The following is a 72089-nucleotide window of genomic DNA, read 5'->3' as shown; positions in this document are numbered from 1 at the left end:
ATTAAAGTTTAAATCTAAAATATGTCTTCCCCATGCCTGACATCTGTGCATTATTTATACAACACCTTTTTCATAGACTTTTATTTCAGAGGTGTTTTTATTGATAAAACACAAAATCTGAAATATATTTCAATTAAGGCACTCAGCCATTGCCATTCTTTTGTTTCCTACGTCTTACTCAACAAAACCTCTTAATTATTTCTCCACAGCCATGGGATCAGCTCACTCCCTTTTTCTCCCTAATAGGACTATAAAATCCTCAGCTGGCAGATCTGCCTGTACGCCAGGCTGTGAGATGTGACACATCACAAATATCTGAAGAGGGCAAATTTTCCATTCGACAAAGTAGCAGAGACAAAGCAATTTCATTGCCCATGTGAGGGCAGGTGGATGGTGGCCGAACACTTCCCAGTTTTTGACTCCCTATGTGTTTTCCCAGTTGTTACTGCTTAGGAAGTGGCCCATCCCAAGCAGTTCAGTTACTGGTGTGGGACAGCTGGACCAGACAGGACCTGTGGCTGCTGGGTGCTTGCCCTCATGCCTATCTGCTCACTGAGTGTGATTACTCCTTACCAAGCTCCTTGGCATGAACCGTGCCCTTCTGCATGCAGTGCCATGGCTTTGCCTGCTCCACAACCCATCTTATCATATCAATTCATTTAACAGTTCTGCCACATAGACGTTTTACAGGCAGGGGAACTGAGGCATTGATGGGTGACACCTCCTTCCCGGAGTTGTGGAGTGGATGATGAGAGACATCAGGACTCCAGACCCAGCTCCTTCTGTATCATACTGTTATGTCTTGTTTGAAGTACAGAAATGAGTGTAACAATTATCAAAGTTCAATGTAGGAACTTCTGTAGTAGGCTCTGAAATACTCAGATGTGTTGATCATCTGAAATACAATAAGGGCTGTGTTAAGACATTATGTGGTTTAATGCAACCCTTAGACTCAAATTCACTGTTAAAACACAGCCTTGTGAGTGTGGGAAGCACTGCCTGCCAATTTAAACTGGGAGGAAATCTATATGCAGAAAACAGGGGAACTGGTAAACAACCAGTTAAGCAGCTCAGCCCACTGTCACTCTATCCCTACTGCATCACAAAGTGCTGAATTCCTAAATGTGGAACCCAGATGCAAAAATAACAAAGACCACATTAAAGCGATGCTAATCATACAAGCTATGGCTCTAGAGGAAGATGCGGAAGTGCTTGGGAGGCTGATACAGAACTGGGGGAAAGATAACACAGCCTACAATTGCTTTTTCAAAGAATGTATGAGGGGAAAAAAGGTTTCTGTGCCTCTACCAAACCTCTTTGTGGCCAGCCTTGGGCATCTGAGACCATACATGCACATCCACACATGCAGGCAAGGCTCCCAACTTTGTAGACAAGCTTGGGAAAGGACTATCTTGGGAGCAATCCTTACTACAGAGCAGCCATGGGATGTGAAATATATACCTTTTTTACACCAGGCTTTCCAGGGAACCCATCACCTGACTAGAAACACCCCAGCTACCCAACTGGACACAGCCCAAGTCCCCTGCTCAGAGGCATGCCTGGCCTGCCTTCCTCTCCTTGCTGGTGATGGATAGGGCAGGCCTCACAGTGAGAGCCACTGGGAAGAGGAAGGCAGAAGAGAGGCAAGTTTCTCCCAGACCCACACTGGGGTCAGGCATACAGGTAGCTTCTTGCGGCTGGCAAAGGAGTCTGAAAGCCTGTGTAACACCACAGCATAATTGATGAACACCAGTATGCACTTAGTAAATGGATGATTGCTTTGTTAGTGAGCTCTTTAGCTGGATCCTATAAGTAGGGTAGATACAGGCTCCTCCACACTTAAGCTATACCACCTGGGTAGAACGAAATGATGCCTTGTGATTAAGAAAACCTGGTGGGTAAATTATCACCAAATGAAGTGAAAATCAGAAGCTTCTAGAAAGGACTGAACCAGTTACTGAGAAACTGAGCTGAGAGCTTGGTGCTGGAGGCCTGGTTACGGTTTATCCTGAGGAGGTGAAAAGTCTTATGGGCTCTAGTGCTGTGGTGACTTCAAGAAGGTGTGAGGTCTCCTTTTCTTGGAAGGACAAAGTGTTGGTGCTACCTGTATGTTGCAGCCTGCTTCTCTTGAGAAGACTTTACAAGGGGGAAATGAAAAAGGTGACCTCTGGTACTGGAGAGGTAAGATTTATCTTTTATAGTCCTAAGTAAAGTGATACATACAGTTGTTTAGAATGACTGAATAATATAGCACTGTGGTTGATGTGGGGTCAGAATGGCCAGAAGCAGGGTCTGGAGGCACCCAAACTGGGACAGAACTGTCACCCTTTGTGGGACCCAGCAGATGAGCAGCCTCCTCCGTCATTATCTTTTGGTCTCCAAAAGATAAGCCAACCTGACTATGAGTCTGGAAGCAGAGGCATTGGGATGCTGGGCTGATTACTGAGCAGACTGCAATTTAAAATAGTATGAAAATAGTATGTGAATCCTGTGAGAAGAGTTTATGTGCAGTGTTTTTAGAGTAATGCTATTTTAGCTATTATTGAAGTGCTTGGTTTGTTCTGGTTTCTCTTTCTTCCTGGTCATGACCAAGATTAGTACTGGTTATGTATAGGAAAGTTAGGCAGTTGTCTTGCTTGCTCTGGCTAGCAACATCTATCTGCTGATTGTGTGTTTTGTGCCTTGTTCTGAAGCTACCCTCTCTGCTCTGCTCACTGCCATGGTTGAGTACAATAAAAGTAGGGGGATGGTTAATGCAAGTTCTTTCCACCCTACAGACAAATGATCCTGAACTTCTGAATTGCTATAGCTTGAGCTTGTTCTCTAAAACAGACTGGGTGTTGCTTTATCCATGTAGGGAACCAAAGGCATTGCTTGGAATAAGGGGTGCAGAAACAAGCATATGAGGTGATGTTCTGCCTTTGAACACTGATTTAGTCTTGCTCTCAAGGCAACAGAGAGCTCAGCCTGAGGTTCTGTCTGGAGTGATACTGCTGGTCTGTGCTCCAGCCCTGGGTGGGATGTGGTGAGCTTTGCTCAAGAGCGAGCTGATTCCAGCTTTCTGAGTCATGATGGCTTATTGGGATACGCTTTCCTTTGATCTTGTAGACAGAAGTCCACAGCAGCTGCTCTGCAATAGATAAGGGTAATCACTCTCCAAGCTAATGGTGTTTTGAGATTAGTCCTTGAGATGTTGTGCAGTGAAAGCACAGTCTGTAAGGGCGAGATGAGCCCTGTTGGTGCACACACCTGCAGCTGGGGCAAGTGGCATTGGGAAAGGAAGCTTCTGCTTGTCTATCAGGGCTGTAGCACACTGGGTGTGATGTACATGGATGAACCTCTTCTTTGCTTCTGCTGTATATCCACAGCTGTTTCCTCTCATGGAGACTGCAGAGAAAGGCTGTTCTTGCCTGTAGAACCTGGGGTGTGTACACTGAATCTAGGAGTTGCTGTAAAGATTTGGGAGATTTTATTTTATTTTCCCCCTTTTTGATGGAAATTACTTGCAAACAAACTCAATGTTCTCAGTAAGACAGTCTTAAAAATTTTTATTCCAAATAGATCACTAAAATGCCTCTTTCTGCATTACTTAAGTGTTGCTTTGGTCTTGCGAGGGAAAATGACAGCATTCAGTCAAGATGGATGTTTTTGGCAATGTTGACTTTTGGGCTTCCTGCAGTGATTACAGAAACCTGTTGTATGTGTGTATTTTCAGTAGAAATATAGTTCTGTATTAGCCTCAAGGCTTTTGGAGGGGATGAAAAATAATCTGGATGGATGGTTGATCTCTGAGTGTGGGTCACCGTGAGTCCAAGCATTGGTCCTTACTAAGAATCCACCTCATGTCTGGACAAGCTATTCAGCAGAGCGAAGGGCACTTACTTAATGCCTGAAGCAGGGCTGATGTGCCTTGCATTGCCCCTTGGCCTCTGCATATCACACCTTTCTTGGCGCTTGGGGATGTTGTGATCTGAGATTCCCTTCACAGTGACGCCAGCTCTCCCTGTGAGGAGCAGGGCTTGGAGGCTGCCAGAAGCGTGGGCGAGACTGTGGAAATAACCTTAGCCTGTAGTCAAAGGTAGTCAGGAGCAGTGGTGGACATGACTTCACCATGCCCACTGCTTAGTATGAGTAACCAGTTCCATGCATTTCCATGCCAACCATTAATTTCCAGATGCGGTGGCTAGCACGGTATTTTCCATTTCCAGATTTTGTTTGTACTGGCATGATTTAAAATACTTCATAATTACAGTGATTCCTATAGTCAAACTGCTAGAGTGATGCATGGTGCTTAGAAGTTTCTTCCTTAGCTAGCAATTTTGGTAATGACAGTAATTCAGTTAATCTATCTTTGTGGCCTTGTGGCTTTAAGAAGTATAGGGCTGGAGATATTTTCTCCTTTTGAGAGATGTAGCTCTAGCTCTATATATAGTTCAGTGTGTATCTAGTATTCTAGATGTGTTCAAGTAAATTCAGCTGAGAAGTTCCAGTCCCATCACCACAAGTTTTCTGATGTTGTTCTTCATGTTAATGCAATCAAGTAAATGGAGGAAGTAAATGCAGAGGGCAGAAGTATGAGCTTGGCTGCTGCTGTGGGTACCAGCTGGTTGTATTGCCAGGCAGCTCTGTGGGTTTGGGTGCTTGCCAGCAGCACCTCATCCTTAAATTGTTGAGTGACTGTGAATATATTGGAGTCTCCCCTGAGCCAAGGAAGCTGGATAGAGGTGAAAGAAGCCAGGATAGCGGGAAAAACACAGGTTGTTGGCACTGAGGTGTGCAGCATGGGCTGTCCCTAGCAGCGCACACCAGTGATGCCTGACCAAGCTCTGCATTGCTTGTGTCTGCTCCGTGCAAGTTAACAGTTGAGATGGGATATGGCAGCTTTCTCTCAAAGATGAGGTGTCCTCAGTGAGTACAACTTCAGGCAGCAGCTGAGCTTCAATTTTGGTCAACAACTCTTAGCACAACAAACAGTTTCGGCAGCCAAATGTGACAACATTCCATTGAACAGGGAAATCCTTCAGCTTTGAGAAGACAGCTGAACCCCAAAGCTGCCCTCATTTACTGGTTGTCTACTACCAACAGAGATGCTCTTAAATTACTTCTGGGAGAAACTGATCAGGCAGATCAGAGGCAGACATCTCCCTTGGTGTGCAATTATGTGTGCTGCTTGCTTTGAGAAGAGGCCAAAGCAAATGAGAAGCAGCAATTAAGGTAGACATCAGCAACGAAGACCTTAAGTATAGGGCACAGTGTTTACTAGTCGTCACAGCCCAGAAAAGGCCTCTCCTTAATCTGACTGAAGAGGGAAGAGCTGTAGCTCACTATTTTTGTGTATTGTTGAGTAACTGTTACTTTTCCCAGAACACTCTCATATGTAGAGGAGGGAGGGAGGGACAGATGTTGATTAAATGCAAACTCTTCTGTGAATGTGTGTAACCTCTGGCGAGTTGCTCATCCTTGAGAGGCAGGGAACAGAGGTGGAGAGGTACACCATTCCCTTGTCCAATTAACCCATACACTTTCAACTACAGGCTGACAAAACTGGGGGATTGTGAGCCTAGAAGAAGCCCTTGAGGTAACTACTGTCACACTGACAGTAAATGGACCAAAATCACTTCTTTAAAGTCTTGAGCAGTAAATGCAATCTCTCTGATATTCTGTGACCACATTGACGATTGCAGGAAAGAGCTGTTGAACACACAACAGGTCGTGTTCAGGATGTGTCTGTGACCATAGCGTATATGGGAAGTTTTGTGTTTCCTGTGAAGTGATGAAACTTTATTGAAATCTAGCTGAATTCAGAATCTCTACAATAAAGAGAGATTTGGGTAGTAACAGGTTTTTGTCGTAACCCATGTATAGGGTTGTTTCCCATTTTTCAGAGATGTGAAAGCTAAATGAAACAAAATACTGTTCTCACCTGGCTCTAGATCCACGGCACCCTAACAGATGCAGGTGCAGGACCAATGCAGGCCAAATTGCCTCTGTTTGTGGTACCTGCACATGTATGCAGAGAAGTGATGTGGATGTGTTTTGGAGACCTAACAAAAGAGATGCTGCATATGTTCCACCTTTCTCCATAGGTGTGTAACTTCAGGTTAGCTCCATCAGCAGAAATACTCTATTTGATCCAAAGAAATCTGTTGTCTGGGAAAAAGACAATGTGCTTATTCCTTTTTTTTTTTCCTTTCTCCCATCTCCCTTTGCTATTTTCTAGGCTTTGCTTGAAGCTGGGGAGGTTAAACTCCTCCGTTCTTAGAGCAGTAGTCGTTACCTTGGTTTTGTTAATTGTATGTATTAGAAACATGTGAACCCATACACATACATGGCTGCAAGGGTATCCAAAGCACAGCAGTGGTGAGGACTTGCCAAAGCAGGATAAGAGCTAATTGGGCAGTTCAGGAAGATGACTTGAAATTAGTGCTGGAAAATAAACGTCAGAATGGTCACTTGCAAGTGCTGGAAGAAGTGTCTGTACCTGTACCTGCCTCCCCAGTATTTGGTCCTCCTCTCTGCAACCATCCAGTACTATAAGTGGGTCCCCATCAACCTGTCTTGGAGGTCTCCTTCCTTGCTTGTGTCCGTGTCATCTGAAATCCCTTCTCTTCCAAACAACATTGCAAGACTCATTTCCCTAACAGTGCGATCCTTGATGTCATCAGTTTTAATAAAGGCCTTAGATGATTGGCAGCTTGTGGTCCAGTTTACTGCTTTCCCCACTGATGATGGAACTATATCCTGCTGCTATCAAGAAGCGGTGGGAACAGCAAAGCTCATTTAGGCTTGCTTTGTTAAGGAGAAATAGGAAGTATTACTTTCAGCCTCAGAGCCCTACTGGAAAAATAGTTGCCCTCATAATAAAGAGGAGCCATTCTGCCACAGGACGCAGAGTGCTATGCTCATGTCTGTGTTTAGTAAGTGATCTTGCTGTAGGAACATCAGCATCCCAGGTCTCCTCTTGGAAATGTGTAGTTTACATAGTTCTTCGGGATTTTGTGCTGAAGAAATCTAATTTGTCCCAATGTATCTGCAGAAGAAGGTTGTTGTGTCTTACTTGTGGTGTGGTAAAGGGCTGCAGAATATCTGTGCCATGCTCTTACAGGCTGAATATTTATCCTGTGTTTGATTGATCAGCCAGGGGCTGACCTAGAAGATGATAGTGCTCATGATTTGTTCTAGCTCTCCACTTCCTGAATGTCTTTCAAGAACAGGGAGGTGAATCTGGTCTTCTAAACCCTTTTCACAAAGGGAAGGAGGACACCTCTGAAGAGACATCAGCATATGCATGACACATGGTCTGGAAATGAAGCAAAAGCAACTCCAGTATCCTGCAGTGCTGGCGGAGATATGTTTTCATTTTCTGAGAGGTGCTGCAGCAGAAAACCAGATCTGCTTCCTCAAACTGTCACTCCCATCTGGAGAACATATTTGACCTGCAAGCTTAATTTGCTGTCAGTCTCCCACAGCTCCCAGGAAGGAGTCTCCATCTCTTAACTTGAGGCTGTTACCTTTTCCAAAAAGCAGGTTTCCCAAGGCTTGCTCTTGAGCCAGATGAGAAACATGAAATAAATGAATGCAAAATGCAATCATCTTCCTTTTAAAATAATACCAATAAAATTGCTTTGAAGATGGAGTGCTTTGAAAGTGCTAATTAATAGGATTGTCATTGCAACTCCACATTGCCACTGCAGAGGAATCAGGCCGCAAAGCGCAGTGTGTCACTGAAGATGTGCATCTCTCCCAGGTTGAGATGGTTTTGTTTTGTTGATCATCTTGCTCTCAGCTGCTGGCAGAAGCAGGAAATCTCAAAGCTGGGAAGAGCTGATAGTCTGTGGCTTGAACTGGTTATGCTTTTCCACCTACTCCTGTGAAGCTGGAAGCTATTGCTTCTGAGCAGAAGTCCCTCCAGCAGTTCTTGGAGCGAGCTAGCTGCCATTGCTAACTGAAGACTGAAATGGTTGCATGATCATGACTGAATGATTGAAGTGATAGGGAACACCTCACCTTGGAGCTTAGACTTCATCCCCAAGCACACCAGCCTCATGAAGTCCTTTACTACCTTGTCTCGTCCTCTTTTGTGGATGAAATTGCAGGACTTTGGGACCCAAAACTGTTGTTATCAAGTGTGGTCTAAGCTCAACCCCACTAGTATGGACTAGGAAGAGCCTTGTTTATTCCTGGAAACCAAAAAATACCAACTTTTAAAAATATCTGGAAATACACAGTTACATGATCCACTGAAATTCATAACAAAGGACAAATTGAATCCTTCATGCTGTGTAACAGCCATAAATAAAGGCTTTATGGCTGTGAAGTTGTAGGCAGTGTTCCAGCAAAATTGGATTTATTCCCTCCCCACCTCCTGCAATAAAATTCTCTGGAAATGGGGGTTCCAAGGGCTGTTCTGACACAATGTTAACTGCAGCTTCTTAAACCAGACTCCCTGCCAGTATTTATAGTTCTGTGCATGGTATGTGTGTATATAACTGCACCAGCTTTTACAGTTGATTTCTCAGTAGTCATGTGAAACCAAAACAACTGATGGGCTGAACTTGGAATCAGTTGTGCATTTCTTTAATTTAAACAAGAAAAAAAAAGTCTGCTTTGCTGTTAGGAAAAAGATCTCTTGATTAAAGCTGCTCTAAGATGATGGTGGCCCAACCTCTGAGTGTCATGTTACTTCTCTCCAAAACCACTGGCTGGGTTTTCAGGGGGATCCTTCAAGATGGATTTCAACACCTGGTTGTACAGTTGCAAAGTGAGTAGCTGCACACTTTCTTCTCACAGATGCCTGGCCCTACCCTTAGTTGCTGTCCACTGCAAAATTGAGCTTTCAGGTTTTATGATATGCATCCTTGGAGTAAGTAACCGAGTCTTAAAACTGCAGTCGACAGATACTCCCCATTAAGGAAGAACAACTCAGGTCAGTGGATTTAAAAGTTAGATTCTGGCTTCACAAGCCAAATACAGGCCAGAAGTGGCAGTAGATCACTGAAGAATTAATAAACAAATTGGAAGCAAACCTTCAGGTTTGCACCAACTTAGTGTTGGTTTGTGCTCTGTTCTTGTATGCTTGCTATAGAGTCAAAAATAGAAGCTAAAATGAGGAATTTGTTCTCATTAAGCAATTGTCCAATTATCTTTAAAGAGGGTGACTAGTACTTGTGCTCTGGGCAGACAGATGTAGAGCCATCGAGCTCTCTGCTCTTGTCTACAGCTTGTCACGAACGCTGAACAGAATGGCTTAAATTGTTGGGACCTGAGAAATGATATCCTTGAGCTCTGACCCTTCATAACTGAATCCAGACACTGAATGTCTCTGCTTCCACATATTTTATATGAAGCACCTGACACAGCAGCAACAAATAACACAGGAATAAATCCAGCAGCCTGCAACAGTTTGCCTTCATTAGCCAAGCCAAAGGTCACCTTGCTGGTGTCACCATTAGTGTCTGGCCACTACTAGGGCCATTGCCTGCTCTAGACCTTAATGGAAAGATCATGCAATGGAAGGAAAGGTGGGGAGCCAGGCTGAAGGTTCACAATGCCACTGTGGGGTTTTGTGCCTCACAGCCACAGCATCACCTCAAACCTGCTTTGGAAATCTAGCATCAGTGTGAAGTCCTGGTGGTGACACACTGAAGCACAGCAGTTCTGCTGAGTTCCCTACATCCCCCCTTCCTTTTTCTTAAGAGTTGCTTAAAATAAGACCATTAGCCCAAGGTTATCAGCAGCACAGCGCTGCTAACTTAGGAGTCACTTCAGCTTCCAATTCAGAAAGGGTAAGAGCATGTTTTTAATTAGGGGCAAGCCCATGGATGTTGTAGTGAATACAGGACTTGCCCCCTCCCAGTTCCCAACACAAACACTCCATTCCCCAGATTACTGCTGACTGGCCTGGGTTGGGTTTTACTGCAGACAAGCAAGCTCGTTCTTTGAGGGTGAGGTTATTTCAAGCAGTCCCATGTAGATCTTTATCCTGCAAATGGTTAAATGCTTAACCGTGCCTGCATGTATTAGTCAAGTGCAAAGCTACCTTTCTAAGGGTTCATGGGACTGAGGCTAAAGCCCCCTTTTTCTCCCTTGGTTCTCCCAGTAATTTTCCCAGATGGAGGAAAAAAAAAGTGAAGTTGATGAATCTGGCTCTGACTTGGTCTGTTTTCCTTTTAAATATAAAACCGAACTCAAGCTGTCTAAAGATTGTGCTGTCTTCATTTATGGAATTAATTCAAACATCAGGATTCTATTAATTGGAAAAACCAGCAGATCTGTCCCAAAGTGGCAAACCTCACAATATCAAAATAACTCTTAAAACATTAAAAGTCTGTTCCTTCTGCCTGACCCCAGGCAAACCAGTGTGCAGGCTAGGAAACAAATCAGTGCATTAAATGTGTGTTATCCAAAACTTCTGATCTTAGTTTCTGGTTTAGGAATGCCAATTCTATTGCATTAAGCAGAAAAAGGAAATAGATGTTTTTATTTAAAACAGAATAACTTGAAGTGGCCATTTGTGTAGCTTTTGTACTTGGGTAATAAATGACTGTAGCACAAAGTGCTCCTAGTTTTTGCCTCAAGGTCTTGTCAATCATTACCTGATAAATAAAAACTTCAAACAGGCTCCTTTTAGCTTAATTGGGCAGGGTTTCTCTCCAAAGGAACAGCTGAATACAGAGAATAATGTGTTTGTGGCGGCAGTGGAAGTCAGCAAGAAAGGTATTTGGAAGGAAATAGATGGAGGACGCAAATTCAGACCTCAAAAGATGAGTCTTTTTGGTTTGACTTACCCAGAAAGTGTCTGCTCCCATTGCCTGCAGAGCTGACGGGATTGAATAGAGCAGCAGATGAAATCCCGCAGTCCTTGGCAATGCTGCTGAGCTGTGCTTGTGTGAGCTCCACTCTCCCTCTCTGGTTTAGGCTTTACAGCTGACACTTCCATAAAAATCAGGAATCTTAAAATTACACTAAGGCTTACTTAAATCATTATCTTTTTATTATATAAACATTGGCAGTAATGGAGGCAGCTTCCTGCATAGGGACAAAAGGGTTGTCAGTACTGGAACAATTCTGAAACGGCTCAATTAAGCAAGCATAACATCCTCAAAGTTTGGCCTGAAAAGAAGCTAAAATAACTGATCTATAAAGTGTTTTAAATGTGCTTTAAAATGTCATTACTGAGATAAATCTAACCATTTTGAAGCTGGTTCGCTAGTTTTATGGCCCTGCCAGTTTATGGCAGCATACGTATTCGCGTCAAGAATTCCTCTTCCAGAACAGTAGATGAGGACACAAAGCCACAGTAGCAGTGCGGAATGAGGGGAGGCTGCAATCAGCTTGGGAACGAAGTTCTGGCTCCCATGCTGGGAAAGCTGCTCCAAAGCATATCCAGCAAGTTGTGTGTTTGTGGCAGAGCTGGAAACCAACCGGTATTTCATGCTATAAGGTTAGATGTGTTGAAGTTAGTGGTGAAGTTTCTGTTGGCTGCAAGGCTGGCACTGTAAATCTGGGTGATTGCTTTTAAATGTGATTTTCCTTCCCTTGCTGGAACCACCTCAGACTTACACTGGGTCTAAATGCAGAGAATTGGGACCATACTGAGAAATAGCAGAGGGTCCTCCTTGTAGAATTAGTTTAGACATACAAAAGCTAAGTAGGCATCAGTTTAGGTCAGTAAAAGCCTTTCCACTGATGCTTTGCTGAATTCTGTGCATGAAGCAAATTTACTTATGAATTTGTAATTGTTTGTGAAAGATGGTAGTTTAACTCCAAAATGCTGATGATTTAAGCCTCTGGATCAGCAAATACATCTGCATAAACTGGCACAACTCTGCTCACAGTTCAAAGTAAACAAGAACCCCAAAATTGCTGTTATGCCCTGAAGATAGAATGTTTAGTTAATATGGGGATTTAGACCATTATTTTTTTCAGCTGCCTCCATAGCAATGCAGTGTGGTATCCACAGTAGGAAACCTCATGCCAGCAGCATCTCTGAAATATGCTAAAACAATCTAAATCACAAAATGTCAGCTTCTTGGCTGATGTTCCTTTGGAGTTTCTTTCTTCCTTTCTTGTGCCTCTATAATTTTATTGGGATGACTACATCTCTGAACTATGTTAGCAGTAAACAGAACTAATTTACCCCCTGCTTCTTTGAAACAGCTGCTGACAGCTGCACTATAATTCAATCGTGGATCTTTGCAGTGCAGACTGCAAAACATATTCATATTTTTTTGTGCTCTTCCCTCTCTGTTGTATTTGGACTGAAGGAGTCGCACCAAATAGCCACATATGCTGGTTTTGCCCATACATAGAGACTGATCTACATGAAAACAGAGGCTCAAGATCAAATACTGCCCAGCCAAGAAGCATTTTTGGATATAGGAATAACCACGCAGATACACAATGCTGTTGGGATATCTTTTGTAAAGTTGCAATGATTTATTTTACTAGTTTGTACAAAAGGCTTCTGACAACTGCTCTATGAAAAGAACCAGAAATGTGTATGCATTTTTGCCAACTGTTAATAAATATCTTCTTAAATAAGGAAACAAATGTGTTTACGAACCGAGATTCATTTTTCCTGGATGTGATTGAAAAGGAATTCGGAGATGGAAATAAATAATTCTTCTTCCGCTTGTGACAACTATTTACATAAAAATGTACAAACAGTGAAGCTGATGTTGAGCCTAGCAACAGAAATCCTGTTATTATGCTTAAAAACAAAAACCAAAACAGAAACAATCCCCACATAATATTTAATATATGAATCCTATACAGCAAGATACCGTGGTCCAAGTTAAAAATGCAATACACCAATGCAGTGACCACCAACACTGAAACACCCGCAAGAAAAACTAATCCTTGACTACTAAATATTGGAAGTTTAAGCATGATTAGCTTTTAACTTTCTATGCAGCACCTTAACTTCCTTTAGAAGGTTTACAGAAGCACTGGTGTATATACGTATACAATGTCAAAAGACGCTTCCAATCTGTGTGATTTCAGTACCTCACTCTAAATAAGAGATGCACCAAGGCAGTTTTGGCTGTTTATTGTATATGGTCTTGCTTGCATGCTCCAGGGAGAGATGGCCTTTTGGCTCCTTCATCTGTTGTCCTCCCATTTGGCTGTCTGTAACTATTGCTCAAAGTCCCACGTTGGGAGAGTTGGGAAGTTTGCTGGAATTGTGTTTGCAGAGTGCGCATCCCACAGCCAGGCTGGTCCTGCAGATGTTTGAGTCACCCAGGTTGGAAGCTGGGCATATCTGGCAATGTGACAACTGCTCACCAAGGCCCTGGTCCAAAACCTACCAATGTCTTGGAGAGAATTCCACTTCCTCATGAGCCTAATCCTGCTACTGAGAAAACTGCTGGGAAAACACCAACTGTCTTACATGAGATTAGACCATCAGAAACAAGTTTCCAAATTATTTCATAGATAGTAATTTTTTTCCTTCCTTTGGTTATTCTTTTTAAAGTGAGGCATCTGGTCTGGATTTGATCTGTGACTTAAAGGAAGAAGAACAGTGAGTGATTTCTAGAATTGGGTGGTTGCATTCATTTATCTTCTCTAACTCTCCTCCAAGGCAAGACATGGAGCCAAGTTCCTGCTGCAGCTGCACTGCCCTGTCCACTCACTGAACAGAGAGAACCATCTCCAGGCATTTATTGTGTTCTGGACCCATCTGTTGGAGGTTTAGGTTTTTGAAGCTTGGAGATTTAGAGCTGGTGTTTTATTGGTTAGAATTTTCATCTCTCTGTGACGTTTATCCCAGTCCTACTTTTGTGATGGCAGCACATGCCAAGTGGTGAATTGGTTTGTGATTGGTTACTGCTACCTTGTGTTCTTCTTCACAATGACTTTAACTGAGTATTAATTACCTACGTGTGATGTTTGTGTAACCTGTGACTTTAAAAGAAGGAAAAAGAAAAGCCTTGAGGGGATGTTTTCATGCTCCTTGTTCCAGCTCTGTGCGGCTCTTGAAAGGGATTTAGTTGGTTTTTTTTTTTAAGGTGAAGCCCATAACAGAGCAGGGGGTTTATCGTAACCACTGACTCTGGAAGCCAGGTTTCCTAGCTGCTTCCCAGCTGAGCCTGTGTGCTGCTGGCTCTACAGCCCAGCTCATGGCACCTTCTGCACTTGAGCCTCCATGCCTTTGAAAAAGCATTACAATTTGTTCTGTCAGTGAAGTCAGTTTCAGTTACGAACAGGAGCAGGACCTTTAGCTGGCTCACACAACTCCCCAGCTGCTCAGGATAACCCAGCAGAACGTTAGGTATAACCCCTGTTTCTTAACATTCTGCTGCTCTCCTGTTTCAAGTTCATAGCAAATCCAAATTCTTTCTGGTTGCTAGAGGAAATTTCCTTCCCTGTTGACAAAAAGAAAAGTATACCCCAAAAGTCTTGCTCTTTGGAATGATTTTGTTCAGTTCTTTTGATTGCCAATTAGAAAATTGTCTTTTTTTCTTAGACTGATCTGGCTTTGAATTTGCATCAATCCAGATACAGCTTTTGCTGCTATAGTTTAAAATTGGCAGTTGCATGTAATTAATCTTTGGTTTTGCTTATGAAATTGAAGCAAACAGGGGGATGGAAGTAATAATTCTCTAACAAAATACCTGTTCACTCCAGGTATATTTTGTTCACTTATTTTATTGCAAACTGTGTTACAGGAACTACACACGCTTATTAGTCACAGCACATTCTCACCTTGGATAGATTATTGTGTTTTAACTTGCAATCAGCACTGGTGAGTTTGCAATCTTCAGAAAGACTCATTTGCAGAAGTATGTCCTGCAGGATCCAATTTTGTAGGCAGATTTGGTTTTAAATGGTTTCTCTGGCTTGTTTCAGTTTACAAGCTCATTGTCTGTAATAAACTCAAACAAAATGTGTTCAAATGCCACTTAAGATCCAGAAACCGTTCCATTGTCTGAACTTTCAGAAGCCTGGTCCTAAAAACTGTTTGGGATTTTTATAAACCCATTGCTGGAGTGCTAACCTTTTCCCCTCCCCCACACAGGCATACAAAACCACTCTTTACAAATACTTTTTTGTTTCCTTTTTTCCTGTTTTTCTTTCCTACAAATCTAATGACAGCCACAGGCTCGCACCACCATGTTCCTGTATTTTTTTAAGATAACATTGGAGCTGTCATCGAAATAGAGCACGGAGATGGCATTGAGTTGTGTAGGAGCACAGCAGGGTTTCGGCACAGTCTCCGGGTTTATAAAGTGAACCTGGGGAAAGAAAGTAGAGGCACGTTAAGATTTACTTTTCCCCTCTCTTCCCTTATGGTTCTCTTTCTCAGGCATCCTTCTGTGTCCCATGCACTCAGGCATGTTTTGAACACCTGGCTTTGTGTACAAACATCTCGAGATGTTCCCTGTGTGCTGGGAGGCTGACGCACGCACCCAAGTCAGATCTAGTTGGAAATCTTTCAGTTGGGCAGGTTTTCATTAGAGAATTCCCATTTGTCAGAGCTCTGCAGAACTGCACCAGTTCCGATAAACTCTCCAGGACACGTGAGTGAGGCTTTGTGACAAATCCCATCAGCCCCAGGCAGCGGTCCCTGTGGCTGGGGACAAGGGCTCTGGGTGCCCTGTGCTCCCTGCTGTAGGATCTCTGAGGAGAGGCTGGGGGGAAGCAAATAAAACCATTCTACCAGGAAAAAAACATAGATATTTCTTCTTTTGGGAAACCAGAAGCATCTACATTTCCTATTACTTTTTGCAGTGTTGTCCTTAGACAAGCACAGGACATGGGGTGTAGATGAGGAGATACAGTGAGCCTCCTTGAGCCCTGCAGATGTGTGCCAGTGACCCAAGCTGGGTAGGGCAGGGTGTCCAGGCTGGTCAGCTGGGGGTGCTGCATAGCCAGAGTACTTGGGACCAGCGTGTATCTTGTAGCCCAAGCTGAGAGCTGTGGTGTGCTGGCTTTGGTGACACAGCTGGGGCTGGGTGACCCCCCTGAGCACAGGCACTGTGTCATGAGATCACGCCAGCTCAGGGCTCCCATCTGGACATCCTTGCACAATTTCATAAAACAAATACACCCACAGAGCAGCTGGGCTGTGTAATTTTGGGATTCACTGACCCCTTCTTCAATCTGCTCCCAAACCTGCTTTTGGCAGCAGCATTCAGTGGATCCTTACAGAGCTTTTCCAAGAGATGCTCACAATAGGTCTTGCATCCTTTTCCCGTGCAGTAGGACTATACCATTAAGAGGTCTATCATAGGGCCCTTTTAAACCAGAGTGAGCACGTCAATGCTTGCAGCAAAGACAGGGTAATTCCTAGCCAACTATTAATTCAGGCCACTTGGCGAGACATGTTGAGCCAAATGCTGCAGGCATCTTAGTGAGCTAATGCAAACCTTCCTTCTCTTGGTAGCGTAGAGATTTCTTTTGTGTATAAACTTATTTCTGAGTAGCACCTATCAGATACAACTCTGCACCAGGGGCTACAGTGCACCTACCAGTGTCTGTACAATGGCATGATTTGTAGCATTCATGTATGAATTCAGCGGGAAAGCACATTCTCCTTCACAGTAATACGCAGCATAGCCCTCCGGAGCGATGATCCAGTCCTTGGTGAAATTGAAGATGTTAGATTGTGAAGACAGAAACAGTGTGCAGTGAAACAGAAGTAAAACAGCACACAAACCTATCTGCTCATATATCTACATACAATTACAGTGACTGGTAAAATAAAAACCTGGTACATTGGCCTTTCAAAAAAAGCAGGTGGATTTCTGAAGGGATGTATCCCACTTCACAGATGTGTCCATAGAGCAGCTAAACTTCAGGATTTAGTTGCTTCAGCAGTGTCCTCCTGGCTGACCACATGGATCACTTCACTCATCACTGAAATGCAGGTACAGGCTTTCAGACACTAAAATGTCTTTAACCAGGTCTAAAAGAACTGCTAGGTTAAACTGGAGGGCCCTGTGTGTTCAACACTGACAGATGTTCAGGGCCACAGTTTCTCAAAAGGACTGAAGTGTGTTGAGATTCCAGCCAGTCTCACTCTATAAATATTTGTATACCCTAACTTTGCAGGTGCACTTCTTAAGCATGCTAAAGGCAATGCACCATTTCTTCCCTCAGGGCTGGAGCTCTCACTATTGAAGCTCTAACTGATGTGCAAAGGCACCCAGCTCCCACCCCGATCACACACAGCCCTTACCTGCCACCCTAGGTCCCTGAAGCTGACATAGAGCTCGTGTTTCTTGCAGGCTTGTCGCTGGTCGCTGCTGCTGTTCTCTGCTTGGGGAGAATGGGTGGCTGTGAGCCTGGGCTGCCCCAGCACCCACAGCCCTCAGCAGAACCCTGCCAGGGAGTGAGGCACCACTGCTCGGCTGATGCACATGTGGTTTGCTTCTTTCTTTAACGTTGTTGGTTTTACTCACACAGTAATGGCTTGATTCAGTAGCAGTGAACGTAGGAAATATCCCTCTGACTTCCTGTGCAAAGCCAAAAATGGCTTGGGAAAATAGCTTTTATTTTATTTTTTTGCCTTTTTATCCTTTCTGGGAGTTCTCTGACCTCATAGCAAAGAGCAGCTGATTATTGCCTACTATATAAACAGAGAAGCTATGAGAGGAGCAATAAGGAAAGTCACCCTTTATCTATTTCCTAAATTCCTGTCATTGAATCACCTGTGTTACTGGTGATAGCTGCACCTTCAGGTCTACAAAACCAACATGACATTAAGATAACATGAAGTCTGTTCTTCTGTCTAGTGCAGTGGGATCCAGATTACAAATGGGTGACAGCCTAACCAAAGACTAAAGCATGGGTCTGAGTCGTGGATCTGAACAACCACAGCTATTGTGTGGACATGTAGCTGGAGATCCAAGCAGAAGTACTGGAAATGCTTCTTCCACTCTTGTTGGAAACTAACTCAATGTGGGGTCCCCAAGCTCGAAGCAGGACACTTGTCATGGGACTTTTTAACCTACTTGTAGAAACCAGGAAGTCTTTTGTCCACTTTAAAAATTGTATTGATACAGAAAATGGGTGATAAAAGTGCATGCTTAAACTTCAGACCATTTATGCTTGGGGAACTGCAAGACCCAGAGCTTGGAAACGTAAGGGATGGAAAACCAGTTTAAGAAACTCTTTGATTTCAGGTGAGAGGTGCAGAAAAGCTGACATCTGGGCAGGTCAGAGAAGGGTTATCTATTGCCAGGGCTGCAAGAAAATGCTGTTAGTTCTAGGATGGGAATGGACTGACTAAATATAGGGAAGCTGCAACAAAACTGATGGGACAGAGTTCTCCCGTAGCCTTGCAGTTAACCCCAAGCAACCCAAGGCAAAGGTGAGTCACATAAGGTGATATTGTGCCCTGTGTTGTCCTCTTCCTTCCACCTCTTGCAAGCTTTCTTTCCATTCAGTGAAGCACTCAGAGGAATAGAGCTGGAATTTGTTACTGCCCTCAGCAGTGCCAGCCCTGTGCTGTGGTTCCTGCTGAGAAGATCACCAAGGGCCCATTATTCTGAGGTATCTCATAATTAAGCCACATTTCTATTTCAAATGCCTGATGGAGTTTTCTTCCATATTAGGATTCCCCCCCAGAATAGCTGCGGTTATCCTGAGCAACCAATGGGGCTTTCTCTTCATGCAAAAGTTTTGGGGCTACTAAAATTTTGAAGGCTAAACTTAAAATCACAAACTTAAAAAATCGACAGCATTTTGATTCAGATTCATTGAAACACCTTATTTTGATCACCTACTCATTGCTTCAGTGTAATTATCTTACATTTCAGAATGAGAATCTATTTCACGTGGGAGAAAAGGAGACTTTCTGGTTAGGTGCCTTTTTAAAAACTACCTGATTAAGAAATCTCTCAGTTTAACATTGTTTCAAAGAAATATTATTTTTCTATTTTTTTGCAATAATCCCTAATCCAAGTAGTTTCAAACCTGCAGCTGAACACTAGCGGTAGATCAGAGAAATAACAAACAAATCATTGTAACAGACATAACAACCTGTGCTGTACCTGCAATGTTTGACACCCGGAAAGCTTCCTGGTTCTTTGGTGGTTTTGATCGATTCTGGCTCCTTTGCTTCCCTCCTGTGGAGCGAATACTGCGGAGATGGACCTCAGTGGCTTTGAAGAAGGCTACTGTGAATGGCTGCTTGTTCTGTGGGCCATGCCTTCCAATAAGACCCGCCAGTTTGGGATTGATGCTTTGCCCTTAATAACAGAATGGAGTGATATGAGAGTCTGCAGTAACTTTTCATTTTGAGCAGACATAGGAAGGGTAGCAAGGAGAAGAGCTGCTGTCTGATTCGTAAAGGTGATTCCCAAGCATATGACAACCCACAAAGGGCCTGGACTGGATCGGCAAAGTGACAAAAGCAGCTGAGCACAGCTAACTTCATTTTATATCTCCATGTAAAAGTTACATAAAATAGTCCTACATATAATTATTTTACCCTAAATCCACTTAGCATTAACTTTTCCTGCATTCTTTAGAGGGGTTTCTTTAAGTTCACCAACCCATAATTTGAAGTGATCCTATAAAAGGAGCCATAAACTCAGCCCATAGGAACACTAAATTCCCCCTGGAAGGTTATTAACTTAAAATAAAAATGCCTCTTTTAAAATGTTAACGGAGCTCCAGATACACTGCAGCTGAGAGAAACAAATACTTCAGATGTTTAGAGACATTTTGCTTATTGCTGTATCTCAGCACCACTGTACCTGATAATTGTGTTGCAAAGCCACTGATTGCTATTCATGTTTCCATCACCCTGGACTTTTACAGTAATTTGATTTTTGGTAAAAGATGATTAGGTGGTTTATCTGCAGAATGAAATCAATTCTTTACAAAATCTGCAAGGAGGGGGTGATGGCAGTGGGAAACTCAGTATTTCTCTCTGTTGCCTCCAAAGGCTGCCTGGGTGCTGTTGAGAAATGCAGGGGTGATATCCAGAATTATCTTGTTCCAAGTACTGCTGCTGAGTCAAAGTTATGTTAATGGCTTTTGTGATCCTTTTGCTGAGGACAGAGCTGGGCCTTGTCAGCCATAAAACAAATATGCCAAAGGAGAGCTGGTTCTTTCCTAGAGAAGCCCTGAAAGGCAGCCTGGCCAGGAAAAGCAGGCAAGGGCTGTACAGACTCCTGATAAAAAAAGTCCTTATTTTACCTGTTTCTCACTACTATGTGAAAAGAAGCTAATAACCTGCAGTATTTCTAGGTAATATTCTGTAACTGCTGGTTTTAAGATGAGTAAATTCCAAGGCTTATTTATAAAGTAGCATCTTTATAGGAGTGTTTCCATCTTTGTTCTTGTATGTGGTTAAAAGATTGGTAAGTGTGACAGACCCAGGAAAAGGGAGCTGTGGTCAAAGCTCAAGGCCAAGAAATGAACTGGGCTTGGCTGAAGTCCTTTCTACAAGTGTGCATGCAGCCCAGTGAGCAAGTCCCAAGCTGCAGCACATGGGATGCGTGGAGAGGACTGTCTCAAGAGGTGTTTTAATGGGAGCTTGGCAGCAGGACAAGTGCCCGGCATAGCCAGGCCTTGCAAACTAGATAAAGCAAAACTAATCTCAGGATGGGGCACCAGTTAAGCTTGGGCAAAAATAGCACATGTAAAAACCCATGTAGGCAGATTTATGTGTGGACATGTATCAACAACTTCACCTGCTGCTTAAGCTGCTTTAAGGAAGCTTGTCCAAACAGTTTTCATTTTAAACATTGGAGGTGGAGCCCACAGAGTGCTTAAGCAAGTAGCTGATGCTAAATAGGTAAGTAGTTCCACTTGTGCTCAGGCTTTGCCAGATCGAAGCCTTACTTCCTGAGAACAAGCTCAGTTGCAGGAGTTATTGCTCACTGAGTGCTGCTCCTTGGGCTTTTTCTTGCTGCTTCAAAGAAGCCTTTCTGCTTCCCAAAGCAGTGTGAATTAGCAAGTACATCTATGGCTGTGGTTTTTCTAGTGTAACTGATTTTACCTTTACCATGCCTCTGGGGAGTAGGGCAGCAGTATGGAGTGAAGGGACCTGGCATCTGACCAATTAATTTCTTGTGTAGCATCAACATGTCATGTTCAGGAGCAGTATGGTGGCAGTGTAATGCTCTGCATGCAAAGTAGCATATTTCTTTTTAATAAAGATGGGAAAAATCCACTTAAACTTTCCTATACATCCAGAAAAAAAAAGGTTAAACACAAGGACACATGTGTAGTCACCATGAGACGATGATAAACTTCTCCCAAAAGAACTAAAGATGTACTCTTGAACCAGAGGGCACAGCTTTATCTGCTTTTATGGAGCTGCTTTTTTAATCCTGTCAGACATAAGATCTTAAGTAACAAACTAAGTGAACCTCAGCAGGCAGGGGCTGTTCCTGGGTGCTGGGCTCAGAGCTCACTGAAGGTGACTGTCCTTTCACTTGCTGCTTGAGCTGATCCCCATTTTCTAAGAGTAAACAAATACCCTTTGATTCCAGCCTAGTTCTACTTGTTGATAGACTTAGTTGGCAAGATTATAAAGAAACCCAATGATCAGTTAATTTATTTTGTATCATTTCATCTGGACAGTGCTTGCAATGTCAGAATTTTTCTTAAATAGTCTGTATTGGCTTTGTGATTACAGATCTCTGTGCAATGACAGACACAAAAGTTGGGGTGGTTTTTTTACCTAATTCACTTCAAGCTCTGGGGATTGTCCATGTGTACAGTTTTGCATCAAAATCCTGCTTTGTCTGCAGCATGTGATTTTCATATGCAGTCCAGGTGTAAAAGCAGCTCTCAGACACACAGTTGGTCTAAATCCAAAGGGAAACTTGAGGAGCAAGGAAGGACACGTCCTTGCCATTCAAAAATAGAAAGAGAATGGTGCAGAAACGTGAGTGCAAAGGTGTGCTGACAAGGGACTTGGTTACAGAAGACAAGCACACAATTGGGTCTTCTATCTCTCTATTTACCTTTTAAACACTCTAGCTGGCTTTTCTAACTAATGGCAGGCTGATTAAAGTATTTTGTTAATTTGCTTTGAGAAAGCAGCAAGTTATTTTTCACAGGATTGAAATCACATACAAGCTCAGCTAGATTTCTCAGGAGTGCAGTAAAAATAATCAGATTCCTAATTTTCATTGAGTCAAATAACAGATGAGACTGAACCTGGGAGTTTATGTCTTTGAAAGCTTTCTCTGTGATAGATCTGGCTGTGTGCTTTTAAGGATCCACTTCTAATTGCTCCAGGAGAGCAGCCAGAGTTACTGTAAGTGTATGCAAAGTTGTAGCATTTCCTTGGATGCAGGATCCTGAAAAGTCTCTATAGAAATCTGTAACATATTCATAAATCAGCTGCCTTCCTCTTTAATGCTGAAAAACAGGGCTGACTTTTGCCGTAAGATCAGTAGGTGAGGATGGGGGAGGACAGAGTGATAAGGCTTTATCCCCAGAAAAGTGTGAGTGATCGTGTATCCATGGTGGTTAGAGATATTAAGCCTACTTTCAGCTATCATGTGGGTTCTGCGCTTGGGTCTTGATGGCTTCCCTATATATGAACCACAGCTGAGCAAATGTGCCATGATCATGGACATAACTTATGTGCTTCCGAGTATTTCATTTAGGAGACAAGCTAGAAACTAAAAATAAGGACAAGTGTTTGAAAACAGGTTAAGTTTGTCTTGGCTGTTAACTTGCAGGTCGAATTTGAATCTTTGAACAAAGATGGCAAAAGGCATCTGTCATTGGGGTGGCAACTAGTAACTTCGAAGGTGAAGCTCCTGCTTTGTGTCTGTGTTTGGGTTTCTGCATTCACTGATCACTCAGAAAGGGCAGGTTAAAACAAACCCTGAGCACTTCTCAGTGTGCAGGTCTCACATAAGTAAAATCACCTTCTGTGTAAATGACACTGTAGGGAGCCTGTTTCAAAACTGCTTTGCATGGTCCTTATGCAAAATACCACATACTGGAAAAGTTCAGTGTTGCATAAAACCCAACAGCATTTATGAATATTTGGAGGATAAAAACATGTCCGTAGATAACTACATTTGGAGTAGATACAATAGTTTTGAACTGGGTTTTATTTAATCTCTCCTGTAGGGCAGCCAGGCAGTTTCAGGTGGTCTCAGGTCCTGTGAAACCCCATAAGATCCAGGCTAACTTGGTTTCCTTGTACAAGTCTCCAAGTGAGCATTTTAAATTTAAGACAAACATGACTTTTTAGTTAAGACCTGGTTAGCAGAATTCCCTGCCTAATTCTAAACACATCCTTCCTGGAGATGTTTCAGAGCCAGAACTTCCCACCCAATCCCACACCTCACAGGTTTTTAACATCAGCACTCTGCAGACCCTGGAGTCTCAACCAGACGTGACTTTACTAGTTCTTTCTACTGCAAAGGAAATTAAAATGGTTGCTAGCAGTTTTCTGAATTTAAAAGGACTTTTGTGCCAATTAACACCAGTCTTTTACACCTTGGTTGTCTTTCTGCACATACCAAAGCTTATTCCTCTCTCCTCCACTGGACTGCACCACTTACAAATTAGCAGAGTATATATATGTACCTTGAAAGGGAGGTGTGCACGGCTAATACTGAAATGTCTGCAGGCAGGTTACCAATCTGTTACAGAATTTGAGTACATCCTTCATCTGAAATTTGTTGATGCATTATTTTGTTATAGTTACTATCTCCAGTTTAAGCAAGTTCAGGAAACACATGTTCAATAAATTCTATTCAAGAGTACTGAATGTTTAAGGCTTCCCTGGCTGGGAATCGTGTATCTGAAACAGAGACTCACTGATTGATGTTGGTGTCTGACACTCACCATCGATGCCTTCCACGGACAGCTGCAGGCCAAGGTTGTGTTGGGGATTCACCACCCAGTGATTACTGGTTGCAGTAATGTCAAACACCAGCCACCCTTCTTCTGCAGCCCAGATTGTCCGAGAATCAAGCAGGAACAAATCTGAATCCCTGAAAAACAGCAGTGTAATTCCCAGTTACCCTCGCTTTCCTCTGGAGAGTCTGTAGGCATCCACAAACATGCTTTAAGCCTTCTGGCGATAGGCAGATTCCACCAGAGCTGGGCTGGCACATTTTCCCATCTAATCACCTTCAGATGAAGCACTTCTCTTCCCTTCAAAAAAGGAGGATGAGTTGAAGCAGAGTTGAGGTGGTTTTGGGTTACTCTGCAGTTACAGTTAACCTTAGAGCTGCTGACGCAACTTCAGAACAAGCGCTTGCCAGGCACAGCTTCGCAAAATTATTGTTCGCATATGCAAACTTGGTAATTGGGCAGACAATGCTGCTCATTATCCTTTCCACACATCATTTCCTGACTTTTATGCATAATTGTAGCATTGGTGCAAGCCAGCTGGAACACTAGAGTGCATATATTAACATATGTAATGGCTTTTTTAATGTGTTCATCTGAGGTTACAGATAATGCATTGAGGCAATAACCCTCTGCGCCGTCATAGGACTGCATTACTTTGAGTGGCAATTTTCTTTCAATTCATTGCTTCATTTCCTTTAAAGGCCACTGCTAAGTTATTCTGGTTAAAGAACTAATCATAGAATCATAGAATAGTTAGGGTTGGAAAGGACCTTAAGATCATCCAGTTCCAACCCCCCTGCCATGAGCAGGGACACCTCACACTAAACCATATCACCCAAGGCTTCATCCAACCTGGTCTTGAACACTGCCAGCGATGGAGCATTCACAACCTCCCTGGGCCACCCATTCCAGTACCTCACCACCCTAACAGTAAAATGAGAATGATCCAAAATAAGAGAGGAATTCACATATTTGAAAAGGGTGAAATCAGTCTGGATTTACCAAACACCACCTGGCAGAGCTCTGTAAAATGAAAATCTGAGAAAGCACAGGTTCTGCAAAGGAAGAAAACTTCCTTTATCAGAAATTAAGAAAGACCTAGAACTTGGATGAAAAAAATTGGATACTGGTGCAGTTGCCGTATAAAAAAAATGACTTTACAAGAAGAACAAAGAAACACGATGGAAGTGTCTAGACAAGTCCCGTAAGAGCTGCTTTTGTACTGACAGCGCACAAACATGATAACTTGTTTAAGTGTAATTATATCCTTTTGAATGAAGAACTCTCCTCGGAAAACCCTTTAATCATGTCCTCAAAGCTTAAAGAAGGCCTTATTAATTTTGTCACTATTGATTTGTCAATGGAAATAGATATATTTAACTTCGTTTACACAATGCCTCTTGTTTGAACAAAATATCAAGTAATCAAAAATGAATGTGAGAAGCGCTGTCAGCATAGAGGCTTTTGTCTTGTAGCTTTTAGTGATTCTCTGCCCTGCGAGATACCGAGAAATTAAAGGCTTTTGTCCCACACAGCTGACTCAAAACAGAAATGGAGTTTTATTGCAATGTTTTTTACTATCTAGCTTCCCTTTCAACCTTAGTGGCCCAGAGCATGTAAGAGATGATGTCTTTCCTCCGTGAACTAATAGATGCCACTGCCTCTGGCTTTGCAATGGCTTACATGAAATGAAACTTCTGAAATCAGAAGAGCTTGGGGAGCACATCATCCAGGGTGCATTAAGAGAAGTATTCTGCCATTTCCTCACCAATGCACCATACCTGTGGATGCCACACAGCTGGATATGTAGATAGAGCAAATGCTGCTGAGGATGCAATTAATGTTACATGTGGCAGCCTGAGGGAAAGCACTGGCTTTCTGTCAGCTGTTTCACAAAGAGGAGGCAAGGTCTGATGCTTGCAAGATATGTTTTGCAGATACAGGATTATAATGACTGTGATTTCTCCTTTCACCCAGTATGTCCCTACCATGGAGGAAGGCATGGGAGGAAAGGCCGTTTTGTTTTCTTTTAAGCAGAGTTTGGGTTTATGGGAAAAGCCCCACATCAGAATGGAACATGCAGCAACTCTTTCTTGTGTATGGTGAGTATTTCAGTAGAAGTTTGGGCAGCTGTAGTGGAAGGCTCAGGAAGGGGCTGTGGTGCAGCAATGGAGAGGTTCAATCCATCTGCTGCCTGGAGCTCAGTCAGCTTTGCTGGGTGCACCTAGGACAGCTGAGGACGGATAACCCCCTCCCTCCACACAGACATCAGCTACAAGAACATAAGATGCTTGAACTCTAAGCGGGGGACAAATTTCCTGGGGTTTCATCCCCACCCAGAAGCAATGGCCCTGTTCCCACAGTGCATGAGACAGCCGCATGGACACCTCCCATCTTTCCCTGTTTACAACACGCTGAACAAAACGCATCCCAGAGGAGCCAGGGACGAGGGAGTAGTACGGATTGGCCCGTTCCAATGGCTGAGTCCAAGTTTCCAGAAGTAAAGAGTTTTTATATTCGCATACTGCATCATTTAAGCATGGCCCCTGACTGGAACTCATGATTCACACAAGGTTTAGTTCACAGGGACTTGGCTCGCTTGGTTCTTCTCGCTTGTAGTTTGCAGGTTGAAGATAATAGCAATAATGATAACTTTATTTTTTTGGGTTTAGCTACTGCTCAGATGCAGCATTATTACTCAGAAAAACCAGCCTTTAAGCTTCCCATGCTGACATGATGCAATCAGGGTAACCAGACAACATGAGGCATCAAGTACCAGGGTGAGTCAGTCTGGGAAATTGTATAATACGTTTGTTTTCCTGTAGTTACAGCAATGTGCAAACAATAAGCCTGGAGGGGAAGCTTGAAGTGAGAGAGATCAAAGGGACCCACTAAAGGGAAATGTCCTTCCCACACACACTTGGAACATTTGGACCCAAAAAGGCCACATGTCAGATGCTCTCTCGAGAAGTTCAAGCACTCCTGGATTAGCACTTTCCACTCTGGCCCACCAGCAGTGGCCAGGAATAGGATGCAGAACCTGACTGGAGCTGCAAGCAGAGGCTCCTGAGATTGTGGTGCCTGTTCCAATGAAAAGAAACCTCCTGTTCTTTTAAAAAGAACAACCTCTACGTAAGCAAAATGCGCTCCTCTCCAAAGACTTATGGCAAACAATGTTAAATCACTACCTAATAGACAGCAAGCCCTCTAGACATCATTGTTAGACAAGACAAAAATGGCAGAGAAATGTTACTCTACTTAGACTTCAAATGTGTTCTGAGTTTCCATCTAATAACTTGTCATACAGGATAGTGCTAGTTAAGTCTAATGTGGCTGGTTTGGGTTTTAGCTTTGAGATGAAGATCTGAGCACAAAGGGAAGAGGTTTCTAGTGCACATTGCACTCGCTGGTCCCTTACCTAACAACTGTGTGCATATTCAGAATGTTCTTGGAGGGACTCAGTAATGGCTCTGGAACCAGGAGGCAGAAAAGCCCTTTGGTTCCTTGGCCGTGCATTCAATCCCTTCATTTGAGAACTTCAGAGCACATGAGGAACTATATCGAACTGCTTACCAGATCAAGAGATAGCAAAATGCATGAGATCCTCATTTTACAGAAAATTAAGCTGGGACATGGAAATGTTAATGTTGAGATTGGAGTTACATAAATTATGAAGTCTGAATCCAGACTACAAGTGTGTTTTGTTGAGACCACATCAAAATGGCTCAGTGCTCAAAGTACCGACATCAGCGCGAGTGTCAAAGCTTTCAGCAATAATAAAAGCTCAGGGCTTTCAGCTCAGTTTTCTCTGGCTATCAATGGAGCCTAAGATGAGGACAGGAGGTTAGCACTTGTCTACCAATAGCTCTGGTAGTGTCTGGCACTGGATACCGGAAAGGAGAATCACCTCCACTAGAAAGCGCACAAAAATTTGTCTACAGATCATGTAACTGCTCTGTGGTCTGTGAATCTGCCCTAGAGAACTCATTTTCTAGACTGAAAGGTGAGTAAGAAGTGCTGCAGTGAGGGTGGTTGTGGACTATGCATGCATGTCTGGAGCTATGGAAGTGGAAGGGCTTAAGCTACTGAAAGAGCCATGGAGGGCTGATGGCATGAGTGGAGCAAGAAAAGGAATCACAGGTGATTAGTGGAAGAGAGAAAGACTGGAATGTGAGGATGAGTGGAAAAAGAAGGCGAAACAAAATGCAGAAAAGGCAAGTAAAAGTACCCTGAAAGGAAACAGTGAGGAAGAGAGTTGCCATGTTGCAATGTGATAATTCTAAAGTAAGTGAAAGGATGAACAACCATGAAGCATGGGCTCTTTGCATTTTACTGGGTATTTTTCTTCAGCCTCTAGGATATACTTTATTTTAAAACCATAAACACTAGAAACATATCTAAAAATAAGTGCAGCATCTCCCCTATCAGCTGCCTTGACAAGCTGGGGTACAAGGAAGATCATGGAAGAGAGACTTGGTGGAAATACAAGTTGGCAGCTCTTCAGTAGCAAGAGAGAACAGGAGATGAAACTCTGCATTTATAAACCTATGAGGTTATGCCCTAGAGTAGTCTTCTTACCAAACAGCCCCTAGTTTTGCGTCTGTGTTCTTCACTCACTTCCCATCCACCTCATCAGCTCTGTTATTTCAAGTTGCTGTTTGACAAGTGGTAGTAAACACTAATGAGCATTTCCAAGTGGGATAAAACTAAATGGGATGGACAGGCAGCGGCAGCAGCAAAGGTGACTGTAGCTTTCATTACACTGCAAGACAAGCTGATTTCTGTGGTGTGCTGGCACTCTGGGTTGAGAGCAGAGCTGGAGCCCTGGCTGTGTCCTGGAGCAGCCAGCCCAGGGTCACTGCCAGCAGGTCCTGCAAGTCCCCTGTAATCCCCAAATTCAGGTACTGTGCCAGCCCAAAGAGCACACCGAAGCTGCCCAGCAGCTGCACTGCTCTAATCCCTACCTGCTAGATTGAGGAATTACAGATTTAATGGTATTTCAAACAATAACCATATTGTGATAACTTGCAACAGCCTTCGAATGGCTTTACAGATCAACCCTCCTGCTTCTGTTTTAAGTGGGAAACCCAAGGCACGGGTATGTTAGATGTCTTATTGATTTGACATATAAACCACAGCCAGTAAACCAGGGGCACAATCCTGTTTTCTTGATTGGTGTTCTAACCCTAGAGGGGCCGTCTGGGTGCAAGACAGCAAGTTTACTGAGAGGCAGCCCAGCGGCAGAGTTGGCACGGGGGAATAGGGGCAATTCACATCCAGGTTTGAGCAGGTGGAGGGAGGAGAAGGCAGAAAGGGCATCCTGGGAGGGTGAGAGGAGATGCAGAGTTAGAAGACATCTGTTTGGATCAGAAAGCCGCAGTGTCCAGGTTCCAGCTCGCTTGGTGTCATTGCTCAAAGCCGGCTGCAGCTGTCCAAAGACAACCTTAGGAAAATATTTTTCAGACTTTCCTACTTTGAGAGGGCCCCAGGATCTCCCTGGGCCTCTCCCTGGCACGTTTGCAACACCCTCAGTACACAGACCTGGTGCAGCCCTCCTCCCACACCTTCCCTTCCCTGCCTGGGATCCCACTTATCCTTCCCTCTCCCTCCCTGCTGACAAAAGCCTTCCCCATGCACACAGGAGGAGCCACCAGCCAGGCACAGCCTGGAGTCTCCTCCAGGTGAAGAGATAGCCAGAGCAGGAATAGAGTTTGCTGGATTCCAGGGAGTGGTCTGAAAATTGGCTGTGCTGGTGCTGAAACAGATCTCTGAGTTTTGGTGAATCTTGGGAGAAATTACATTCACTGTAAAATTTCACCAGACTCTTAATTCTGGTGTTCCCTTTCATAGGTAGTGTTTGAGAAGGGTAAGATCTAGGCTTCAAAGACTGATTAAGAGTGGCAATGGGAGTTTGTTACAGAAAGACGCAACATGTTTCCTAAATATGAAGCCTCTTGTAAAAGCAGTGCTGAGAGAAATGAGGTTATATACATCTCTCTGACACTTTATATCCAGCTGTTTCTATTCAGCATTGAATTGCTGTTCATTAGTGCATCACTTAGCTGAGCAAGAGCCCACTGGAGTATGCAAAATGCCTCCTGCAGCTACTCAAGTGCCTGTGAAGAGTTGTGCCTTGCTAAGTGAGTTCAAGATTTGTTGGAGGTTTTGCAGGCTGTAGTGGCTTTTAGGAATGGTCTGAAAGGGATAACTAGATGCAGCTCTGTTCTTAAAGAACTAAAGTTCCCTACTTGCTAAGAGCTGAGCTCAGTCATCAACTGACTTGCATAGAAGTCACCATAAAAATAAAAATCAAAGCTATTGTCAGCACCTTTCTAGATGGTGTCAGTACTTGCAGGTACTGTCATGGTGCTGGGCCGCAACATTAAAACAAACTGTGCCCTTCTTTGCAGCACCATCCCTGGAAAGATCACTCTGGTACTTAAAAAAGCTCCGAAAGAGTGGGACATCTGCTTCACGGGCTGGGTGGGCCTAAGCCTTCGTTACTAGAATTACATGTTTCAACCCACAACATGGAAACAGACTCCAATCAATGGGAAAAGGGGGTCTGGAAAGGGCTTAGGTTTGATCTGGGTGCAGAAGTGGTGTAGTCTGAAGCACAAACTAAAGCGTTCCAGCTGCAAGTCCAACCCAGGAATGCATCATGCAAGATCTTATTTTTCTGTAGGGCTGGTAACATGAGCATTCAAACCATCCACTGCCTTTGAAGCCTGTGAAATCCATAATGGCCATAAAGTGAACATGTAGCAACTACATTTCAATTACCAAAGGCTGGTCAAGTACCTGGCTTTATTCTCCCAGTAACAGAACTCCCATCAACTTCAAAGGGGTTGGGATTTACTCCACAGTGCAAGTGCTGGGTCCAATGAAATCGGAGATGTAACTCTGGGCCAAGGAATTTTAGCTTCTAAAGGTGCAGACAGATGGGCAGGATGGAGCTGCATGTTGAGGGGAGCTATTCAATCTACATCTTTTCTGCAGCTTCAGTTTAATACATGGAGGATGATGCCCTGACTGATAATCTACCCCAAAACCGCATGGGAACTTTCTGAAAACACATGAGTTCAATCCATTGCAATAGGAGTTAGGTATCCAACCTGCTTGGCTGCTGTTAGAAATCCCACTGCATACCTCTTCAACACTTAAGTCCCCTTGAAATCCTTGCTTTGGCCATTGCTCACAGCAATAGGGAGAATCTGAGGGCAACAGGTATTTCTTTTGTAAATTAGTTCACAAACTATTCCATGATTGCACTGTAAAAGTTCAGTCATTTATCTCAGGCTCATATCTATAAGCTTTATTTTAACATTCCCTACATAGGTACCTGAGATAAATGACCTTCAGCACCTTGTAGCAAGCCTTGTGCCCTGTGATGTGCACTCCCTCGTATTGGAATCTGCTTTGCTTTCCTGCAGCAACCAGGAGGGAGGAATTGGAGGCCCGAGCAGCATCCAGATACCTGCTGGCAACTAGTTCCCACTAGTGAGATTAGTGACCACAAGCAGGGACTTGATGTCCTGCTGCTCTGCACCCTTCTCAAGACATTCACTGGCTGTATAAAACTCTCTCCCAGACTTTTGGGTGACACCTTGACGACCAAACAGAAGTTGAACATGAATCACTGGACTTCGTTATGCACACAAAAGCTTTGAGACATGTTATATTAGTCAAAACAGCAACTGTTTGCACAGTGTTTATGATACAAGGAACATTTTTGCTCATGAATGTACTTGTTTGCTTAAAGTTTAGATCTGAGATGCTTTGTGCCTAAGGAACGCCATACATGCCTTTTTATAAAGGAGATGTTGCCAGTTCAACAAGCTCGCCTTGCAATGATTTCATAGATTTGGAAAGGCCAGAAAGAGTATTTGATTATTTGTCCTGATTCCCGATAAACACCTGTAATAACATCGTCAGTCTGACAGAGATATAATGTCTATCAGTCAAAGTCCAGAATGGCATCCCTTCTGCTGCAAAGGTCAGGGCAAGGTTGTTAGGTGTCTGTCTGCCCACGACTCAGCAGGCAGATGGAGGAGAACTTCACTCTGTGTTTAAATGTCAGTACTACTGAGGGGCAGGATTTCAGGAATAATGTGCTGTGGGTGCAGCTGTTTGCCTGGAAAAAACGATGCCTGTGTTTTTCACTGACAATAAATTGCAGACAAGAGCTGTTGCTGGTTAGATACCTGCCAACCTGTCTGAACTCGTAAAGCAAGTCATTAATTGTTGATCTGCTCGTACTTATGGTTTATTTGAACTGAGGGCACACCATCACACCCTCCAAACTGGAGGCTCATCTGAGGTTTAACTGAAAATCAAGCCTTCAGCATATCAGATGGTCTCTTCACCCTCAAGGGCAAACAGATCCAGTCAGTCTCAGCTTGGGCTTTCCAGCTGCATCCCATGCTGGTTTCATGTCCCTAGAAGCTGTCTTGATCTCTGCTGTGTGTTGGTGTGTTACAGAAGACAGGTGATGCTGCAGCTGCCTCGGGGGAGCCTGGCACCAAGCTTCTGTTCCTTGGTGCACTTAAGCAGGAAGTGCTCAGGACTGGAGAGTACCTGGTGTTCCAGATCCCGAAAGGCAATTCCTGCAATCTCCTGGGAGATCCCACTGCTCTTGTACCATCATAAAAGCACAGGGAAAGGGGAAGCCATTTGGGTTTTTTATTGTCCATTGTACCTGCCATGCTTTAGGGAAAAGTATCTTCAAAGCTAAACACAAGCAAAGGTTTTCTTGCCTGCGTGGGGGGGAGGGTTTGGCTTTGTTTTGCTCTTGTTGCTAACAACGTCAGATGGGTCTGACTTTCCAGCCTGCTCAGGATGAGACAAACAGCCAAGGAAGCATCAAAGTGAATGGGTGTTTTTTGATCAACGTTGGAGAAAGTTTGTTTTCTTTCTCCACTTGCCCAATGACACACTGCCTTGGATGACTGGTCTGTGACAGAGCCGGTTGGGAAATGTCAGTGGAAAAATGCAGAAAAAGAGCAAATATTTTTACAAATGTTAGTGACAATATTTTTACCTTTGGTCAGTCCAAACCAACAGGAGTATTTTTTTCAGGACAAACTCTTCAAAACTCTTCACTGCCTGTGCCAAAAATGTATGCAAAGGGTGAATATGCACGAACACACGTTAAAAACAAGTGCTCCTGTGGTGAATATGATGCAGTGAAATTGCATCTGATCTTGTAGCTGGAACATCTGTATAATTAGCAAGATTTCTCACCTCTTCCAGCCAGTGTTTCATGTTTATGCCAGCCCTCTGCATACATTTTTTCCTTCAGGAATAAGAATTTGTGAATGAGACAGTTTGCAGAAACATTTGCTGCTCCCCGTGTAACTATCCCCAGTGGGTACGTTGCAGCCTCTCTAAACATAGTGATAACAAACATGTGGATGTATCATTGTAAAATTAAGACACTAAATATCATCCTAATTCTGACAATAAGATTGCTAGCGGGCACGTATCTCGCTCATCAGGATCTGGACTTCCCTGAGGTCTGATGAAGGACACTTACTCCAACAACAGGTTTCTGGCAATTCCCTAATGCCCCAACACTCTGGTTAGGGCCTCTTCATCTGCCAACACATCTCTTGTTTCTGTTCTTCTCAAGAGTGAAAAGTCATCCCTGCATACTTGTACCTAAATAACTCCCAAAATGCAGTAAAGGGAGGCTTCTATCTCTGGAAGAGTCTAAGATGGAATACACTTAAATGCTTATGGTAAGCAGGGTAGCTAATGGGTCCTGTGCACATCTGTGGCTTGTTGTCTTCTCCTTTAAGAAAGTCTAGTTAAAATGGATAGTTTAAATTATCATTGTTTGATTAAAAATAGATTAATATTAGCACAGTCCCCAAACCCTGCAAATAATCATTTAATTAGAAAGGCCCAGGAAACCTTGAGTTTTAAGCCAGAAAATTAGAATTTCAGATGTGGGAGCAAACACACCAGTGGCTGAACACTTTTACCATACAGCAAGGCCAGTAGAAACGCTCACCATTTATAGAAGTTGATATGGTTTCATCATATCTCAGATTTTTTTCTGCATTTTTATTAAGTCTTATAAAAATATAAAGCCAGAATCCTGATTACAGTGGTTTTTTCTTACCCTTTTGGACTTTCCCACTTTAAATCCCTAGTGGTTCTCTTTTCATAAACCTAAATTAGGGCTGTTGTATTATTACCCCATGTTTAGCAGTGCTAAAGAATAACTTCTGACTAGCATGTGACTGTAAATACTTTTCATGTAAATAAATACAATCTCACTTCTGGTAGGATCTGTACGTAAAAGAAATATGTGCAAATGAAAGTAACTGCCTTTGATAAATGGTTGGGGATTGCTGATTAATTGGAACTAAAAACAGATGAGAAAATTGAACATATGTTCTTATTCAAGTTCCCTGGAGGATCTGTCAGGGAGCTTGGCATACATTAATAATTGCTTGGAATGGATTTAATAGCTCATCTTGTAGTTTTGCACATGCAAAACAATCAGTCAATATAAAAAGTATGGTGTCATCTGTCTTTGTTAATTAGGGATCTCGAATGCCGTTGGTAATAAAGGCTAGTAATTAAGCTACAATTAGAAAGGAAGCATTCGGATGTGGTTTCACCACCTCGGAATCCATAAGCGGCAGGAGGAAGAGGGTAGGTCTTCCAGAAACCTTGAAACACTCTGAGTTTATGATCTTTTCCTGCACTAGCTTATGGCCAGGCTTGTTGGCTCCTCAGCTACTGAGTGCTCCCAGGGAAACGCTGGGGATGCTCTCTGGGTACCCCCCTGCCCTCGGTGGGTGATCATGCTTGGCAGCTATGCATTAGCATTGACTGAAATTTCACTATATAACAGTGAAGCCTATACCAGACTCTTGAGACACTTTTGCAGATGGCACCAGTATTTCTAGGAGTATTGGACACAACTCTCTGAAGGAACATACTGGGCTTGAGCTTTCATTGGGATTTCTGTGTGGGTCACTCACCTTCCCTGGTGCTCCTGGAGTACTTGGTAGACACTAATCTGGAACGTTTCATTATCAAAGCGTTCGCGGATGTAATCCTTGTATATCCTGAACTCAGCAGCCGTCACCGCTTCCCCCTCTGGGATTCTGGAGAGATCAAACCTGAACTCTCGGTAGTGGCAGCGCTGATGGTGAAACTCTCTGTCATGCTCCACTGAAACAGAAAAACAGCCCATTAGCCACCTGCTTTGTTCCCTTTCCCCTCGCCATCAAACAAGCTTGCAAGTTGCCACAACAGGAAAGGGCAAGAATATCTGATTGCAGCATCTCATGCTGTTGTTCAGTTCATTAAAGCATGTAGGAAATACATGATTCTCTCTGGGCTATTATAAGCATATATGTGTTTATCAGACTCTTTTTGAAGCAGTTTTCCAACTGGCTGGTATGGGGTGTGGGTGACCATTGTGCTTTAATGATTTTTGGCAGCTTTGTGCTTGACAAGTGACTCTGGACATTTGCCACTGATAACGACCAAGCTGCTGTGGGAAGGAACTGAAAGAAACAGATGGGGCTTTTCAGGAGTGCTGGTTCCTGGCCTGACTCTGCTTCTGAAAATTGCAGACGCATACCCACACACATGTATATAGAAATTCCAGCCCTTGATGCTTTTCACGCCAGTGACCCACATTCGGTGTCAGCTGAATTCATCACAAGCTCACAGCCCGACTCTGAAGGGTCAAAGCTTTCATTCTAAAGCATCTCTAGTGATCAGAGCTGTGAAGTAAACGTTCAGATAAGGACCTTCTTCCACCTCCCATGCTTGTAGATGTTGAAGGTCAGTGTTGTGAGGCAAGAAAGACTTGAGTGTCCTTCAGCAAGGGGGAGGCGAGGTGTCAGTGCCCTGTCCCAGCACATGAAGTGAAGCACCCTTCTTGTAACAAATTCCCAATTAAATAGGCAAGTCAGACACAGGAAGATGGGGAAACAGAGGTATAAGGAGATGAACTGACTTGCCAGAGGTCACACCACCTCACGTCTTAAGAGCTGAGGTCTGAAGCAGGGACTTCCCATATGTCCCAGTCCCGTCATCTGTCCACTTGACCTCCCTGCAGCTCAACTGCACAATTCAAGTAGTTAGCTCTGAGATTTTCTTGGCAAAGAATGTGTCTTTCTACAGGCCTGATTCTCTTCTGGCAGCGGTAAATCCATTGTGTAAATCCATTGACTTAGATGGAATTACTCCTGAAAAAGAGGAGTTTCAAGCCTAAGTCTGGAAAGTGCTATTTAGATTTATAGCGCTGCAAAGCACAAACGTACATCAGCACTCATGAGGGCCTCCCCTGTGGCAGGGATGGAGCATGGGGAGCTCCGGGATCCGGGCTGTGTCCAAGTGCTCACACAGAGCAGGTTCAGAGCTGCTCTGCTGGCCGGGGCTCAGCAGCTGGCCACAGGCTCTTCCTCCTCTTACACATTACTTCTGCAAGGAGTCCAGGACTTGCAGTTTGCCACTGTGTGATTGCTGTTCAGGGAAATACTTCGGAGCTCTTTCTAATAGCTGGGATTCATCACAGTGGAGTTTTTTAGGTATGAAACCCCTAAACTTTCCAAGGCAAAGGCAATTAACTGCAGCAAATGGTTTTATAGGTTGTGCAGTCTTAGCATGCGCTGAATGAACAAAGTTGTTGTTGTTGCACTTCTACCTAGAACATCTCGTACAGCCTGGGGAAGATCACTCAGTCTCTTGTACCCTGAAGCAGAGGAATATTGTGAATATTCACCACAATTTGTGAAACACTTGGCAAGCTAAAACTGCCCTGTAAGTCCTAGAAACACTACTGAATGTGCCTCAATCCCTTTCCTCCAAAGTAGTCTCAGTAGAGCAAGATATAAAGAGTACGATTTCAGCCTCAAAGGAATTTGTCTGCACGTAAATTATACAGGGGAGGAAAAAGTATTTTAATATGGTATAGCTCCTTTAACCACAACTATAGAAGAATGAATATAATGTCGTGTGGTTTTAGTTATATTGCACATAAGATCACCAGCAGGGTGTATTACAGAGAGGTCTAGCAGTCGGATGCACCAGTGTGGTTTGCTTCCAAAGGGAAGGCTGAATTTTCAAAGGAAGGTGGGTGCACCTTTTCAGTGTATGTATGTGATGACAACTACATCGGCCAACACCAGCCTTTAGCTGCACTTGATACACAAAGTCTGACAACAAACACATGAAGATGAAACTTTTTCAGGTGCTGCTGGAGTTCACAGGGATTCCTAATGCACAGCTCTAGGAAAAATGCGTCTTATTAGTATGAAAAATTAACGGCCAGGGTCATAAAATAGAAAGCCCTGAAGTTTGAACTTTCCCATGCTTTGCAGATGTTTGGATATAGGGTTTTGGCCTGAGCCATCTTTAGTGTTAAAGCAAACATTCCTGTGGCTATAGTCATCAAGATCATGAAAATATGTGGATATGTAACTGAAGAAAGAATCCCAAGAAACCCTTCAACTCTGTTTATTGTTTTTCCCCTTTTTCTTTGCACTCTGGTCCTATCTGCTGACCCAGAAGTAACAAATCCTTTCAGAACTAATTTATGAGAAACACTGACCCTGAATCAACATCTGTTAGATGACTGCAGTAAATCTTATTACATAATTAAACACCAAAATCTATGTTAAAATAACGTTAAGGGTCTGACTCGTACTCATAAAAGCAAGACTCTTCATTATGAAGGCTGAAATCTTATCCTTAATTCATGCTGCTGTGTGCTGGTATTTGTGAACATATGGTACAGTACATATGATCATGTGTTTTTTGTAGACCTCAGTAATACCTTCAGCACAACAGCACAAGGTAAGCAGGGGAGTGCTCAAGAAGCCCAAGTTTCCTGGGTTTGATGGGTGTTAGTCAGACCTTTGACAACACTGCAACTGGGTCATTTCCAATTAATTACCTGAGGAGTTTGAATGGGGGGAGAGGGAGGTGGTGTTTTAGGAGAAAAAAGAAGAGGGAGAGTGGCTTTTTAAATGTTCACCCAAACAGTCGAGAGAATTGCTCCAGCTCTTTCAATACAACTGTAGTTTCTCCGCTAAAGATCTATAAAATCCATGATCCCCATTGACACAACATACCATAATGAGAACCTTTTGGTCATTCTTGAAGGACTTAATTTCAGCAGTTTGTCGGCCATTATGTGTTAAATGCTCCCCTAAAAGTCATCAAGCAGTATAAGTATTTGCTGGGTATACTTAATAGCCCTTCTAAGTAAAGAATTTGAACTCATGTTTATCCCAGGTTCATAGTTCTTACAAATCACTACTACCCAAAGGCTTTTAATGAATGTGACTGGTATGAGCCCAGTTCCTAATTTCAAACATTGGAAATTCCAGCTCAGAAACTGTCACAATTCAAATGCTTTGGCAAGGCAGCTGCTTGGAGAGGAAACCAAAGCTCTGGATGTGCAATCAAAGGTTGTAAAATATGAAATGGAAGAACACCCCTGAAAAATAACTGCTATGAAACAGAATGTGTGCCTTAGCTTGGGAAAACAGTGGATCTCCTCTCCTAAAGAAACAATCCAAAGTCACTCACAGGTGATACATGTGTAAATTCATGCCTCTCCTCATGTCTAGAAGTGGCGTCGCGTTTCGGAGGCACAACCACTGCAGACAAATTCTGACCTAATTTAACACATGGCTCAAAATCTGCTGGTGCAAAATAACTCTTTGGCACGGTGAGTGTGCAGTTAACTGTAGCTATGGTAGATGAGGTTCATCAGACACTCCCTTTGGCACAGTCCTTTGGGAAAGGAAAGGTTGAGACCATGGGGCCTGGGAGCTGTGGGATGGAGGCGGAGAATGCATTAATGCGAAAATAAGCAAGACACTAAAAAGTGTGCGGGATAATTAAGGTGATCCAACCAAAACAAGCACATATCTTAGGTTAGTGGTTATCAGTAAATTTGCCACACCTCTGTTGCAAATATGCAAGTAAACTCAGCATCTTTGAAAGTCTGGCCTTGACTATCTATCCACAATCTGACTGCTGCACAGACTGCTCTCATCTATCTGATGCAGATATGGCTCTCATCTCTCTGAAGTCTTTTGTCTCCCCAAACCAACTCTGTTGTGGCATTATGGTGACGCAAGAGGAGGCAGGATGGCATAGTTGTGCAACAACAGGGATGGTTAAAAGAAAACAGGATGGATACATGCATTCAGGTGTGAAGTAGCCAGGTATCAGATCCAAACATATGGGAAAGCTGGAGATAAAATGTCAACAAATACTTAGTACCTGTTTTGACATGTCCTAACGTGTACTCTTCAGATATGAAACTTGAAAACAGTCGGATGCAGGGATGAAAAAGTGTAATTGTTGACATCTAGAACTCAGAGCAATACAGTTGAAACCAGTACTATAAAAGTATTGTTAAACAGAAAAGCTTGTGAGCTTAGTTTCACACCCTAGGATACTCAAACTTCTAAAGCAAATGACACATCAGCATAAAGCTGGGAAACTTGAACTGTTCCCACATTTGGCCATTTTCACAGCAAAATATGTTGAGGCCAGAAACAAGAGCCCCAACTATTTCCAGCTTCTTTGTAAATCACTCCTGGTAAGTGAAAAGCCAACCTGAGCTCATTCTGTGAACACTGGTTTTATAATACAGATTGATGGTAGGCAAGGCATGACACATGACAGCAAATATTACGGTACACTCTACACACACCACAGAAACCAGACCGCTTTAGCCTTAGTACTGAGTGCAGTAGCACAGTGTCAATCACTGACTCCACGTGTCAAGCAAAAAACCCAGTAAATCACAGCAATAATTTGCCAAGAATTACTGTGTTAAAAAATAATTATTACAGACGTGTTAAAGAGCTAATCCAGACCCCAGGGAAGTCAATGGAAATATTTCCACTCATTTAAATGGATTTCATGGGAAGCCTTACTTTTGCCAATCTAGCTACCTAAGTATTTTTATGATTTTTTTTTTCTGAAGAGGTAAAAAATCTCTTTTTCACAAGCAAAGTAAACACCAGATGAGCAGATTTGTGCTCAGGCTGCCAAACTGGGAAAGCTTTGGTAATTCTGCCTCCTCCTCCCAGGCACATTTGGGTGATAACACTTGGAATATATTTTGAATATTTAAACAAGCAAAAACTAAAATTTTCCTGTTAACATTTCCACCTGACAATATGTTGTTTTTATAAAACACTTCAAGAGTAGTTGTCTCGTTTATTGTAGTGCTCACAACAATTACAGTGCTACTTGTTTCCCATTTACCACCAGAAAAAGCACCGCAAGGAATGTGCAGTAGGGTGTCTGTAACTTCTTTACTCCCAAAAAAGGCCAGAAGGGATTTGTAAAGGACTTTAATCTCAAATAGATTAAAGGTCCTGAATTCCTGAGACTGAAAGATAAGTGAAAGGAAAATAGATTCCAAAAGACAACACTCCCTTGCCTCAGCCTCTCAGCCAGGCAGGAGGCTGCAGAGCCATCAGCAGTTGCCTAAGTAACCCCTCAGGATTTGGATGCCAAAAACAACCCAGCCACACTCCAGTATCAAGGTCTAACAGGTTTTCAGAGCCTACCTGTGCCTGCTGGCCCCAGGGCCTGAAGAGGTCATGTAGGTGAGTTTAGTGGGTAGGAAAAGCTTTATCTGCTTTCTCTCCGATAGCTGCAGAGCTACAGAAAATGAGCATGATTTCTTCAGTGTGCCAGTGGGTAGATGTCAGCGTTAGTGTTCCCATGAATGGTTACACCACCTCCAGCCAGCAGTGCTAAACCTTGTTTGATTTTTCCAAGAAAATTCACCTCTAACTCCCTCCATCACCACCCCTTGAGATCGAAGCCAAAACTTCAGAAACTCTCTTGCATCATTTCAATGTAGAGCAAAAGACTCCTGGAAACCAGCTGCCCTGGGACCACCAGGTCCACGAGCATTTTCAGGCTACGTATGTTACTGCCTTCAAAGGGGAGGTCCACCTCAATGGGGTGTCAGGAAATGTGTTCAACTGGAAAATAGTGTTCCCTTTCCCAGATGAGTTTTCAGGTGGATCCCATCCTTACCCAGCTCACTAGAGCAGCAGTGGCAGAAGGAGGACCAGGGACCTCCCAGCACAGGAAAGGGGAGGGCAGGGCTACCCCCTAGACTCAGGGCTTGAGAAGGTTGTGAAACTGTGTCATAAACTTTCAGGATGCCAAACTGAAGACCTCTTGATGGGATTCTAATTAATGGGCATTAAGTATTCCCTCTATAAATTGCACTTCTTTGTCTCTAAATTGGTGGATAACACCATTTCCCTTATGAAATACAGGCCTTTTCTCCTGATGTTAGTGAGGTTCAAGATGGAGGAAACCAATTATGGAAAGGATCCAGCAGTCTCCACAGCGGAGTCTATCGAGCTCAATGGGATTCCCTATTGAGCAAGAAGTGCAAGGTTGTTCCTTATGTTTTTCTGAGGAAAAGGGGGAGTATAATAAAGATTGCCATAATGTCATGCCAGGCCACACGTTTCCCTTCTCACCGGGCTTGACAGCAATAGTAACAGGGGCAGTGGCAGGAAATTTATAATGGCAAGAATCTGAGAATGAGAAGTTCTCTGATTGGTTTTCACTTGCTCCATCCTCTCAGCTGCAAGATTTACTTGCTGATGTTAGGCAGCTAGAGCAGCAGTTAAAGAAATATTTGAAGAAACAGTTAAAAGAGTATAAATTGGGAGACCTATAAATGGAGTAGAGCCAATGTCCTGGGCTGTGTGATGGGATTATTTTTTTAAGAGTGATAAAAACAGTATTTGAAAAGATTCTTTACATGGGATGGTTGGATAAAAACAGTATTTAAAGGGACTCTTTACATGGGATGGTTGGAGCTTTCCAACACATCTAAAACTTACTTCAGGTCTTTGGAGAAACCTAGGGAAAAACAAATGTACCCCTGATTCTGGTCTGTGAGATAAGCTGACTCGAAAAATAGTCTGTTTTTTCTACAAGTCATTAATGCATCCCATAACCAGTATTGTCCCCATCTGCCCTTTGCAGAAGGGGCTGCTCTGAGCCAAAGCAGCACTCAGTAGAAGGGAACCTGCACCAAGATGCTCAGTGTTCATGTACCCATTTTACAGCCAGGTAAAGAGAGGTGAAGGTGAGAAGCTATTTCTTGCACGGTAAATTCAGTGTGCGGCAGGGCAAAGTCCTGCCCCACCCATGGGCAGAAACCAGGACTAATGCATTCATTTCAAATCAGATGAAAACCAGACTCCATAAATCCTGACTGCAACCCCAGCAGTTAGAAACAGGGGTGTTCAAAATTCCTCAGTGCTCGCTCTGCAAAGCAATCTGGGCTAAGCATTTCTGCTGCAAAAGGGGAAAGGAAGAAAGCCCTCTGGAGTTAATATTCCTCCGTTAGCATCACTTCATTTTTTCAGCTTTCAGCATGAAGGTGGTGTTGCCAGCAAGACCACCTAGCCACAAACCCAGCAGGGAGCTTCCAAAATTCTTCTAAACACTGACTCCTTGTTATAAATTGAAAAGTGGTAATAGCAACAGTGCATATCACATCTGTGCCAGGCTTCGGGCCTGGGAAGGAGCACTCTCCCTGCTGCTGAACACAACTTGGAAAGATCCTTTCAGTCCACACATGTATCAGCATTAGCCATTTCTTTGTCAACAAATCCCTTAATACGTACCCTTTCTATCATGTACAGATGTCCAAAAAATAATGGAATACTGTACTACAAGATTAAACACTTTAATGTCAGCATATGTGTTGCATGACTCTGAACAATGGTATCATTGTGCGTGTACAAACAGCAGGCTGAGGGAAGATGGGTTTAATTATCTCCGAAGCAGCAGCAAGTTCTTCCTGACCAAGTTAAACTCCAGCTAGCAAGGACAGAACTGGGTATTTCTCTAACAAAACGCCGGGGCACTGTCTGATGTTCTTCAAGCTTTAGGGTTAATGTCGCACCCACTTCAGGCAGGGCTTTGGAGAGTGATGAAGAGCCACCTGCTTCCCTGCAACCCATGCTGCCAAAGAATGCGGTGTGGGGATGAGAGGATGCTGCAAGTCACCACATCCTCTTGCCCCATGTGTCACCCAGGAGACTTTTAAGTTAGAATTCCTTAGGATGAGAGATGGCAAAAGGGATACATAATAACTGGGAGGGAAAGGACAGGGAGAAGCATGCATGCTGCTTTCTGCATCTGGAGACATTCCTGTGCCAGGATTTCTTTGCAGGCACTTTAAGGCCATACTAGATGGTAAAAAAACCCTATTTCTCCTTAAAGAACATCCATGAAATATCTAAGCAGGTTACGCACAGGTAATCCATTTTCTTTTCCGAGTGCACCCTGATTGGTACCCATTTACGCTGTGGTTTCTCTGCTGAAATCAGAGCCAGACTAGCTGAAAGGTATTGTGAAAAATTTACACGTGGGACTGCTCTGTGAACATGAAACTCTCCTAATAGTAAACAGACTGGTCGTGGCGTGAATCCTGATGCTGAGTTTGCAGTGTCTGTATGTGCATCTGGGGAAAGCAAAGTTAAATAAGCAGGGAAGAGTTGTGTTTCTTCAGAATACCTTATTCGCAGCCTTAGCATGTGAAACACAGCAGCACATGGTGTTGCAATCCATCTGTAGCTGCTGTAACACACTTAGAATTGCTGCTAATAAATGGGAGTTCCATGAAGTGGTTCCTTTAGACAGACTCCCTCTATGTCTATCTGCATCTTACAGGAAACCAATATAGGGAAATATCCCCCATCAGCCTCTCAGATCTCATTTATCTGCCCCTTTTTAACCAGGAATGGGGGTCCCAGGGCAGTGCTGACCTGGGCATTTGCCCCCAGCAGCTCTCCCTTTCCCAGCTCATTGGGGTGGCATTTTTCCAGCATGACAGGGAGGCAAGCTGAGGACTGTGGTGATGCCGCAAACCTTGGCTCCCATGTCCTCCCAACTGGCCAGCATTGTGGCCATCACAAAATGTCCCATGCTTTCACCAAGAGCTGGGTTAACTGAGGCTGGTATTTACCCTCGACAGATTGGGGCTATTGTGTGTCCCTGTGTATCTGAAAGATGGGGGTGCCCCTGGACAGCAGCTCCAAGCCAGGAACCCATATGGCTCCCTGAGGGCACCATGGGCTGCACAGAGCAGGTTAAGATAGCTGCAAAGCTTCCTGCCCACCAAAGGCAATCTCAGCTCTTCTCTACACCCTCCTCTAGGAATGTCCCTGTAGTCAAACTGAGGAGTGAGCAAAATGACAGGGAGAAGCTGATCATTACTCCTGCTTTCTTTTCCCTGTACTGTAATGGATAGCATGGAATAACACAGCCTAAGAGCAGAGGCATGTTGCTAACACATCCCCTAAACCCTAAATCCTCTGGCTGCAGCTGTAGGAGGTACGTGAAGATGCAGGAATACATTTTTCCTTTCCCCCTTTGGGCAGAGATGACTGCTATGTTACACTGCTCTCTCTTTTTGTAATTCAGGGGACATGAAGGCTGCTTTCCTGGCGCTCTGAAATCAGTGAGTTGTATCTGGTGATGGGGCCAACTTGACAGGGAAGCTGTGCCCGAGTTAGGTGTGAACTTCAAGTAACACATTTTTCCAGGGCATCCAAGGGTCAAGGAGATAGTGGCAGCCTGGGGAGGAGGGGGAGGAATCACAGATGGGGATCAGAATGAATGGATGAGGAGACCAAGGTGGCAGCACAGCACAGAGAAGGGCAGTACCAGTCTAGGAGAAAGCAGGGTGATGGGCACCTCCAGGGGGAGGAGGCTGCAGAGCACAAACAGGGGAAACAGTTAGTGAGAATATGGTTCATGGAGAAAAATAATCCCCCCAGTCCAACCAGCAGACAAATGGGGCCCAAGGTGTTTCCTGCAACCTGCTGGAGGCCCCTCAAAAACTCACTGATGCAAAAACCAGCAGTCTGCCCTGTCTGGTTGTACACACAGCACGGAGCAGATGGAAACACATCCCCAGGCCCAAGGAAGGGGAGACAAGTGGCTGAACAGATATGCTCAGAAATAATGTGTATTCAGCCAGGGAAGATAAGGGGCGGTGTGAGAGACTGCTACAGGAAACCTAAAATGGGCTCTTTGGGATGAAATGCAGGTTTTGGAATAAGAGGATCCAGGTCATTCTTGAAAGCTTCCAAGTGTGAACCAGTTCTTCTTCAGCTTGGACCAGATTCCAGGTCAGGAGGAAGGCAAGAAAATTTCCCTCAAGTGATTTTAGCCAGTGGTAACATAACCACAGGTAAAGGAAGACAGCCCAGTAGCGACTGGTAGTGTGGAAGGGTGCACAGACAGCTTGATCTGCAAGAAGGCATGTGCAGAGGACATGCAAATTAAAAACATATCTTAATACAGTAACTCTCTGATGCTATGGTTTGATCATGCAGAGATGTGATGGCATCAGATTATGCTCTTGCATTCCAGTAACTAAATGGGGGCAAACTAAGGCGGCTTCAAATGTATTTGATAAATAAGATATTTGTTCACAATAAACAGCCTGCATCAGTCATCTTGGGGAGGTCTCTGCCCAAACATCTCTGATGCGTTTATACAAAAGAGACAGAAATGGCCAAGTGTACCACTAATGCCCTGGAGAGGGTGTTCATTCCCTCTGGCAAGGCCGGACTCCTGCCTTACACTGACAGGATACTGGATATTGCCTACCAATTTAGCTCCTATTTTTTCCTAACCTTGCTTCTAGAGCATAGAATCATAGAATCATAGCATGAAGAACTTTATGAAAGTTGTGCTTGTAAACTGATGCTTTTCAAGCTTATATGCTGCTAATTATCTTCCACTACATGAGTTTTTCAAGTTGCCTTCTGTTCCTTATTACTACTGTGGTGTTATTATATAGCATAAAGTTACTTAATACAGCAAAAGATTCAACAACATTTGTAAAACTGATACAGAAAGAAGGACTGGATTCTGGACTGGTACAGCTGGTTTAAGGTATTTTAGAAGTAAATGAAATCAAATGAGAATTTATAATCCTTCCTGAGGTCTGGATTCCATCAGACTAAACTCATTAGGCATTAAGGTGCAGGTGCAGCTAAATAAAGGATTGTTCTGCTTTCCTTAATGCCATAGATTCACATCTTGAGTTCAAAATAAAAGTCTTTTTAAAGCACATGTATATATTGTGCATCTACTGGCAACACTTGAAAGAGAAAGTGCAGCTGATGGAATCTTCAATTGCCTCATTTTTGTCAAACGAATGTGTCCGTTTCTGCACCGGCCGTGCTAAAGGACACAGGTGGAGAAGTGACTGCACATTCGCCTCTTAAGGCTTATTCATTTCATTTGCATGAGACTTTCTTTCATCTACTGAATGGCTGCCCAAACAAATACCATAAATCTAATTAATCCTCCTTTAATATTGTATTGCTACAACAATTCCAGCATCCCCCCAAATATTCCAGAGTGTGGGTCTACACCTGCACTGGGTGGCTGGGAGGAACACAGCAGGAGTCGCAGGCACAAGGAATTGAGGCTTTTCTGTGGTTTACTGTGATAAAAGGAAAATAACTCAAGAACCAGTTTTCCATGTTTGAATGCTGGATCCAGGTATGACTCGCTGGATTTCCCAGCTGAAATCCCAGATTATTGTCTGGTTGAGAAAGTAACTTGTGGGATATTACAAAATAACTGGTCGATATCATACAAGTGACCATCAGATAAGAATCTCAGCCTTTGATTGGAATCAGCAGAATTTCAGCTTGGAATGTATATACTCCAAGCTGCACCATAAGGCCATGATCGGCTGGACCTTTGAGCTTGTCTGTGCAATAGCATCTGCACCTTTCTTGGTCATTCAAGTGCAGGGAGATCAGAGGGCAACAAACTATTCAGGGGAAAGGTCCGTCTGCCCTGGAGGGAAAATCCCTTCAAGAGCAGAGCTCCTTTTGCGTCCAGGCTGTCTATCACGTGTGTTTCAGGTGGTCTGTATGTGGGAGGTCCAGTGATATTAACACAGTTTCTAGGCCAGGCTTTTTACATAGAAATAGAGTGTTTGAAGGAATGGGAGGAAACATTTTGGACAATAGTGATTACAGACCTCAATTTCTGCTTAAAAAGATACTCCAGAGTGCCCTTCCTTGTGCAAGTGTGACTTTGTGATCTGTTTCTCATTTGCCCTTGAGATTATCATGTTTCCTCTGTGCTGCCCAAATAGCTGGGGTCAGGTGGGGCACTGATCACAGCCTCCTGGGTCTTAGACCCAGGAGTCAGAGAGGAAGTCATTGTCCAGAAATGACCATCGCTGCCAACCACCACACATCCTCTCTCTGTCCTTTGCCTGTGATAGGACTCATAGCTTATGCATAAGATCTTTTTGCTTTCTAGGAATGTTTGCTATGCAACACTTTTATTTTTATTGAGAAACAGGTAGGGGACTGTTTATTCCTGTAATAACTGGGTATATGGGCTATATATGGGCTTAACTATGAATAGTTAAGATCTCTAAGTTGATGATATCCACACATATACCTGAGGTAGACATAAAATGCCAGTGTCTTAAGAGCGATGGCAGGTTTAAACTGTTATTTCAGAAATGTCATCAAGAAGAATCACAGCTGGTTTGGGTTGGAAGGGACCTTAAAGCTCATCCAGTACCAACCACCTGCCCCAGGCAGGGGCATCTTCCACTAGAGCAGGCTTCTCCAAGACCCATTCAACCTGGCCTTGAACACTGCCAGGGATGGGGCAGCCACAGCTTCTCTGCACACCCTGTGCCAGGGCCTCAGCACCCTCACAGGGAAGAATATTTATATACTTATATATTTATATATATGCATGTATAGAGTGTGAGTGTCCCGTCTGCACTTCAGATGTTGGTGGCCAACACCCAGGCATAACAGCACCTGAAGGTGAGGAGCTGCTTTCTTTTCAGTGTAATTCCCACCCACGATCCCTATTATACAAGAGGAATTTTTCTCTTGGTATGAGATAAGCCCATCAATGACATCAGCTGCACCTACCCTGCATACCACATTGTGGATTGCAGGGCTGGATTCCTGACACTGAGCCTCTCACTTGGGCTGGGCCACCCAGGCCTCCTGAGTCAGCCCCTAACAACAGCATTTTCTGTTTTGTTTTGGGTTTTGTGTCTTCAAACACAATTTTGCAATTGCAGTTCTGGGGTAAAAGATGAGCTGTTGTAATACACCCTTGTGTCCTCACATCGGTTTGGTATGAATGGAGGGAACACAGTGCACGTCCTGTTGCGTGCAACTGTTAAAAATAGCCCAGAAATGAGAGTATGGAGTTGAGGACAGTGCCTCTCAAGAGCAGGAATACACATGGTTCCTCTCCATCTCAATCTGTACTGTCTAGCAGTCATTACTCTCTTATTGGACTACAACTGCTAACATGGGGAGGAAAGGCTTTCAGCGTGTTATAGACAGGCTGACTTAGATTCTCCCCCTACTCTGTGATATTTTCAGTGAAAGCTCTCATCTCACAGTTGTGGACTAATGAGCAAAACAACAGGTACTGTTTTCTGAAACAGGATTTATGGTTTGCTTGAACATTTTTCTGCATCATTCTGGATTCTTCCAGGTATTTCTGTATTCCCTGTGTCAGGTAACATAATGTAGTGTAACACTTAGAGATGCCTATTGATGTGGAGTCTAGTATTCTTGTAATTTGATTATAATGCATGCCACCAAGTTGCAGGAAGTATTGTATTCAGAGGTCAAAGTTGCGTTCACGCCAATGGCAGAAGTTTTACACCACATGTCTGATTCGCTTCTTCTTTTCACCTGCCTCAGGAGACAAATGATTCATCACATAGTGCTGAAATATCTTCATCTTCAGATTTGGGCCAAGATTTAGGAGAGTGGTTACTCACAAGCTTCTTTTTGAGCTGAAGAGAAAGATCTGTGCAGAATGATTCTTTCTCAGCTCTTCTGCAGTTTATTACGAGTATATTTGTGTAATGAGGGGGCCCAGTAGTAATGTTGTTAAAATACAAGCGGGCACATTTATTGTTTCCTCCAAAAGGAAACAACCAATCTCTAGCAGTTCTGGTTTTTCCCTGCCTCAACTGCTTTATGTAGCCAGCAGACTGTGAGGCTAAAGTTACTTCATTTTTATTTCCTTTTCTTTTTGCTAAAAAGAAGGGAAAAAAATATCCCCTCCTTTCTCTTAACAAATGCTGGATTTTTTAAGGATATGGTCAGAAAGGGGAACTTAAACTCAGCATGATGTTTATAGTGCCACACAAGCTTCAGGAAAAGTGATGTGCAGTACTCTTTATTAACATCTGAAAAGTCCCTGTGGGATTATAATGACTGCACAGTAATAAACAAATGAAAGTACCAAGATTAAAATGTTCAGAATATTTTTAGCAATAGAAGCCGTGAGTTTTAACCTTTAGAATCAGGGAAGGAGCAGCTTGCTAGCATTGGTTATGTGGGTAGAAGAGACATACGATTAGGAGTTGATTCCTGTTAGTGGTCAATGATTAGCATTATGGCATTATAAATACTTGGCCGATATAAATAAGCTGTTAAAAAATGATAGTTTTTAAACCCTACTAAGTTGTAAGCACCAGAATTCGAATTTCTAAATTACAGTAATTTTTAATCTTTCATTTAAATGATAAAGCTGCATTTACATTCCCTTGGGGTGCTGAAGGGCTCATTAAAGTCAGTGGGTGTTTCAGATACACAAGCAGTGAAATACTACCAGCCCTGTTCCTAATCCTTACTCGGTAAGAAACTTGTCTCTCCATTGGAATTATAACTCCCCACTACTGATGCTGTATTATTTTATGAGCATTTTTTAGTAGTTCTCCCAGGGTTCTTCTGGTCTCTTTTAAAAAGTTTTACTGCCCCTGTGCTGTGCAAAGAACAATTGGTAAGATCGGAGAACGGAGGCAGCCCCACCGGTGCCAGCGAAACGAGGTGCCTGAAGACAGGATTTGACCCAGTGGTTGTAGTAACAGAGTCAAAGCTCAATCTAATTTACAGCCTCCCCAGACCTGGTGCAGATGCTGTGCCAGCCCCTCAGCGGGTGACTTCACTGCTGGATGGCCTGGTGCCAGGCTGCTCCAGGTGAGCATATGGCATGGTGACACCAGTGGGTTTGTGCCGAGGTGGAACTGAGCACTGGGAGCTGCAGCCTGATGAGAGGAAGCTTTCTGCTCATTTGAAAAGCAGTTGTGCACAATAGGCACAACTTTATAAAATGACCAGATGATCTTGAGGTCCTTTCCAACCCTAACTATTATTCTATGATTCTGTGATGCACTATAGGATCATCAGCCTCATCACTGCAATAGTGTTTCCTTGTCGTAAAGAGCCTAAGAAGGCACTTGCTTGTTTTAATTATTATTTAAGGGGAAGTGGTGCCTTCCCTCTCCTCCTCCCCTTTTCTTTTTCAAAAGGAAAGTAGCTTTTAAGAGCTTGCCATGAAGATCTAAGTTAAAGGATTTGCTCTACTACAAAGCCTGCATAGTTTCCCAGGCCAGGTGGACCCAATAGCACTGACTGCATGCTGAAAAATCTCATCCCCACCCTTCAGGCACTTTAATTGTAAGCCTTTCCAGATACACTGGATAAACACTGTCAAAATGAACCTGAAAGGGTTGGTAGTGGTGGTTTAGCCCTTAAATAATTATGAGTTTGTCTGTCTAATTACAACATAATCTTGTTTAAACTCGGATGGCTGTTTGCAGTATTTGCAGGATCTTTTAAATGAGGCGGAATCAGAAACAGTGCGAGACTGAAAATTTACAATTCTATTTTCAGGCAAGGAAAAAAAAAAAGAGAATTTTTGCTCTTGTAGAATTTAATTCAAAGTGACAACAAAAGAGTCCAACGTGGAAGCTACCGCAGAGGGATAAAGATGATAAAGAATAGCGTAGGACCTCCGAGATGCAACGGAAACTTAATACTCTACGGAGAAAAATTTTTAAGCGGTTTAGAAATAGTTTAAGGTAATTTACGGGAAGACTTGAGTGACAAAGCACATTACGTGAAGTGCCTTTCCTTCACTAGGCACTTTCTAAATTCTTTCTCTTTCATTTCTTTACTCTCAGGAGACTTCTAAACCCAGTGAACCAAAACAGCACTTTGTTTGTTGGTATAGCACAGGGCTGGCACAGATGGCAGACACGGCACCTGTTCCAATAAAACGGGAAAATAGAGAGATAAACCATAACACTCATTAGGAGGAATCTACCAAAATGTGAACAGTTTGTGTTTTGAATATCCTCTAGGAATAAAAGGAGAGATCCATAAACAGACCTTGTTTTCACCATCATCAAACACATTTGTTTAAAGGGAACATTTGTTTCATATACAAAGACAATATACTCTACTAAAGAAACTATGATTATGCTTGACTTAAAGAAAGCAAACAATTTTATCTAGCTACTTCTTTTAAAGAAAAAAGTATCTGTTGGCAGTTTAATCAAAATTGCTTCATTCCCTTATTCTTTAGTTGTGGCTGCTTTTTCTTACTTTCACGTTTTATCATGCTGAGTAATACACATTCTTACTATCTAGTCCATAATGGTCAGAATAACAACATAAACAAAAGCCCTTCTGCTCTTCCATTAATAAATAACTAGAATTATTAGGTGGGGAGAACTGTTTGGACAGTTAGCAACAAAATTCACTGCAAAATAGTTTTTTTTCCTGAGCACAACGAATATACTATGTAATATCTGATAGACAATCTAAAAACCTTAAATGAGAAGAAACATGAAGTAACAGATGCTCAAAGAATAAATATTTTCAGACGTTTGCCTTGATCATTAATGCTTGTGCTGTTCAGCATCCCATATATCTCTATTTCTCTCACGCGTACACACACAAGCATTAAATACAAAATGTCATGAAAATTCCTAAGTATCATTTAATGTTGGCAGCCCTGCACTGTAAAGCCATTTATATAAAACTGTGGTTGGCAGCTCTCACTCTTCCATGGGAACAAATTAACATCGGCATTCCAAACACAGGAAAGTAAGGAAATTAGAAACACAGTTTATATTTGGCCAGTGCTTTGAAATACTGTACCATGCTACTGATGTCAATTAATGAAAAGCAGAATTTTGCGGAGAGGGTCTGGTTTAGAAACACATTAACACACGTTAAACATGTTTGCACAGGAACTGGATTGTAAGCATCTTGGTTCCGAAACAATAAAGCCATTACACTAAACCTTGTAGTCTCAGAGTTGCCATTAATTCAATCCACTCAATCCGGATCACTAAAGGATTTTCACTGACTTCAAGATGTAGATAACATAAATGTGTAAAAGAACGTGCAAGGCACAGCACTGTGGGCACCCAAGAATGGCTCTCATGTTACCTGCTATAAATCAGGTAAATTGAGGTAGAAATAATGGAATTGTAGAACATACGCTCAAATAAAAAGGGCCTCAGCAAACTGTAGTTTTCATCAACAAAATAAGGATTTCCAAGAGATATCTGAATTACAGTCAGTTTAAACTTTGCTACCTGTGATCTTTTTCATAGCAAAGATGTTTACTGACAAAACCTTAAACACTTCTGGTTTTCACATGTACAACAAAAAAATCTAGATGGCAGTTTATCTGTTGGCACAACTCCACTGACTACAGTGGAATCACTCCAGCATGGAATTTGGCCCCGCAGTCTTTACAACACGCTGTTTATTTGTACTGTGATTCAGATATTTTGATACCAGGAATCTTTCACCACTGAAGTTTCTCCATATGAAATATGTCTTATATTAAGAAATATCAGATTCACATTTTTGTCAAACATTATTTGTTAAATTCTGTTTGTGGCAAAGATGGGAATTCAGCTGTACTTCAACACAAATTGGGCTAATAAAGATAAGGAGTGACTAATAGGATCTAGTTCATATTTTGATTATTTGCAGCAAAGGAAGCCTCCCTCAAAAACAATTTAAAGGTTAGGGGAGAAAACTGTGTGAAGTTCTAGCAATTCTACTACTGAATGCTCATAATTTCAACACGGGCATTTCTTTGGCCCAACTCTGTTCTCAATTGTACTATTGTAAATCAAGAGGGAGTTTATGGGAATTACTTTGGATGTACGGTTGTATAAATGAGACCATAGGGCCAGCTTCAGTAGAAATTTGACAATTAACACCAATGAAGACCAAGCCAAGAACTTTCTCTTGGGTTTCCATTTTCCAAACACATCCGTGCGTGGAACTTTATCCATGTGGTTAGTCCTCTTGAGTAGTCCCATTTACTTCAAATAGTTGTAGAATGAAAATCTTCATCCTGCTACTAATTTAAAAGGCTCACTCATTTCAAGTTCCTTCCCTTTAGAGAAGAAATATATGCATATAATAGCATATATTTTTGTATCTATAATATATGGAGTTAATTCACCTAAGTATTTTGATGAATGCCCCAGAGAGGAGGACTGTACCACTGAAAGAGGGCTTAAAATATCACGGTCTCTTAATGCTGTTTATCAACAGGTAGTCTCTTTACCTGGCATGCTATCAAAATTTGCTTACTTGTGTTCTTGCTCAGATGACTTCATCAATCATTGCAACTTCTCACTGGTATTCATCCAGTTAGAACAATTTAGAGGCATAAAACTAAATGTGTTATCATTTTAACAAGAAATTAACAGTCTCCATATAAATATTAGCATTTCCTCACTTGATTCAAGGATAGAAGCCATAACTGCACTAACACTATATTTGATTTAAACTAATTAAAAACAGAGGCTTTTGCAATTTAATATATTGATTTTACCAGTGGGACTTAAATCTTTTATAATAAGTGTACACAGCTGCACCACTCACCCACCGCCACTTTTAAACCTAATCCCTGCATTCCTCCTGACAATAACATGACAGGATCCACACATCCCAGTATTAGCCTTAACCCCGGTGACACTGCCAGAATGTATTAAACTAAAACATTGCAGTGTCCTATTTAAAAGGAGCCTGTCAACAGCTCTGACTAGGCTTTAATAGTTATAATCTGTATTTTAATTAATGTTTCCAACCACTTGCGTAACCTCCTCTCACACATCTCTCCCCCCTTACCCAAAAACGTGTTTCAAGCTTATTTACAGATGAAAATCTAACTCCTGGTTTCATGCTGCCTGCCCTAAGGCCATTAAACCTCCTTTGCAGCAAGAGTGCCGGGGGGGATGCACACACACACACTCAGTCTCAAGTAAAACCACCGCAAGCAGCACCCGGGTGGGAGCAGGTCCTGTACGCTTCACTTGTGCCTAACTCCCCTTACAAGCATCACAAGATCTGGCCATCAAGGCTTGTCTCCTTCAAAGCACTTTACAAGCTGTTGTGTTTTGGCTTTTAAACTACAATTCCCGGAGGGGGCTTCACCTCCCCAGGACAGGCTGTGTGGGAACAGAGGAAAGACCCTGCTCTGGGATAAATCCACCACACAGAAGTGGATGGGAGCATTCCCATGTCCTTTGTCGTTGCATGAGGACATCTGGGATGCTCCATTCTCTGCTCTCACCAGACCTGTGTGGCAGAGATAAATAGTTCCGTTCTGTCATGCTGCATCTGAAAATTAGGAAATGAATCAATTTCTCTCTAGATTAGCTCTGTACTTTCAAGGAATAGCTGCTGGTTACTTGCTGCATGGTCATTGCACTGCATACCTTTCGTTTGCTTCAAACTTTCTACCTTAGCTGATCTTATACCACTAAGTGTTGCATACATCCAGGCATATCCAGAACAATTACAGGATGTACCTGTTCAGGCTTGAGAGCTTATAATAGCACGAGGTGGAGGAGAGAGGTAAAAAAAGCTGAGGGTTTGGCCTAATGTATAGACAAACCATGTGATCGTGACCAGGCATCCAGGGCTAACATTTAATCTGCTTTGTTTCAAGTGGGAAATATGTGAAGATCAAATAAGTTCAAATCCAGGTCAAATATCCTTGAAAATCTTTGATTTATATAAGCAGGAAAATGAGGTTTAAAAGAAGTGATTATGAAAGGGTTACTAAAAACACAGCTGTACGCATACTCTTATATCTGAGGCTCTCCAAAGAAAAACTGTGTGACATCTATATTAACCTTTGGCTGTACACCAATGAAGGCCTGTAGTGAGCTGGAATGCGAGGCAGCCCCTTCCAAATTTTAACACAAGCCAGGTTACAGCTGCAAATGCCTGCAGCCCGTGCTCACTTTATAAAGTATTCCCCGAAGGAAATTTTTTAACTGTTATAGAATCTTTTTCTAATACCCTACAGTGTTAAAGCCTGTTATTAAAGGGCAAAGAGATGGTTCTCTATGCCAAACACTTGTCAACAAAAAGGATAGCCAGATGGTATGAAATAAAAGGAAACTTGGGGGCTCTTCAGTTTCTTGATTTACATTAACAAAAGCCACTTTCATGTGCTCCAAGAATGACTAATTCCCCCCCTTATTTTTTGCCAGGATTAAACAGTGTTGTTCATTTTATAATCAACCACGAGACGAATTAACAAATTGCATATCACTTGTGCCGACTCTCCTAACAAACATCCTCAGCAAGTCTGTTTACCAAGGCAAGATTACCCGCGTAAGAGCAACTCAATTATTTTTAGAAGAGAGCCTCTAAGTAATCTAGAGGATGTTTACTCCTTAGTTGCTGTTTATAAACTTGAATTTCAACTTGTGCAAAAAATGCATTGGGTTTTTTCAGTTCCTAAAATGGATTCATTTGTAAACTGTGCTTTGGAGCAGATCTGGAAGGAAATTCCAAATACTGAAATTATAGCAATAAATTTTATCAAATTAGCCAGTAATTAACTGACTAACTTGGACAACTGTGGCTAAATTCTCTTTTAATTTACATGTAACTTCATTCTTGACACAAATCCATTCCCCAACCATCGTAGCACAGGTGTAAGCTAAGACAAAATGCAGCCTGCAAATTAACTGCTTATAAATCTAAATCTAATTAATTGTCAAGATTTTACAGTAACATTACATGCTTAGTACGAAGCTCCATGCAACACAGCCCTGAAATGGAGCACCTGTATTCTGGTTCCTCCCCACCAATACCCAGTATAAATTCTCTGGAATCACTGGGAGGGGGGGGATGTTGTTGGGGATTTTTTACTATATAACCCACTAAATCTTGCAGTGTAAACATTATTATTCATATTCTCCTATACAGTAGTACAATCAGTAGACAAAGAATATGAATAAAGTAAAAAAAAAAAAAGAAGCAGGCTTGTAGATTAGCATTTGGAAGCCTGAAATTAACATATTTTGTTTATGGAAATTTAAAGGTATCATTTCTTTACCCACTTTTACTTCCTCCATTCTAAGATGAAGCTTTATTATGCTGCGACACTTCCTCATTGTGACGGTTCTAGTATAGTAATAAAAGCCTACCTGTGAAACGCAATGCTCGCAGAGTATCTCTTACAAAAGTAGGACACAGTTTAGTACAGTTTACATTTTGGAATTCAGCTCTGCTTTAAAAGGGATCATTGTAGAAAGTCTCCAAAAAAAATCAGTTCTACAACAGATCTTCTAATTTTCCCTGAATGTCATAGAAAACTGTACATATCAAAGCAGGTGTTGTATTTGATTATAGGCAGGAGTGAGTGGCTGGTCCAATTCATTAGAACATACATAAACAAGCCTGTCTTTGTCCTATAAAGATGAAAGACCGATGACTATAATGGGATGAAAGGTGTGCATAGTGATGAAGAAAGCTATTACAGATCTGTGTCCTTTTTAAACTCGTCCTGGCATGCACAGCTGACAAGGGAACAAAAAGTACAGATAAACCTCCAAAATGTGCCTTCCTGGTAATAATTCCACCTGTCTTCCTTAAAACTGCTGGATTTTGCCTGTGCTCTTACTACTCATTGATCATGCTGACAGCGATTCAATAACATGATATTTTACATAAAGAACACTTCTGAATTTCTAAGCTGACTACAAAACCCAGCAGGTTGAAATGAACAAATATATCCATTACAGTCATCACATCATATTGGGATGTCGATTATTGATTATATAAAGCTTAGACAGGTAAAACCTGCTCTGTAAAAAGTTCTCACATAGAAACAGACACATCCAAAATGTAATTTTTATTTTACAGTTCATGGATCGCTTCCATTCCTTTATATACAAAATAATCAGGGACCTGAGCTCCTTTCCTATAAAACCTCCATGGGCGGCAAAGGTGACTTTTCCTTACAGAGGAAGCATGGGACAGGAGTGCTGCCGTTTCACTCACACAAGTTGTGCAGCAAATAACTACATCTTTGGAGCAGAGCTTCCTCCCAAGGGCTAAACTCCCTTCAGCTAGATACATGTTTCCTAAAGGTTCTCTCCTCTATATCGAAACAGAAAGAGAAGTGTGAATTTCGCTATCTTTACTTCAAGAGCCTTTGTCTTCTGTTCGGGACTCCCCCTGCGCTCTGGCTGTACACGGTATAGGACCCAAGAACCACAGAGAACAATGTTAGCAAGATCACTCTTATCTCTAAAGTCAAATATTTGACTTCCATTGGTGCTTTTGGCTGCTCAAATATTTGATTTTAAATGTATCATTGCTGATCAGCTTAAGTATCTAGCAGCGATTAGACAAACATTGTAATTCCAAATGGAAAGCACCAGCGCTCTCAAGGAGCTCAGCAGCCCCCAGGCCAGATGCAATTCAGAGCTTCCCACAGTGAAGCTGACGGTCGTTAATAAGGAGGTGCAGCTCATGCAAACTAGAGATCTCCCACAGCGTCCCGTGTCTCCCTATCATGCAGGAATTGTGCCGGGATGGCTACCGTGTCTAACAATTATTAACGTGTGTCACAGAGCCTTTACAGCTACTGGTCTTTTCAAGTTAGTTAAAGTGCTGGGATTAGAGAGGTGGTGATTTAGGTGGTGATTTAATCTTTGTTGCCTCTGTAGTTCCGGAGAGTGGAAGTGTCCAGAACAGGGACATCCATAAAGGCGTCAATGGATTTATTGGCAATGGGGATGATCCCTAGTGGGTTGTACGCCAGAGATGAGCTCCTCTTGCTCTTTGCATGCCTCTTTGTTTGGAACAAAGATTGAGTTGATCTTGTTTTGGAAATGCTATTCAGATTCTCTCTTGAACTTGCAGGCACCCAATCTGTACGTGTGGTGGCTTCAGAGCTGCACATGAGGAGATCTAAAAATGGCTAGAGTGAACCAGGTCTATAATTATGTATTTAAAATAGAATGCTCATCCTGACAATGTTTTACTCAAATCCAGCCAAGTCAGTCCACACGGGTGTGCAATCTACAGCAAGGAAATGGAAATCAGATTGGGCCGTGGCATCCAATTAGAAAGGCCTAGCGAGCTGCATACAAAGCATGCCAACTTTGGTATCATTTGCATAAACCCATCCACATGTGCTTGTGAAAAGAGGCGAGTTAGCTGCATAAACTGGGGTCAACAGAAAAAGCTGCAGGAGTAAATAAGGATTTACCGTGGAACCTCTCTCAAGCAATTACAAAAACATGTGCAAGCAGCTCAGCCCCTTCGGCCGAAGGAACATGGTGCTGAGATGCTGCAGGGAACTATCCATCCAGGCAGCCCAGTGTATCCCAGACGGGTGCCATGCCGAGACCCATGGTCCTGCCTGGGTTTCATGTCCTCCCTGCCTGTGCAGGATGCAGGATAGATCTGCTCAACTCCTACCTGCAAATCCAACTTCTCAGGTGGAGCAAGAAACTCTCAAAGAGAGAAGACAACAAACTTAAGTGTGTTGGTGTGTGGGATGGAGAGCTTGTGGCTGTCCAAATGCTGTGATGGGGAGTCGAAGCCCTCTTCACGCTGGTGCCGTTTACCACCTCCAAGGGCCGCTACCTGCCCTGCCTTGCCCAAGTGGGCTGCCACCCGTCCAACCCAATGCGGCAAGAGCTCCCAGCCAGGGCCACCAGCCCCTGCCCTTCCCTTGGTGGCCAGGGCCCTGCTCCAGCCTCCCATGGCATGGTTCCCCACCCGTCACCCCGTGTCCAGCGGGCAGGCACTCACCCAAGTTGACGAAGCTCATGACCATGTCAGCCTCAGTGAGGAAGTTGCTGTCCTGCAGGCTGGCCAGGGGCGGCCCCTGGGTGCTGAAGATGGGCTTGTAGGGGTAAGAGAAGCCCTCGCCCTCCTCAGCGGCGGCCCCCGCAGCCCCCTCCTCCACGGACATGGCATTGTAAAGGTCCAGCATGAACATGGGGGCCGAGTTGTGCTTGCCGTGGAGGTGGGGCCGCGGGCGGTGCGGCAGGCCGAGGATGGAGAGGATCTCCCGCTGCATCTCGCGGCGCTCGGGGCCGCGCAGCCGCCGGTGGATGAAGCTGGAGTGCACCTCGTTGTCCACCGTGAAGTCGGCGAGGACGCAGCGCAGCCAGAGGGCGGGCGCGGCGGCGCCCAGCACCAGCAGCCAGGAGGCGGGCTGCCCGCGCCCCGCCGCCGGCATCGCGGCTCGGCGGCGGCTGCGGAGGGGCGGCGCGGGGGGCGCGGGGCTGCCCCGCCGCGGGACGCGCCCCACCAGCATGCGCGGAGCGGGCGCGGACGGACGGCGCGGCCCCGCGCTCACTGCGGCGGCCGGCAGCCCCCGCGGAGGCGGCGCAGCCTGCGCATGGCCCGGCGGCGGGGGCTGCCTAACGGCCCCGGCCCATGGACGGAGCGGCGGCGGCGGCGGCCCGAGGCGCTTCCCCCGGGGGCGGCGGCAGCGGGAGCGGTGCGCTGTGCCCGCGTCCCGCACGCCGCGGCGGAGCCGTGTGAGCAGTGCTGCTCGGCGGAGAGGCAGCGGGAGGTTGTCTCTGGTGGGAGGAGCAGGCTGGAAAACCCAAGCGCTCTCGCTCGCCCGCTCCAAACCGCTTGGGAGAGAAAATCCGTGTAACTGCCTAGAGGAGGAACATCTGATCAGGTTGCTTTGCAGGATGTTTGTGGAGGCTGCTCAGGCTTGGGGGAGAGGCTGAGCCGGTCCCAAGTGCTTAAATTAACGCGAACGTAATTAAGGAGAAGACACCCCAGGAGGGAGGGTGGTTTATGTATAAGGAAGGGGCCCAAATTCCCAGAGAGTGGCGGGATGCGAGTCTGCCCTTAGTCTGCACGAGCAGGAGAGCGCAGGCAGGCTGCTTTCCTCCACTTCCACCTTATTTTTTGAGTAAGTACAGATGAGGAGAGACTGCCCAGGACAAAACCAGCAGCACTGAATTATTTAGGCGGTGATGATGATACATGCACGCACGTAGGCACGTATGTCCGTGTGCGCAGAGCCCCGGGTCACTTTTTCCAGCTGGCAGCAAAGAGAGTGAATGCACTAGAAATGCTGGGGGGAATTACTATAGAAGAGTTATAAAAGCAGCAACTTTTACTTGGATTGGAACCATCAGCCTGTGCACACAGCTGGTTGATGCCATCACGTTGTCCTGCTCTCTTGCCTCCCACCTTCCTCCTGCTGTCTGATACACACCTTTGTGGAATACTGTCAACTTCTTAAGGCAGTGACTTAACTCAATGAGTGTAACATGCACAGTAATGGAGCCCCAGTCCTGATTAGTCCAAGTACATGTCTACTGCAACAGTAAATAACAGTAATAACCTCAGATAACAGATGTAGACTACTGCTTCCCAAATCTTACTTGGAAAGCAAGGGGAATGCAGGATGGAAGCGTTTATCTGGGTCACTGAATTCAGCCTGAGGTAATTTCAGAAACTATACATATACTTACACTAAGTTTATGCTGGCATTAAGATTCGTTCCTTAGGCAAAAGAAGAAGAAGAGCGGCAGGGGATAAAGGAGACCAGCATTGGTGTTTTGGTAGATGTTCATCTGATGTTCTCAAACCAGCAATATCCAATACTGGTCAACACCAGATCCTGCATCTGTTCTGGAAACTGATATTCAGCACTTCTTTTAGCTCTTTTTGGTTAAAATCCTAGTGTGAACAGGAGGTAACTAGTCAGGAAAGCTGCATGGGAAACAAACTGAGTGCTTTACTGTGTTTGCATGCACGCATGTGCACCTCTTAATAACAGGGAAACTGAGGCATGACATCAAAATGACTCACAGAGCTATTGAAATAGTGGTAGAACCAGCATTAAACTCCTAGCTCAGTCCTAACACATGATTAGCAATGTCTGAAGCTTGGTGAGAGTGGGGGGGGGGGGGGGGGGGGGAGGGGGGAGAGGTTGTGAAACCACATCCACCTTGGGTAACATGAGAGTACTTGCTAAACTCACTGGTGCTAAGGGGGGTGCTCAGATGCCAGCCCTGTAGTTGCCTTCCCATTGCTCCCCACCAAGGAAAATACCAGGACCTGAGCAGTTGCACTGTGGATGCCCAGTTAAGATCAAACTCCAGCACCTTTTGTGCTTCCTGAGGAGCAGCATTAACTTGCTCTTACCCGGCAAGTATTTCCCTAAATTTCTCTCCTGCCAAAGGTGTGGTTTCTAGATCAATTTAAACTGATCTAAAGCCAGGCTCCTCCTGAGAGAGATGTTTTCCTCTCATCCCACCCTAGCCTGGACCTTCAGCTGTTCAGCCTCACCCCTCCCCAAGGCCGGTGCTAACACTTGCAGCCACACACAGGTCAGGAACCTGATTCTGGTTTTAGAAGTAATCTCTGTTTTTAACCATTTATGAATTCGGTTTTGCTGAATTAATTTACTGCTGGGTCAGCTCCTCATTCTGACTGACACACTGCGCTGGAACTAGGGAGGCCACAGGAATGTGCAGCTGGGGGCAAGGAGAGGGTGTCTGGGCTGGGTTGCCTTGGGTCGGCTTGAACTGGTGGTGCAAGGGCAGGCAGATGATTCAGTATCCCTCTGCTCTCCCTGTCAATGGCAGATAAGGTGATTTCACTTTGTTCTTTGCTCCTCGTAGGCAGTTTGTTTTTTTCCAGTTTTGCGTGTTGGACCTTCCTCAAGCAGCAGCAGTGCATGGACAATGAGATTAAAAACGTATAAGGAGGAGTGGACTCAAGAGTGGGTGTCTGCAGCCTGAATTACCTACACTTGAATTGCTTGTAGCTCACATTTGAAAACTGACCGAATTTCAGTCAGTGTCCTGCTTTGGAATGACAAAAGTCTGTGAGAGAAGGAAAAGATAGTTTGGGAGATGTGGATCTTGACTTGTTAACACCTTTGGTAACTGGTGTTGAAGCTGTACCTGATTCTGTGATTTTATGTGTTGTTGGAGAAGCACCAGAGGAAAACCTTAAAGCCTCTTGACTTGACAGATTTCTTGAAAAAGAGATGTTTGAATGTGTTTCCTTCTTGGTTTGTCTGTTTAAATGGTCTGGGGTTGGGTACATCCAAGTTTAGATACATCCTTATTTATAACAGGATATGTTTTTTTAAAGAGGGAGCAATGCTGCAACTGTATCCTGTGCTTTCATAGGAATAGTTGCAAGAGTTTATTCTTTTATAGCAGCTTTTTCTGATCACATTCCACCAGGTACAGTATTAAATAAGTATATGATAGTTTGCAATGGGGTACCGCTTGTGTGTAAACAGCCCAAGAAAAATGCTTAATGAGTGTGTGATGAGGTAGGGAAGCTGTTAAAAGAATGTGGTTTTTTGAATGTGAGGTGTTCGGCTCTTGACTCCAGCTTGGTTTGGGACACAACAAAGAGCAGCCTTTATTCTGCTGTGCACAGTAAAGGATGATGCAGCTAAAAGTGCAGTGGTTCAGTCCTCTGGGTTTCAGTTTCAGTTACTTTTCAAACAGAAAAGGTACAAACTGGGCTGCCTTTCTCATGGACAATGTCTTTCCCTTTCTTGCCTGCTGCATAAACCCTGTCTTGCTTCCTGTAGGATCAGTTCCACTCAGGTTGCTGAAATATTGGCACCTTCATGTCATTGTCTTTTTCCTTCTCCTTCCTGGATCAATTAAGAAACCAGTTTTTCCTCTTACTTGTCTCTGCCTCTCTTGCCTGTCCTCTCCTTCTTGCAAAGGAAAACTAAATGCTCGTGATGAAGTAATCCCTGTTTGTTGGCACTTGCTGCTTCAGATAACTTATATAAAAACAAACTCCCAGTGTTTCTGAGGTTCTGTGCAAGCCACATTACCAACTGAGTCAAGTTTTTGATCTCTGAGTTTTGTGTGTATGCTTTTATCTGATTTTTGTTCCAATTCCTGCCATTGTGTTTGTTTGTGTGGAAGTCAGTGTAGTTGGAAGCATGTATTTAGGAAATAAAGAGTGATTCGAAAACATGAAATGGGCAAAAATAAGCAGGTTTGTGCTTGATGAATTTGGATGTGCTTCTGTCATCATCATGGACCCATAGTAAGCACATGCCAGTGGCAGAATTTGGTAATTTGCATTCAGTTTTGTCAGATGGACACTAGAAAGTGTGGGTTCTGCTCACAAGCTCCTTTCATGACTTCTTGAAAATCAGACACAAAGCATTTTTTCCTCTTTTCTGCTGAGTCAGTTTCAAGCTCCTCACCTTCCTACTTTGATGTCTTCTTTTTAACTTTAACCATGTTTCTTTTCCATTCTGTTTTGCATCTTCTCTCATTTGTCTTGAACAAAGTGCGAGTCCTAAATTATGGCAAACTTTTTTCTTCTTCCAAATATTCCCACTCAAATAGAATGTGTTTGGGGAATTTTGAACTGATCCTCTGGGCCCTGTGCATGCAAAGCCCTTATATAACAGAAATAATAGCATTATTATTTGTATAAAACTATGTAATTAGCTGACATGTTTAACAGTGCTCTATTGGATCTTTTTTATCAAAAGTTTCTATTCATCTCCTCAGTATTATTACTGAGAACGTATTCATGAACGTGAAAGTAATCGCATTATGAGTAAGCCATTAGTTCTAATCCAGGAACTTGAACAGATCTGGATTGAACTCTGCTAGTTTGGACTATACTGATTATGTTATAAAAATTGAGTATTGATTGTCGTTGCTACTGGTCAGAGGAGAGTCAGAAATGAAACCTGTAGTTTGTGGTGTGAAAGCATCTGGAGATGCTTATGACAACTGAAATAGAAAATGATCTTTGGGTTTGTGAGACGGGACTGCCGTGTTAATCTAATGTCCGTCAGCTGAGTAAGGTGAACAAAGTTCAGTCCTTCACTGCTCAGCACTTCAAAGGACTTCACTTTCATAGAACCTTGGAACGGTTTTGTTTGGAAGGGACCTTAAAGATCGTCCAGTTCCAATCCCCTGCCATGGGCAGCAACACTTTATAAAACTGGATCTCCATGGGGATTCTTTTATTACTATTTACTCCAGAGAACATTAGAAGTGAGTTCATATCATTGAAGCATTTGTAGTATTATATTAATTACAAATCTATATGCAGCTTGAATACAGACCTGTGTTATATCTTATACATGTGTGTTTGTATGTAATTGTGTATTTGTAGGAGCATGTGTATGTGTGCATACTCTGCTATACTTTAATAATGCCTTTATGTAAGTAATATATTTCATTAGCACAGATACATGCACATGAATATTGTTTAATATGGGACCAATTTTAGGTCCATACATTGCCAAAGCAGCCCAAACAAAACTGAATTTAATTTTGTGCTATTAAATTATTCTGTGCACAACTTGATTTGGTTGAAGCTTGTGGCATGAACCCAGGCATTTATTTCATTGGTACTATTGTAATCTGAATATCTGAAATCTTAGTCTTCTATTTGTGGAAAAACTGTACTGAGAACACGCTTACATGTTACTGTTCAGAGCAGATCAAAGTTGTGCTGCAGCATCTTGGAAATGTGCCTCTGAAAGTCTGCTTAGTTGTAAAGTTTTCTTATGATCATTCTTGCTTCTATAGTCCATCATCAGACATATGATATTCTTCTTATTAACATATATTTATGTATTGCAGAGTATTTTTTAGTTTTCTGCTGCTTGCATTCACTAAAGGTAGAGATGTTTGGTATTTTTACATTCAGCCATGTACAAAAAGCATATGAAACCTATTTTATTATTTTCAAAGGGAACAACAATAACTGATTCTGACCTATAAAATGCAATGGGACAAATTTGGATGGCTATACTTTTTCTCTCCAGGCAGGTGCAGAGTAATACCTCAAAAGAACCATTATTTTTGAGCCTTTATTCCAATGTGTACATAAATGCTTGCATAACCCTTGCACAGCTGCTGTACAAACTACTCATGCCACAAGTATTAGTAATCCTAACAGGGGAGGTTGCATGGAAAATTGGGGTGTGTATGCTAAACCATATGTACCATGCCCCTGAATCATAAAACTTGTGTTGCTGGAGCAAAGAGATCATTGGAGACAGAGTTTTACAGGTCTGTTGGAAGCAGGATTATATACGACAGCTGCACCCCACAGTTTCTCTGCTTTTGAGGCTTATCTTGTGCATTTAAATAAGCAGGAAGCAGAATATGGTCCAACATTATGTTAATATGGTCTCAAGCTTCTACTTTTTATTTATATTTCATTTCCATAGGAACAATTCTTTTAACAGAGTTTATTTTGAATACATAATAGAGCCACCCAAATTGGAAGTTCTGAGCTGCCAGTGTCGAGCTGTGTGGGGCTGCAGAGATACAATGTGCATTCTTGGTCTCTGGTTCTGCCTCTCAAATAACTTTCTGTATATCTGCACTGATTTATAGCCGTGTTTCTGAATCAGTCTGAAATAAGATGGAAGCTGGAGACTCATTTGATTCTCTAAAGCCCCAGCCACAAAAATCCCTTCCCAAGCTGTGCAGAGTAGCATGGTTTGGCCTCGGTTCTCCATGGTTTGAGGAACATCCCAGCTCCTGGTCTGCCCGAGAGAGGAGGTTTGCCACATTACAAGCAATCTCCTAGAGCTTTTGCAGCAGAAAATCCTTAATCAGAGGTTTATGCTGGAGGATTTTTATGCTGGAGGATTTTAAAATAATATGAAAGGACTATTTCCTCTGCTGGTGTAAATTGGCATAGCACCATATGAGTAGATGGAGATATGCTTATTTATACCAGCCAGGAGTCTAACCTGGCCCTCTCACATGATAGCATATGGAGTGGTTAGTATTCCTGCTGCTCTTGTAGTGGAGGATCCTTTAGTTGTAAGTGCAACCCTGTCAGAGTTTATCTTTCTGAGACTGGGACTTCTAAGTTTTCAGTTGGAAATCTTTTGCTTCCTAAATAATGCTGAGCTTGCACTGAGTTTGCTTTGTAAAGTGCATCTTTTCAGCATTCATCCAAAGCCTTTTCTGCAGTTGTCTGAGCACCATAGGCAAATATATACTGTTAGACTATTAAGATAATTTTTCAGTTAAGGCATTGTCAAACTGCAAGTGGGACAATAGAAACAAAACCCCTTTTGTTCTGACTAAACTGTTCCTAATGACCCCCTCTATAAACAGTGGCACCAGTGGAGGTCTCAACAAGGCTCTTCATTGAGACCCCTTTCAAAAGGACAAGCAGAGCAGAACATGGGGCAGAAACTCTCAGAGTTACTGCACTTTGCTCCGCTTTGGTGGTCTGACCACAAGAGCGAATCTGTTTTTGTTGTTCAAGGCACCCAAAAAGAATAATTTAAAAGCATGAATTTCCACAATTAACATCCTATAAAGCGTTCTAAATATTTGGATTGCCGGGAAAACAGCAGAAGGAAGCAGTTTGTTTGTTTGTTTACTTAAACCAAGGGGCTATAAAATAGACTCTTATGAGTCCCATATAAAAGCTTAAATTTGTTTGAGGAGATCAGTTGTTATCTGTTAAGCTCATATAAAAATAAAAATGTAAAGTCCAAAGAAGTTCAGGTTTTTACATTATAGCAAGGTCCTCACATTTGTTTTGGGGGTTAAAATCATCTTTATTAATAATGTGTTGTCATGAAACCAGGACACGTGTGTTTGTCACAAGCAAGGGAAAGGTTTCAGTTGTTTAGTTTCTAGAGAAATTGGAGATACAGTGATGAGCTAAAACCCCTAAGGACCAAACTCTTTTTCTTCCAGATGTAGGACACTCAGCACAGATACATGTAGCACAGACAGTGTGTCTTCATGCAGTTAAGAGCTATGGAGATTATGAATCACTTCCTCATTATTTCTGTCCCCATTTCTGTGTCCTCAGTACATCAGAAGAATAGCACAACAGACCTTCCACTTTAACAAAAACTTATTTCCAGAGCATCTTCATTGTATGTAACAGGGAAGTGATGATACATCGAGCATCAGAAGTCCATAACTGCGATGATTTGGCAATTACACTGACTTTGCAAGTAGAAATGCTAATTTCTTCTGAAAGAAGCTGCAGCTTGTGCCCTAGCATCTGACTTACTAGAGGTATTTCTGACTTAAACCATGGATTACTGTTCCATTTGAAAGAAGATAGAAGAGATCACAGAAGGAGAAGAGAGAACATCCATCAAGACAGGAGCCAAATATTCTGAGTAAAGGAAAAAAGTATGGAGAAAAGTAATGGCCACAAGATTCAAAACACCTTCACATCTCCAAGATGCAATGGGGGTCTGAGGGCACTTGGCCATTTCTGGGAAGTGCTCAGCAGCTCACAGCTTTGGGCTTTTGTTTCTTGATTACAGATAGTGTCTGCACCCTGCCCTTGTGGAAGGTATCAGTGTGTCTTGGAAAAAGGAAGGATTTGGGTAGGTGCAGGATGAGGGTCTAGTACCCTGTGACAGGATACTGAGAGAAAGAGAAATGTCAAATCTTTAAGAGACTTCCAGTAGAAACAAAAGAATCTTTGTAGAAGGTACTGTTAGCAAGTCTAATGGAAGGAATTGGGACTTAAAATGAATTGAGAGGGTTTGCAAGTTGTTTCTAAGCCTTGAGGCAAGAACAAAAAAGCTGAGCATTTACTGTTTACTATATTTGGTATGTATGGAAGAGCAGTTTGGACTTCAAGGGAACTAATAAAATGCAGAGCTGAATTAGTCTCTTTGCTGCAAGCTGTGGTGTTGTGCTAGGGATGGAGAAAATGCTTCTGTTAAAGGACAGTTTCAAGGAGCAGCTGAGACTTGTCCTGGGCTTTCCTGCAAATGCCTTTTCATGGCAGTGTAATCGAGGTCCATAAGCACATGCCAATGTTCTCCACTGATGTGATTTTATTTTTCTGATTTGTATGCATGGAAGCGTTGCACAGAGTGCTGTAGCTCCAGTTTTCAGGATTAAATATGGTAAGTGTATAATGTGGTAGCAGGAAGGTGCGGTATTAATTTTGTCACAGCTTTCCTCAAAAATACACCTTTGAGGATTGTTTTTACTAAAAATTTCTGGCAGGGGAAAAAACCCCAACAAACCCAACTCACTGTATCGGACTAAAATTTGCTGCCTCAGAGACTGAGAAGTCCAGGTGGATAAGTAGGAGAACCACTTTCTTTTCTGAATCTATCTACAGGCTTTTATGCGAATTAATCTGACAGGATAAACAAGCAAATGGATTTCTGTGTTTAATGCTGTATAAACCAGATTTTATTTAATGTTTTGACTAGAAACTCTCATGCTCATAGGTCTTATTAGAGATGTGATAACTGTTAACCATGAAGAAAAACAGTGTCAAAGAGGATAATTTTTTCCTGGTTTTCATATGATTCCATTACTATAAAGAAGAGGAAAAAGTAACATAAACTTTATATTAACTTTGATGTAAAATTGCTCTCTTTCTGAAGTGATGAATCTGGTTAAACATGAATCTCCTAAACCAAGCTGTTCTTCTTCCTGTCTCTCAACCAATCTTGTGATCCTCTTAGGTTTTACTAATGTTAGTAGTTATTTATCCCAGTGCAAATAAAAGTGTACTGCAAGCTTTCAACCTATACTAACAACAGTAGGACACAGGTATATTGGTATAAAGCAGACATCTTGAAAATTTTCTGATTCACAGACATTGGCAGCAGACAATTCTTTATGTCATATCAAAGCAATTTCTTATTTATCTTCTTGAATCCTTGTTGAAGCAGCTTATGGGCCCCAAATGCTTGTGAAGCACACTTTATGTCACACTTTAAACATCTGTGACATAGGACAATACAGAATGCACAAATCAAATAAATTTTCACTATGTAAGAACTGAAAGTCTCCACTCCCCTGAAGGCCATCAGCTTGGATTAAGTTAGAAGAAATGAACTGAAGAATTAAGAGTTGTGCACTGAGAATGAGTTGTCCAGAAACAGAAAAAAAATAAATCTCATCTATAAAAAAAATTAGAGGTTTTGGCGTTTGTTTTAGATTTGTCACAGAATGATCTAAAAAACAAAACTTGAATAGAAAGAATGAGACATCCCAGAATAACCAACAATCAGTGGCTGGGGTATTTACTTGGGCCATATCCAAGTAATGCTTTATGGGATTTGGAGCAGACATTTGACATAATGTTTTCAACATTATTTTTGTCAGACTCAAATTTGGGCTCTGAAGTGAGTTAAAAGAGCTCGCTTGGAGTCCTATACTTCAGAGGTGAGACTTAGTCACCAGGGTGTTCCATCACTCTGTCTCTCTTAGGCCAAGGGACTTTTGGCTTTTTAAACAAAGGGAAGTATCTGTGTAGAGAATAGACAGATATTCTGCTGTGTTTTGGTAAGGTGCTCACATAGATCTGGGTAGTTTTCTTTCTTTGGGAGTGAATAAAGTAACATTCACATTTCTGCTCCATTCTCATTCCGAAGAGATTTTTCTCATGGAAGTACCTTAACCTGCCTAATTATATTTCCATGAAAATCAATATATTACTTAAAAAAAATACTGGTTTTGCAAGTTGGCATTTTCTGATGCCAAAAAGCACTTGTAAACTAACCATGGATCTGTCAGTCCAAGCCTTTCATGCTAGTTCCCAGTCCCATTCTGAATGTCATCAAGCTCCACTGGACACACATGTTCAGCTTCTCTTTCTGGTTTAGCCTGTGTTCCTGCCAACCTCCCACTATTTTGTATTCCTTCCTCCCTGCTGTCTGTCTTACACCCAGGCCTGATCCTACCACAAACACACTTCCAAATGTTGTGCACCCTCAGGCATTATTGACTAAGAACTGAGACTTCCAAGTGTAGCAGGGAAATCTAAAGGCATATGCAGAGGTGGAGCACATGTGTTTCAACAGCACATTATCTCTACGCCTCAGCACTCTCGATTCATTCATCAGCATACTTAATTTTAAAGATGTTTGCCATTTCTGCAGCTGGTTATTGGAAAGTTGATTACTGGGTTAATGGCCCTACTTGAAAACAGTTATCCCATTACTGTAGATGAAGTCAGTCCAGTTCAGCATGCCTTGTAATAAAGTATTGTTATAGATTATGTATGCAGTCAAAACTTTATTTTCCTAGAAAAACAGAAAGGAAATATATTATGTATCAGATGTTGAATGTGGCTTGCCCAGTTCCCCAGGCAGTTAAATGGTATCAGACAATTCTGGGGGTAGCTATGTTTGATGTCACATGTGCCTCTCAGCTCCCTTTCCTTGTACAGATTCCATAGCTGCGATGTTTCACTTTCGACATTCATTTCTGAGCAATTGAAGTGTCTAGAAGTGGAGATTAATGCTATCTGAGTAATCTCCAGTCCAGGATTCGGTCTAGCTGGGCTAATTCATCTACTGAGATGCAGAATTTACTAGCTCTGGTGCACGTTTCCTGTTCTGCTCCTAGAAGCTGGTCTAGCTTGTTTTGAGCTAACACAGGTAGTCTGAACAGGTGCTGCACACACTTCCTGTAATTTGGGAAGCACTGGGTGATGCTGTACTTTAGATGAAATATATAAACAAGATCCTCCTGACTTCTGGTCAGTGGAGATCCTATCACACCTCTTAGTCTGGTTCCCGAGGGAAACTACTTACACAATCTTATTATTTGTCTGACCCAGTTTCCAATCTGCTGACACATTTGTCGCAGGTTATACAGATGTCTTGGAGATACTGTGTCCTTACCTGTTTTGCAAGCATTAGCACCTAAGTAGGAGAAGGAATCCTCATTAATGCTCCCATTGAGGAAGAAGGGAGTATTCAGCAGGTCTTTGTGCTTGACAACAGCAAGCCATTCAACTGATTTGCACATTTCTCTGACATTCCCAGGTGAAAGCACTGCTGTCTTTAGCTGCCAAATCAAAAAAGCCAAGGGATGGTTGGGGGAAAGATGCCAACACATGCTGTGGTAACCCCCAGATAATAAGAGATACTGTTTGTTCTTGGGGGGAGGCAAGAGGCTGGAGGCATTGCGGAGTGAAATGCCAGAGGACAGGCTGGCTTATTCCAATAGGAAGGTGTAGGAGATGCAACATAAATCCATAAAAAAGTACACCTCATTAGTTCCACTTTTCAGGCAATAATGTGTTAGGAAAACACTGAAGTCTTAATTTTGAATCTTCAGATACATTTACACGCTGATTTAACCCTCATACAATTCCATGTATTAGATATAGCTGGTATACTGTCTTGCTGTTGCACAGCGGGAATCTGCTGTTATTTGACCTGAAAAGATCATTATACTAGCTTTATTTGGTGTGCATTTAATAAAGTTGTAGCTGTTGTGACTATAACTCATGACTCCCATGTCATTCTGCAGTAGTGTAACCAGCGATTCAGCATTCCAGTAACATCAGTTCAAAGGGAAGCATGAGGGACTCCAATGTATTCCAGAGCACTGTGACTTTTATTACTTCTCTCCTCCCGCGCTCCTCTGGTAGGAAGATACATTCTCTAGCTGGGGAACTGAGAAGTACAAAGCATCCTTAGACCTTGTAGTGCAAAATGTAAAAAGTGATGTTATCTGCAGAAAGTGGACCTTAGATTCTATCAGCGCACGTTTAGCATAAAGCATTTCCTATGGTAATGTCTCTCACTTTCCCAGACTCTTAAAGGCTCCAAGTGGCACACAAGCTGCAGACCTCTTTGTAATGTTAATGAATCATCTTAATGGACTGTTTTAGCAGAAACATTCATCACCTTTTGTACCAGAATGATTTTTTTTTTGTTATACTTAAATGGTTAAGTAGGCAATAAATGCCTATCAGACCAACCACTATGGTCTAGTAATCCACCTGCTATAAATCACCGGTGGATTATTATTGTTCTGTTTAATTAACACTCTTAAAGGATTCTGTCGTTGGATAGACTTTCACCTTGCACCAAGCAGGCATTAACATTTGAAATAAGAAGTGTGTTTATGTGAAAAGTGTTAATCAGCATGACCTGGAACTGGTAGTGGTGGCAGTGGTGGGGTGGATGAAATATGTACGTGTGTATAGGCCTGTGCATCCATGGGTGGTGGTTCCCCACAGCAGTTTTTAGTGGAAGCTAAAATCAGACATGTGGAAAACTTGTTTAACTCAAGGACATGGTAGTTTCAGTATCATTTGTATGAGGCCTTAAAGATATTTGTCTATATTTGGTTGCAGATAGCAGCTTTAAAGATTTTAATTCCAGGA

General features: G+C 42.9%; 1 protein-coding gene across 2 annotated transcripts; it reads right to left on the bottom strand.

The window, feature by feature from the left end:
- Positions 1-12406: 12406 nt before the first annotated feature.
- BMP7 (bone morphogenetic protein 7) lies at positions 12407-59286 on the bottom strand. 2 transcript variants are annotated; one of them, XM_005147599.3, is made up of 7 exons: positions 58761-59286; positions 34791-34983; positions 23782-23930; positions 19002-19199; positions 17186-17262; positions 16476-16586; positions 12407-15239 (listed from the first exon to the last, which is right to left on the bottom strand). In XM_005147599.3, exons 1-7 carry the CDS (start codon positions 59269-59271, stop codon positions 15090-15092), a joined length of 1389 nt encoding a protein of 462 aa, XP_005147656.2. In that variant the 5' UTR covers positions 59272-59286; the 3' UTR covers positions 12407-15089. The 2 variants fall into 2 exon arrangements, with proteins under 2 accessions (XP_005147656.2, XP_033922935.1); XM_034067044.1 differs by having other exon boundaries at positions 17186-17265; positions 58761-59211.
- Positions 59287-72089: the final 12803 nt, after the last annotated feature.

This window comes from Melopsittacus undulatus, chromosome 10, assembly GCF_012275295.1.
Source record: "Melopsittacus undulatus isolate bMelUnd1 chromosome 10, bMelUnd1.mat.Z, whole genome shotgun sequence".
Lineage (NCBI taxonomy): Eukaryota > Metazoa > Chordata > Aves > Psittaciformes > Psittaculidae > Melopsittacus > Melopsittacus undulatus.
This window is presented reverse-complemented; position numbering and strand designations above follow the sequence as displayed.

Excerpts from the sequence above, each read along its gene's own strand:
- BMP7 (XM_005147599.3), bottom strand. The coding sequence starts at position 59,271 with ATGCTGGTGGGGCGCGTCCCGCGGCGGGGCAGCCCCGCGCCCCCCGCG. Across the intron at positions 17,263-19,001 it reads CCGGGTGTCAAACATTGCAG|AGAACAGCAGCAGCGACCAG; the intron begins GTACAGCACAGG and ends CTCCCCAAGCAG. Across the intron at positions 16,587-17,185 it reads TCAGGGACCTAGGGTGGCAG|GACTGGATCATCGCTCCGGA; the intron begins GTAAGGGCTGTG and ends AATTTCACCAAG.